This window comes from Notolepis coatsorum (genome assembly GCF_963971535.1).
Source record: "Notolepis coatsorum genome assembly, chromosome: 12".
NCBI classification, from domain to species: Eukaryota; Metazoa; Chordata; class Actinopteri; order Aulopiformes; family Paralepididae; genus Notolepis; species Notolepis coatsorum.
In genome coordinates this window covers 7916021-7988109 of record NC_140176.1, presented here as the reverse complement: position 1 = coordinate 7988109, position 72089 = coordinate 7916021, and positions in this window count along the sequence as shown.

The window sequence follows — 72089 nt, the reverse complement described above, 5'->3', positions numbered from 1 at the left end:
TCCACTGACACATGCCTTCTCTATTTGAACGGCCACATCAAACAAGAGGTGGACGCGGGCAAATACTGCGGCATGGTCATGCTGGACCTACAAAAGGCCTTCGACACTGTCAATCACTCCATTCTGATTGACAAGCTAAAAGCAATTGGTTTTGATAGTCTATCAGTGAGCTGGATGCAATCCTACCTGGAGGGGAGAGAACAGATGGTGGAGGTAAATGGTATTATCCCCCCCTCCTCCCAGTGAGCTGTGGTGTTCCACAAGGAAGCATAGGACCGCTACTGTTCCTAATTTATGCAAATGACATGTCGTCAGCTTGTGACTGCAACTTGTTCCTGTTCGCGGACGACTCAGCCCTGCTGGTCTCTGACAAGAACAAGTCACAGGTTGAAAAAACCCTCAGCTCGGAACTAGGCAAAATCTGCATCTGGCTTGCTGATAACAAACTATCATTACACCTGGGTACAACAGAGTCCATTCTCTTCGGTTCAAATAACAAACTCAGCAAGACCGACGGCTCAGTTACAGTGGGTGACAATATTGTCACAAGGAAAGATGAAATTACATACCTAGGTAGGTTCCATCCTAGAGGCAAATCTTTCCTGTGAAAAAATGGCATCCAATGTAATAAAAAAAAGTCAACCAACGAACTCGATTCTTGTACCGGATCTCCTCTCTGGTAAACAAGAATACCCTGAAGACTCTGGCAGGAGCACTCATTCAAGGGTACTACGACTATGCTTGCACCTCATGGTACCAAAGCACCTCAAAGGCGCTAAAAACAAAATTACAAACATCTCAAAACAAACTGGTCAGACTACTGCTTGACCTTACTTCTAGAACCCACCTCACCCCTGCCCACTTTGAAACCTAGTATGGCTTAGAGTAGACGACAGAGTACAGCAACTTGCAATGGGCCTTGTCTACAAGATACACTACAGCAGGGGTTCTCAAACTTTCTGCTGCCAAGGCACCCCTGTGTTCAACAAAATATTCCAGGGCACCCCTACATACGATAAAGACTTTTCCGGTCCTGTCTTTTTTGCTACAATGATGACAAAAGTGCTTGCTTTCAAAATAATGTTTATTTAAGAAACCGGGAAACACATTTGTGTGTATATGCAGGCTATATAAGGCATTATTAACAGGTGTTTCAGATCTAAATGGGTTAGTACTGTTGACATTACACTGCTTGTAGTAGTAAATCAAATATCATATTTATTTAAATAAAATTACAGAAAATTATCACTAAAGTGCTATCTGTTGCAGCTGCACTGTTCTCCATAAAAATAGCATATTTGGATAAGTGTGACCATTTCACAGAAAAGGATCACCAAGTTACCATTTCTCAAAAAATATAAATAAATACAGAAAATAAGCACTCGTTCACTCAGTGGACATTTCTAGCTCAATGCGAGGTCTGCTGCTGCTGGCTAATAATACGGTCAATACGTGGGGAGATCTTTGACAAGGCAACACGCATGTCATCCTCAAGGCTCAACTTGGCCCTATATTTAGTTTTCAGAGCTGTCATGGATGAAAAGCCAGCTTCACAGAGATATGTGGTGCTGAATGGTATCAACACCTTAACTGCTGCATCATGAGATACTTAGTACTCAGCTCCACACTCTGAAACGAGCTCTCCAGGTGGTATCAGATGAGATTTCAATGAGTTCTTCCAAGAGTTTGGATGGAGATGTGTCAGGAAGCTTTGTCTCAATGTTGTCTGTAAAGTATTTTTTTTATCCAGAGTAACTTGGTGATCCTTTTCTGTGTTTTATTAAATAATGATTTTCAGATTTTGAGAAATGGTCAAACTTATCCAAATATGGTATTTTCATGGAAAACAGTGCAGCTGCAACAGATAGCACTTTAGTGATAATTTTCTGTAATAAAAAAAAAAAGCTTTTTTTTCTTTTCTTTTTTTAAGGCACCCCTGGCAGCTCTCTGAGGCACCCCTGTTGAGAACCGCTGCACTACAGGACTAAGGTACCCATGTAAATGTCAAAATACTTCCCAAAGGTCAGTGAATACCATGACCACAACACCAGAGGGAGCTCCACAAATCATGTTAAACCCAGATTCAGCTCAAACAAGGTGTAAGGGGCTGAGGGGGAGCGTCATTGCTTTACCCAAACGGTGCATGTTTCCGCGTTCCCGTTTTGCGCTCTGATTGGCCACTGATGTTTCTGGTCGCACCAATCGTGTGACGGCAAGTTCTTTCCCCGGTTGCGTCTATGCTTTACCCAAACGGTTCATGCGTTTTGCTAATCTGATTGGCCACTAACGTTTCTGGGCATGTGACATGTGCGCCCAATCGCGTGACGCGCCCATTTCCGCCTCGACCAGCAGCAAACCCTAACCCTAACCGTTCTATCGCCATGCTCTAAGACAAACTCTAACCTTAACCAACTTCGAAAGAGTGCCTAAGCTTATAGGCTGGTAAAGCTATGCCTCCTAAAATGTGAATCGGAAATACAGAAATACCGGCTACAGGCTTTCCGGTTTCCGGGCACCCCCTGATCTATTTATAGTCCCCAGCTAAACAAACAACAAGCAGGTCTGTCAGCCTGTCGAGGGGGGCGATAACAAGGTTGTTTCTGGGGGGGAATACATTTTCATGAGCACCGTGTCGTGATTTCAGGGGCGGGACTTCCTACCTGATTCCCACTTTTGGCCGTAGTGCTTTACCAGGCTTTATCTCTCGAGATAAAGCTGGGAACGAGGTTACTAAGCTTAACTGGGGAAATAACTTGCCGTCACACGATTGGTGCGACCAGAAACATCAGTGGCCAATCGGAGCACAAAACGGGAATGCGAAAGCATGCACAGTCCCTATTGGAGCAATGACGCAACCGGGGAAAGAACTTGCCGTCACACGATTGGTGCGACCAGAAACATCAATGGCCAATCAGAGCGCAAAACGGGAACGCGGAAGCATGCACCGTTTGGGTAAAGCAATGACGCGGCCCGGCGGTTCTTTCCCCGGTTAAGCTTAGGCACTCTTTCGAAGTTGGTTAAGGTTAGAGTTTGTCTTGGAGCATGGCGATAGAACGGTTAGGGTTTGCTGCTGGTCGAGGCGGAAAGGGGCGCGTCACGCGATTGGGCGCACATGTCACATGACCAGAAACGTCAGTGGCCAATCAGATTCGCAAAACGCATGAACCGTTTGGGTAAAGCATAGACGCCGCCGGGCCAAGCTTGTATCATGTGTGTGACAACAAACAATTAACGTGCGCTGCACTGCACTGCTCTCTTGCTGTGGCTGATATATGTGGCAGGCTTTGCAAATGTATTGGATATTGGAATTGGATTCTCATGGTGATAACTTTCTTGTGCATTCAAAATGAGTGGAATAAAAGTTGGTTAAAATGTTGGGAAAACAGGACAAGGAAAAGAGAAAAATAACTCACTGCAAAAGCTCTGGCAAATAAAGTCGAATCACTCCAAAAGAAACGCAAAGGGAAAGTGGAGGAAATAAAACATCTGATCAGTGGCGTCGCGTGGGTAAAATAACAGAGGATGCCAATTTCTTTTTATAATTTTTTTAATTAAAACAAATATTAATAAAAAACGTTTTATTCTTTTTCTTTTGAAAGTAAATATTATATTTAAGCCAAATAATATTGTGACAAAATAAAAATGCACACTAAATAAAAATACACATTTCAAGTGTAAACAATAGATACAGCACATTATCACAATGTCAGTAGCCTATAGCTATTATATTGTGATGAAATATAGTAATGCATAAAGGACAGTGTGCACGGACAATCATTTGCATTAAACAATAGATGTGATATATATACCGGATCTCCTCTCTGGTAAACAAGAATACCCTGAAGACTAACAGGAGCACTCATTCAAGGGTACTACGACTATGCTTGCACCTCATGGTACCAAAGCACCTCAAAAGGCACTAAAAACAATATTACAAACATCACAAAACAAACTGGTCAGACTACTGCTTAACCTCACTCTTAAAACCCACCTCACCCCTGCCCACTTTGACAACCTAGGATGGCTTAGAGTAGACGACAGAGTACAGCAACTTGCAATGGGCCTGGTCTACAAGATACACTACACGACCAAGGTACCCATGTACATGTCAAAATGCACCTACCCGTCTATTAATCAGAGTTTCCAACGCCCGGCGTTGTACTCTTAAACAGTACTGTATATTTGTAGCTCTGGTATGTCATAAATGTCTGGACGCAACAGTACCGTCTATCTGTATGTCATAAATGTCATTATATGAATTGAAAATGGGGGACCCTGATGTAAACAAGACGAAAGGCTTTCTCTGGTCTGCATCCCCTTAACAATTGTGTGTATTGAGCCGTACTGTAAATGTACCCATTCTGCAATCTGTTAATACAATTTTCAATCAATCAATGGGTGCACGAAGCTATCATTTCAATCTATAGTCCCATGTACTGTACACAGCTATTTAATCAGTGATTAGCCTCGCCCTCTAGCTGTATCTTGTGATCAGTGTGGCTGCGGATACCGCCTGCATCTCAATCCGTCGTACAGTGACAAATTCAGCTTTCTTTAGCTCCAGCCGCTTGTTGATTGCTTTCAGGGCCTTGACTCTGCCATCTAGGTCCCCCTTTTCTGTCGAGGGGATCCATCTCTCCCACGTTGACATGACTCTGAGGGCCTCCCCTATCCGCTTCTCCAAGAGAGCCAGGTGCACCTCGTAGCCCTCCAGGTTGGCACTTTGAACAGGTAAGCTCTCCGCTTGCTCACATGTCTTTTCTGCTTCCAGGACTGCATCTGTGAGCTCACTTTGGCCATACCTGGGCTGGACCACAGGTTATCTTGGACAATGTCTCTTATCTCTTCAAATGTAGCTCGAGTTCCTTTGGCAGCCCTCTCAATGTCGCCCTCTTGTGGCTCTGAGAGAACTGCTCCTTCCTCTTCCTTCATGTCAGCCAGCAGTCCCAATTCTGTAGTCATCATTGGTTGCAAAAACCTCTCTCAAGCAGTCAGAGAGTTTGGTGAACTCCCCCTTTAACTCTGCTTCAACCATGCTGCTTGCCCCTCTGGTGATGAAGTTGGCCTGTCTGGTGAAGCTGCTTCTTGCAGTGGTTCTCTCTCTTTTGAGCTGCTGAACCTTCTTCCCCAGAACCTCTTCTGCCACCTTGACCTCTGGGACATGCACAGCTTCTCCCTCTGCATCAACAGCTTTTCTCTGGCCGTCTGAAACCTTTTATCCTCAGATCCAGGCTGCTCTGCGTGGTTTTCAACTGTCAAGTTATGTGGTTTTTCCCCCCTTTGGTACCAGTGCTGCCCAAACTTGAAAAACGTCTTGAAACCTCAACAGAGGACGCTGGGACAACTCGACTCCAATTTTGCAGATTTTAATGACTTCTCATGGTCCAACACATCCTCATTCCAAACATGTTGTAGTCATTGAAATCATGTTGAAGGTAGCATCATTGAATGTAGCATCATCAAAAGTAGCATCATCGAGAGTAGGTTGAAAACCTTTAAAGAAAAACACAACAATTAGCCACTCCACAAATAACAAGTTCATGCCAAATAATCAAATACACTTCCTTCAATTTGTAGTATTTTCAGTATATGATTATTTTTCCTTCCAAACACATTTTATATTTTTTAGGCTATTTTACAGGCCAGATCAATTAGTTTGAATTCCAATTTAACCAAATTAGTTTACCAACTTTCCAAATACATTTTACTTTAAATTTAAACAGACCAAATCAATTATGTTTGAATTTCATTTAACCAAACAATTGTTACTTGATCACAATGGACCAGATCCAACCCAAAGTACACAAAACAACTTGCCAAGTGGCATCCCCTCCTATCTAGTTACACAGTACACCCTAGCCCCTTTCGTGACTTTCGGTTTGCAAGCCTGTGGCTTTTGTGACCGGAGTCACTTGCCCACCCGCCCCGATCACCCAGTAGCGAAACGACCAAGCGTCGTCAAGGGGCTCGCGGTGTGTCAAGAATACATCAGATCTGAATTTCAAAGATACCCAGCGTACAATATGGGTCTAACACAGCTTCACGATGGGGTCTGGAAGCTCGGAGTTGCTAATAAACAGTTTAAAACATTGTTACTCGACGAGTGGTATTTACAGACCGAACGTCCATCTCCGCCGTTGGTGTCACAGCGCATGCGCACCATGCCGCGTTCACGTTACTGGGAAGAAGCGGAAGAACCAGTTTCCGACTGGGAAAAACCATTCACGTCAGCCTCCTAGTGGTAATTCCTACTAGGACATATGGGATTCTTTTATAGACCCCATATCTCCCACTTCGCGTCACGAATTGCGGAAGTATGGATGTGGGCGTTTCATCCATAGATATATATAGAGTCAAAGCGTGAAGGCTTCCTAGTTGTAGCAACGAGATGTCCTCTGGTTCTTCCGCTTCTTCCCAGTAACGTGAACGCGGCATGGTGCGCATGCGCTGTGACACCAACGGCGGAGATGGACGTTCGGTCTGTAAATACCACTCGTCGAGTAACAATGTTTTAAACTGTTTATTAGCAACTCCGAGCTTCCAGACCCCATCGTGAAGCTGTGTTAGACCCATATTGTACGCTGGGTATCTTTGAAATTCAGATCTGATGTATTCTTGACACACCGCGAGCCCCTTGACGACGCTTGGTCGTTTCGCTACTGGGTGATCGGGGCGGGTGGGCAAGTGACTCCGGTCACAAAAGCCACAGGCTTGCAAACCGAAAGTCACGAAAGGGGCTAAGTACACCCAAACATTCATTAATTGGAATGATTCCCACACAATTGCCACCAACCCAGCCCTCCACGGGTACAAATTATAGTGATTTAAATGGACAATTACACAACTACAACATACCTTCCCCTGCACAGAACATTTTTCTCTCTGCCTCTCCACTCCAAGATGGCATTCACACCTTCTTCTTCTTCTTCTTCTTCTTCTTTTCTATTTTTTGGCGGTTGGCAAACACTTTCGACGAGCATTACCGCCATCTACTGAAAAGGAGTGTGGATCTGGATGCCCTAAATCCTATAAAATAAACCCGTCGTTCTCAAAAAATAAAACAAACTCTCCATACACACTTCCCCAGAATTCCTTTGCAAAATATCAACTATTTTAAGCGCTATCTTTTCCCTCTTCAAATCCCTAATAAGACCTTTCCTCTGCCTTTGACACAATGCACACTGCTCTACCACATGTTCTACCGTTTCTAGACTAACCCTACACTCACATTGCCCATCAATATGCTTCTTTAACATAACTAACGTACTATTCAACCCTGTATGCCCCAACCTCATCCTTGTAAACACGTCCTCTTCTTGCTTGCTCCTACTAGTAGCCCTACTCCAACCCACCCTCTTCTGCACCCCATAAAACCATCTCCCTAACCTCTCATTATCCCACATGCCTCTCCATTTTTCCTTAGCCTTCATTTTGACTATACTCTGGATTTCAGCCTTACTAATCTGTACATTCATTGTAACTCCATCAAGTCCACAAGCTCCTTTGGCCAACTTGTCCGCAAACTCATTCCCTCGAACCCCTATATGGGCCGGCACCCACAAAAAGACCACCGTACTACCCGAACGCCTAAGTCTGTCCACCATCTGCACTATTTCCAGCACAATATCCATCCTTGACTGGGACACTACATTCTGTATACTCACCAACGACGACAATGAGTCTGACGCAATTAAAATTTCACCCTTAGGCCTATTCCCCTCTATCCACGACAACCCTATCATTATAGCTACTAATTCTGCCGTATACACTGCTAGACCGTCACTCAATCTCTCTTTTTTTGAAATGCCAAGACCTGGGATTGTAAATGCCGCCCCCACTCTGCCTGACTCCATTTTAGATGCATCTGTATAAACCACCAGTCTTCCACCATACTTTAACCCAATATAACCCTCCACCACACGGCTACTAATCTCCTCTCTCTCCTTCAACTCCACCAATTCTATATCAACAACAGGGGTCTCCATCAACCACAGAGGAACTACTGGGAAACAGACTGTCGGACACACACTCATCTCCAGAACGCCCATCTCCCTAGCTTTTGCCTCTATAACCCACCCAAAACTTTCTATCTGCACCTTCTCTCTTTCCTGACACTGCACTAATACACCTTTACTAATATGATCCTCCTTATGACCCCTAAGATTGGCCCAATATACTAACCCCAACTGATCTCTTCTAATACTCAAGGGCATTTCTCCCATCTCCACCTGGAGTGCTGCAATAGGTGTAGTCGTCATAGCCCCACAACACAACCTCAACGCCTTACTCTGAATTACATCCAACTTACGTAAATGAGTTTTTGCTGCCGACCTATAAATAATACACCCATAATCAAATAACGATCTGATGAGACAAATATAGACTGTCCTCATAGCATCCCTACTGGCTCCCCAATCCAGCCCTCTCAAACACCTCATCACATTCAGTACTTTCTTGCATTTATCCACCATCTTACATATGTGCAAAGACCACGTTAACCTCTTATCAAACCACACACCAAGATACTTAAACTGCTCTACCCTTTCCAACATTTTATCCCCTATCGATATACTCAACTCTTGGGGAATACTCCTCCTTGAGAAAAATATTGTTTTTGTTTTGTCAATTGACAATCTAAAACCCCACTCAAGCGACCACCTTTTCACCTCATTCACTGCTTCTTGCATTTTACATACTATATAATTGAGATTCCTCCCCCTTTTCCATATAGCCCCATCATCCGCAAACAGCGCTACCTTAATGGACCCTTCCAAATTCTTAAAAACATCATTAATCATTATCGCAAATATCACTGGACTAATAATACTTCCTTGTGGAGTCCCATTCTCTACTACATATTCCTTACTAAACACACCATTAATTCTTACCACTATATTCCTATCAGACAAAAAATTATTTATCCACTTAAGCATCCTACCTCTAATTCCCATTTGATGAAGCTTAATAATAAGACCCTGTCTCCAAACCATATCATAGGCCTTTTCAATATCAAAAAACACAGCAATAACTGACTCCTTATTTACCTGCGCTTTCCTAATGTCGTCTTCAAGCGCAACAGCAGGGTCCATCGTCCCTCTCCCTTTCCTAAATCCACTTTGGTAGCTATACAATAATCCTCTCGTTTCCAGCCAATATACCAGTCTATCATTAATCATTCTTTCCATCAACTTCCCCATTTGAGACGTCAATGCTATGGGCCTATAATTACTTGGGTCTTTTGCGTCCTTACCAGGCTTCCTAATTGGAACGATAACTGATTGCTTCCACCCTTCAGGAATCTCCCCTTCAGACCATACTCTGTTAAACAACCTCAGTACCACTTCTTTTGACATAACACTCAACTTCTCCAACATAGCGTAACAAATATTGTCTCTACCTGGCGTTGTTTTCCCCACTTTCCTTAATGCTCTAGTCATTTCATGCACCGTAAATGCTGTATTTAATACCCTATCCTCCCCATCTTCACCAAATTCTACATTTCCTCCAAACCTATCCACTGTCAACTCTCTCCCTTCCCTTTCTTCCTGCGTCAAATTATCCGAACTATACACTCTAACTAACGCCTTCGCTATTGCCTCGGCCTTTTCCACACTGTCAGTAATAACTCTCTGTTCTACTACCAGAGCAGGATACTCAAGCTCCCTCCCAACCCCTCTCATCTTCTTAATCATACCCCAAACCCTCTGGATTGGCGTAGCCCTTCCTAAAGTATCACAAAACTTCCTCCAGTACTCCTTCTTCACCTTCTTAATTACTTTCCTCACTATTGCCACTGCTCTCTTATATTCTATTAACTTTTCAAAGTTATGAGTCCTCTTTAGCTCTCTAAATGCCCTATTCCTTACTTTAATTGCTTCATAACATTCCTTAGACCACCAAGGAACTATCCTATTCACCCTCCTCTGCCCAGTCTTAGGAATTGTTAATTCTGCCGCTACAATAATACTATTAGTCACCGCACTGCACATGCACTCACTATCTAGACTCTCAATATCCATACCCATAAGCCCACGCTCACTCAATACGGCATAAGCCTCCCAATCAGCCACACCCAATTTCCACCTCCCTCCTCCCAAAACACTCTCCCTAATAGGGTTCATCTCCATCTGTAACCTTATAGGATAGTGATCGCTGCCAACTGTACTACCAGTCAACACCTCCCACTTACACCTATCTGCTAACGTAGCCGTAACTACTGTCAAGTCTATAGCAGACTCATTCCCTCTTGCGACATCCACCCTTGTACCCGTCCCATCATTCAAACACACCAGTCCTTTCCCCTCCAAAAATTCCTCTATCACTTCACCGTTTGCATCATTCCTATCTCCCCATAATGAACTATGCGCATTAAAATCCCCACACCAAACTACTTTACCTCCTACCCCTTCCCACATTTCATCTAGCTGTCCCATCTCAATCTGCCTACATGGATTATAAAAATTTATAATTTGAATACTGCCCTCTGCAACCCAAACTTCAATACTAATGTACTCCAACTCCCTACCTATTCTCACCTCCCTATATTGCAACCCTCTCTTTACAAAGGTAACACACCCTCCTCCATTACCCCCCTCCCTATCTCTCCTAACACCAACATATCCATATATTACAAAGTCTAATGTGCTCTTAAGCCAGGATTCCTGTATGCAAATCACATCTGGTTTGGTACTTAGATCTTGAACAAACCCTTTAAACTCTTGACCATTCGCAACTAGACTTCGTGCATTCCACTGCAAAACCACTAGGGTTGACTTGGACCTATCCATGCTGGCATAGAGGTAGACTCCGGAGCTTCACCCATTCTACTGAGGTCTTTATCGATCTTTTCCCAAGACAGGCCACCCAAATCTAGAAATTTACCAGCCCCTTTCACAATGATTTTGATCCTCTCAGTTCTACTCTTAGCCTGCTCAGTACAATTGATCACATACGCTATAAACAGTACCAACTTCTCCGGGTTAATCACCCCTTGATCCACCACCATCCCTGCTTGAACCACTTCTAGCCCCCGTTGGTTTCCCACCTCACTACTTTCCTTCTTACTCTCCAGATCCACTACTTTCACAGCCTCAGCATACGTCAAGTTATTAGCTGCTCTCACCTGTTGCACAACAACCGCCTTTTTACTGACCAGACATCCACCATATCCAGCCGTATGATCCCCACCACAATTACAGCATCTCCTCACTGCCCCCTCCTCACACTGTCCATATTCATGATCACCCCCACACTTTCCACACCTCCGTCTAGCCCTACATACTGCGGCCACATGACCAAACCTCTGACACTTGAAGCATCTAGTAGGTGGCTGGATATATTCACGTACTGTGAAGCTCATGAACCCTACCTTTACTCTCTCTGGCAACGTTCTCTCACTGAATTCCACCATCACCGACTTACTTTCCACCCTCACCCCATCCCGCCTTGCCATCAGTCTTTTCACACCCACAACTGTACCTCCTTTAAGTGTTCTTTGAAGAAACTTCAAATCTTCTCCCAGGGGCACCCCTGAGATAACCCCTCTTGCGCCTCGTTCAGCAAACTCTCTCACCTCCTCTAACCCACGCCCGCAAATCATCTTCGCTCCCATCATTCTATCCTTCTGCACCTTGTCCTTACACATTACCAACAACCTTCCATCTCTCAACCGCTTTGCCCACTCAACTTCCCCACACACCCTCTTCACCCCCCCAGCTAACTCCATAACCCCTATATCACTTAACTCAATTCCTTCCTTAAACTTAACTAGTACCTTCAAATTCTCCACCTGCTCAGACTTCTTTCTCACATCCCTACCGTCCTGCACATCCTCCTCATCCTCCCGTTCTTTCCTCTTATTCTCCTCCCGCGCACTGCCTTCCAAACCCTGCCCACGATTCCCTTTACCTTTCCCTTGCATCTTACTACCATCTACCTGCTCTACTTCACCGTTATCATTTCCCCCTTCCATATCCTACTCATTCCTATCCTAAATCTAATCCAGATCCAGTCACAAATCAGTCTTACCAAATCCGCCACGACTCTCCTCGCACTACCAACAAACAAACTCGCTCTCAGGTGCATTGATTGCTCATCCACCTGCCGCCAGGCATTCACACCTGAATTGCATTGCTGCTCATTACCCCCTGCAGCAATCAACTCCCATCACAGCAGCTCAGGGTTGGCGGCCATCTTGTCATAAATCATACCCCTTAGGGCCCGCGTCCACCTGGCTCACAAAAACACTGATAGTGTGCCGGAAGCGCTGGCATGAAGCGCATCTTGTACATGACAGAAAGAAATCTACAGCCATGCCGCGGTTTTGCACATATTATAGCTAGTGATGGCGAGATGAAGCTTCATGAAGCATTGAGGCTTTCCATCCAATAGTACCACACATGTGTTGAAGCTTCATGGTGTATTTGCTCTACTGTGCCATCAAGTGGACAATAAATGTAGAACAGGCAGAGTGATGATGATGCCAATAAACAAATAATAATGTGTCTGTTTTTCTAACAGAATGATGGCAGGGACAGAGGAGAAAGTGCTTGTGTTACTACAACATTCTATAATTTAATATAGTGTGTTTTTCTAACAGAATGATTGCTTCATTCATTTTTATTCAGAAAAAGCAACTCAAAATCGACATGCCATCCTGCATTTGGATCAGATTAGGCACAGCAAGTTAGACATTACAGCAAGTTTATATGTAACGGAGATGATATCATATGGTCACCTTTTTTGCGTTGTGTTTAACTTTCTTCGATGACCCGAGGGAGTTTAGAACCCCGGTCTGCCGTGACACGGGCGACAGGTGACGGCACAGACCGCTACACCAAGGTGAATTCACTCTTCATGACGTGTAAAGTGTGTCTTTTTAAGTGGAGTGAGTTTAACTCGCAGTACCGCTACTCGCCAGTCACTTCACAACGCTTGAAGTCCATCGTGACTGACAGTGCCTCGCGCTACCATCTGTTATTATGTTGGGATTATTAGGATACACATTTATTTGTCTTTCCCAGTACTCCACGGGATTCTCCAACGCAAAGAAACTCGTAATGAATTCCTATGTCGACACTTGTGTTGCAGGGATGTTCCGGGGAACATAGGGATGATCCCGTGTTGGAGACTGGAGACGCGTTGCGCACCAACCCCGAAGCCATTTCCTGAATCAATGACGCGGAGTGAGGCTTCGGGGGCGGTACCCCCCCGACCGCCTGTACCTGTTCCGCAACTGTAAGTTACTTCCGGGGTAGGCCTGATTGGCCCCGACAGGCACGTGACGCGGCAAACTCAGGACGCGCAACGAGGCTGCTGAGAGCTGTCGCGCGGAAATAGGCTGTCTATTGCCATTCTCTAACACAAACTCTAACCTTAACCAGCTCCTTAACAGCGCCTAAACTTAACCGTTCTGACCTTAACCAACTCCGAAACAATGCCTAACCTTAACCTTAACCTTAACCATGCCTAACCTTAACCATAGAAAGAATATTGCCATTCTCTAAGACAAACTCTAACCTTAACCAGCTCCTTAACAGCGCCTAAACTTAACCGTTCTAACCTTAACCAACTCCGAAACAATGCCTAACCTTAACCTTAACCATGCCTAACCTTAACCATAGAAAGAATATTGCCATTCTCTAAGACAAACTCTAACCTTAACCAGCTCCTTAACAGCGCCTAAACTTAACCGTTCTAACCTTAACCAACTCCGAAACAATGCCTAACCTTAACCTTAACCTTAACCATGCCTAACCTTAACCGGTGAAAGAATACACGTTAAAAAAAAAAATCACGTTAAAATTTTTTTTTTTGATGGGATTCGAACTCGTCAACAACGGACCGCAGGACCGCAGGACCGCTGCTCTGCCAGGTGAGCTGAAGCGCCGAATGAAAATAATGGCGGATTTGGGCGGTTACATAATTCCGCAAGCTCTGCCGCTCCGCTCCGCGGAGCGTGCCGCGCGGCAGAGAAAGTTGCGCGTCACGTGCCTGTCGGGGCCAATCAGGCCTACCCCGGAAGTAACTTACAGTTGCGGATAAGCTATAAGCCCCCCGACCGAGGCTTCGGACGTCATCAGTACGTCACCTGATACGCGCTTCGACACAAGCTCCGAAGCCTCAATTCAAACGTCACATATTTTAATAACTTTATTGTATATTAATTATATATATAGTTATTGCCTGACACCACAGTTCGCCCTTTGCTTTTTATTAGCTTTTTAGTAGTGTATTCGTGTAGTTATTATTATTAGTGTATTTGTGTTTTGTCGCGAATCTCAATGGCCTGTGGGAGACAGCCAGACAGGCAGGCAGCTCCGGTGTCAGTGAGCTCAGCGCATCGCTCTGAAAGTTCAGAAAGTTTCAACTTTCGGCCGCACAAAAAAGCTGAAAAAAGAAGCCGACTGCAGCGCACTTCCTATAGGCGGCGCATGCGGCCGCATACGCTCTCTCCCCATTGGGATACATTGAAAAAAGACGCGTGCGGTCATAAATATGAGACAGGTGGACGCGGGCCCTTAGAATGTATTAGGAAAAATGAACCCTTCCCACATTGTATATATAAATAATATACAATATAAAACAAACATAAATGTAGACATTGTCTTAACACTGCATATGTTGGAGGCACAAGGCCAAAGCAAAGGCAACCTGCTGGAGCCAAATACCTCAAGAAGCCCTCAGCACTCACACGGCCCCAGACTATGATCTCAAATGCTACAGAGCACCCAGCACCCACACAGAGACAGAGCACGGTCCCAAAGGCTACAGGGCCTCCATTGTCTTTGTATAGAGACATACAATCTGTTTCCAGGAACAACAGCAGTGAACAGAACAACATGATGTCTATTATGCAAAACCAAAACGACATCACTTCCATGTTGGTGCATCAGCAATGCATTGCTTCACTGCCTAAAAGAGACATCCAACCATTTGAAGGTGACCCTCTGCAGTACCATGGCTTTATGCAGTCCTTTGAACAGACCATAGAAAGGATGACTGACAAAGTTGTTGATTGCCTGCACTATTTGGAGCAATACACCAGGGGGCAGCCTAAACAACTAGTCAGAAGTTGTCAACACTTGACTGATGGCACTGGTTATGCTACGGCGAAGGCTTTACTCCAGGAACACTTTGGAAATGAGCACGTCATAGCATCCGCTTACATGGACAAAATCTTTGCATGGCCAGCTATTAAGTCAGAGGATGGGAAAGCCTTACAAGCATACAGCCTATTTTTACGCGGATGCTGCAATGCCATGAAAAACTTGTATAACCTATGTGACTTGAACACATCTGCAAACATGCTTGCTGTCATCAAGAAGTTGCCCTACAAGCTGAGGGACAAGTGGCGAACAGAAGCATGTAACATCCAGGAAAGACATCGCAAACGTGTTATGTTTACTGATATTGTGACTTTTGTTGAGCGTGAAGTGAAAATCGCTACAGACCCTGTATTCAGAGACATACAAGATGCTCCAATGATGGGGGATTTCAGGGAAAGTGGCAAAGCTAGACCTGTGCCTCGACTTTAGGCTAGAGGGAGTCGTGTTGTGGAAAATGTGTATACGGGGGTGGAGGTAGGAAAGGGGTTAGTCTTGACTAGTTTAATATAGGTCAACTAGCAGGGCTCAAAGACACTAGGGCGACAGTCTGGCTGATGTTCTTAAAACAGCCTCAAGATAGGCAGATGGACATTTCAGTACATCATATCGTGTGCTCTAATCTTGTGTCTTTTCTCTCTTACACACATACACAGCACACACACACAGACACAGCACACACACACAGACACACAGACACACACAGTCACACAGACACACACACACACACACACAGACACACACAGTTGCACAGACATACACACCGACACACACACACACACACATTCCCTGTGTCACAATACACACATACAATACACACACGTCTGTACACAGACGCACACACACACAGACACACACACACAATACACACATACAATACACACACGTCTGTACACAGACGCACACACACACAGACACACACACACATACACACACACACACACACAAACACACACACACACACACACATCTCACTCTCTCTTCGATGTTCTTAATGTTTTACATCATATCGTGTGTGTACATCATATCTTGTTTATCTCTCTTCGATGTTCTTAATGTTTTTATCTAAATCTATGTTCTTCTTAATGTCTTTATCTCTCTTCATGTTCTTAATGTTTTTATCTCTCTCCAATGTTAAATCTACGTGTCATCTTAATGTACGTCATGTCATATTTGACATGATATGACACGTCATCATATCTGTCATGTGGGGGCAGGACTGAGAGGGGATTTAGGGGACAGGCAGAGGGATTGAGGGTAGAGTGTTTTTTGTTCAAGCTGTGGTGATCCTCTGCTCGATCCATAGCTTTTGCTGTTAAGAACTTCTTTTCCTAAATAAATTACCTACTTGTTAAAATTGGAACTATCGTCTCCTGCTGTGTTAAACAACCATCAGCCACAACATTTGGTGACCCTTGACCTGTAGACCGCCCTGCCGGGCCCCCTCACACGGCCAGCTCCGGACCTCTCCCGTAGAAATTCTGGCGGTGTCGACAAACAAACACAGGTGAGCATTTTTGCTTTTGATTAGAATATCCGTAAGAGATTCTGAGGGAGGAATAAGTTGAGCTGACTGTGTGACGAGGTCTGGATGGACGGCTAAGACGAACACGAGTGGTGAGGTGTTTACACTAGGGCGATTCCTCTTTTAACAAGCTATAAGTGCGCCACTAATCAATTTTAATTGCATGTTTTCGACCTCTGGTCAAATTTTTCTCCATCTGTTCAAAACTTCTCCCTGACCCCTTTCCCTGATTTCTTTACGACACTCTCCACATACATACACACATAACTGTGCCTTCTGTCCTCTGTAGATAAGACTCTCAATTTTCAAAACAAAAACCGGTGCCGCTCTGCTGTTATTCAAAACACACTAACAGCTGGCATTCTCTGTGTCAAACTAATTGCGTTTACGGATACACTATTGTTCGTTTTCTTATTGGCTTGTGAGGTTGTTGCTACAGAGAGGCTAGCTGTCCTACACACACACACACACACAGTCACACATACAATACACACACACACACACACACACACAGTCACACACACGTACACACACACAGTCACACACACGCACACACACACACAGTCACACATACAATACACACACACAGTCACACACACACAGTCACACACACGCACACACACACAGTCACACACACACACACACAGTCACACATACAATACACACATACAATACACACACACCCCCCCATCGCTTAAAAAGTTAGCTCCCCAATAGGACGCACCAGGTTGGGAAAAAAGTAGGGTTTGGATCAGAGGTCAGGCCCCTGATCTCTCTCTCTCTCTCTCTCTCTCTCTTTCTTTCGTACATGTATAGAAGATAACTCATTCTGGGCGTAGAGCCAGCTAGCAGGTCTGGGCGTTGTGCCAAGAGAGAGATATCTCTCTCTCTCTCTCTCTCTCTCTCTCTCTCTCTCTCTCTCTCTCTCTCTCTCTCTCTCTCTCTCTCTCTCTCTCTCTCTCTCTCTCTCTCTCTCTCTCTCTCTCTCTCTCTCTCTCTCTCTCTCTCTCTCTCTCTCTCTCTCTCTCTCTCTCTCTCTCTCTCTCTCTCTCTTGGTTTGCTGACCCCTGTTGGTGGGCCAAGGTGTAGCATACAGACTCATCACATCTCTTTCTCTCTTGGGTTTGCTGACCCCTGGTGGTAGAAAACACACACACACACAACCACACACACACACACACACAGTCACACACACGCACACATACACAGTCACACACACACACACACACAGTCACACATACAATACACACACACACACACAGTCACACATACAATACACACACACAGTCACACACACGACACACACACACACAGTCACTACACACAGACACACACACACACACACACACACACACAGTCACACACACACACACACACAGACACACACACACACACACACACAGACACACACACACACACACACACAGTCACACACACGCACACATACACAGTCACACACACACACACACACACACACACAGTCACACATACAATACACACACACACACACAGTCACACATACAATACACACACAGTCACACACACGACACACACACACACAGTCACTACACACAGACACACACACACACACACACACACACACACACACACAGTCACACACACACACACACACAGACACACACACACACACACACACACATTCCTGTGTCCCGGTAGACAGCGGGTTGTGACGCACACACACACCGACACACACACACACACACACACATTCCGGTGTCCTGGTAGACAGCGGGTTGTGACGCATACACACACAGTACGCACACACACACAGTCACACACACACACACACACACACAGTCACACACACACACACACACAGACACACACACATACACACACACACACACAGACACACACACACCGACACACACACACACACACACACATTCCTGTGTCCCGGTAGACAGCGGGTTGTGACGCACACACACACCGACACACACACACACACACACACATTCCGGTGTCCCGGTAGACAGCGGGTTGTGACGCACACACACACAGTACGCACACACACACAGTCACACACACACACACACACACACACAGTCACACACACACACACACAGTCACACACACACACACACACAGACACACACACACACACACACACACAGACACACACACACCGACACACACACACACACACACATTACGCACACACACACAGTCACACACACACACACACACACACACACAGTCACACACACACACACACACAGTCACACACACACACACACACACACACACAGACACACACACACCGACACACACACACACACACACATTCCTGTGTCCCGGTAGACAGCGGGTTGTGACACACACACACACAGTCACACACACACAGTCACACACACACACACACACAATCACACACAAACACACACACACACCGACATACACACATACACACACACACACACACAGACACACACACCGACATACACACACACACACACACACACACACACAGTCACACACAGACATACACACACCGAGTTGTAGTAGCGTTGTAGTTGTAGATCTAGGTTAACTGTGTCCTGGTAGATCTAGGTTAACTGTGTCCTGGGGTAGAGTAGTAGTAGATCTAGGTTAACTGTGTCCTGGAGTAGAGTAGTAGTAGATCTAGGTTAACTGTGTCCTGGAGTAGAGTAGTAGTAGATCTAGGTTAACTGTGTCCTGGGGTAGAGTAGTAGTAGAGTAGTAGTAGATCTAGGTTAACTGTGTCCTGGAGTAGAGTAGTAGTAGATCTAGGTTAACTGTGTCCTGGAGTGGTAGTTGTAGAGTAGTAGTAGTTGAAGTACAACCACACACACACATACACAACACAATAAACACACATACACACTAAACAACGATGCATACAGCAGAGGACATACTGTTAGACCGGAACCCGCTCATAAAGAACCTAATTCTCAAGGTTGGTGTCCGGTGGCAGAGGCGTACAAAGGCCGGGGACACAAAATGGCCTTCCGGAGGTACTTTTGATCTCGACGTATGCGAAGAGATGAATGTAATGATTCGTAACCACAAGCCAGGCGACAGCAGCAAAAAGAGGTTGAAAAAGAGGACAGAAGAGTTGGGGGTAATGAAGCTCTACGCCCAGAAGGGGAGAGCATACAGGCAGGAAGCTTTAGCGCTAAATCAGAGAGAGACGGATATAGGGAAACCAACATCCCCACCTTATGTCACGCAATTGCCGGTGGGCACTGTGACAATAAGAGGAGAATATGAGGAGACGGAATTAGGGACCCCCGCTAGGTCAGAAACCCCCGCTAGGTCAGAAACCTCCGCTAGATCAGAGACCTCCCTTAGGCGAGATACCCCCCCCAAACTGACCCCGCAGGATCTCTATCCGAAAGTCCTGGCGGCATATGGCGAGACAGTACGTCGGAAGTTGTATGATGCAGAGGAAGAGGAGGTAGAGAACCTGGGCAGGCAGAGGGAGGGAGTCGGGAGGAAGATAGAGGAAGAGGCCCGTCAAAATATGGCACAGCAGACATCAGGGAAACACGGGGCGTGTGGCCACACCAAACTGTTGACTGATGAGGAAGATGAGAACGACACGAAACCAGCACAGGAGAAAGGAAACATTACAGGAACCCTGACTTTCGCCCCTACATTCCTGGGAAGTGTGACAAGTACAGGCCAGTTTCCCCTGCTAATAAAGGGGAACGATATCTTTCACATGCCATGGTCACCTCTAGACATCGATGGCATAATAACAAGACTACCGGACCTTTCAGAAGGAGCCTCCAGGTGGATCATGCAGTTTGAGGAAAATACGTCATCTTTTCTGCTAGCAGTGGGTGACGTCAAATCCCTGTTGACGCGCTTGCTAGGAATTGGTGCCTGCCGGGACATCATGGGTGATACATCGATGCGAGTGGCATGCGACACGCAGGCCCATGATGGAGACATATTCAACGCGCATAGAGCGGCGTTGTGGTACAAACTCAGGAATCAATATCCATCACGTATTAATCCGGCAAAACTGGCGGGCAACCCCATAATGGAGACGGAAGGGCCTGGCACCTATGTGAACAAAATACTGAAGGAGTGGAGAGGTGAGCTAGGACACAACCCAGAAATAGACCCGTTGCAGAGGGCGATGTTTAGAGAAAGTGTGATGAGAGGGCTTCCAGAGGTGGTTAAGAATAGACTGGAAGACGTGGTGGGGTTAATGGACATGACTTATCCTTTGTTCTGTGCACATGTAACACATAGTGTGGAGAAGCAAAGGGCTCAGGAGCAGAAAGTCAGGGATCAGGATAGAAATGACTCAAGGAAGTTAACTCAGCAACAACTGCAGCCCCAAAGGAGGTTGCAGGCAGTAATGGTGTCATCTGCTACCTCTCCACCCATGCAGGACCAGGGACCCCCGCCTGCACCTCAGGTAGTGAGAAGCTATGGCTATAGTTCACAGAACCAGGCGTCCAGGCGGCAGGCAGGGAATGGGCAATCAGGCCCACGGTTTACACAGGGACCGGGGAACGAACAACAGTTTCCCCGTTTCCACTGTTGGAACTGCGGCATGCAGGGACACAGGGAAATGAGATGTAGGCAACCATACCGTCCCGGCTCGGAGTATGGAAGACCCGTGCGCCAGGGGGAGTCACAAGGGCCCCACGACCAGGGGGAGACAGGAGGGCCCCCGAAACCAGGGGGGTAATCACTAGGGGTGCCCAGAGAATGCGACGGGGGGAAATCAAATGATTGTGGTTTCCAAGGGAGCTGAGCAAGAACCTATTCTGCAGGTCCTAGTGGAGGGCAAATTAACAGAGATGATGGCAGACACTGGAGCAGGTTTTTCCTGCATAAAGCAAAAATACGCCGCTCACTTACCCCAGTCTGGACAGTATGTTCGGACGGTCGGATTCTCGGGAAAAAAAAATTAATACCCACATCAGATCCAATCTCTATGACGTATAACAACAAGACCATAACAATACCTGTATTAATTTCGGACAGCACCCCGCGCAATCTCTTGGGACGAGATGCAATGTGTAAACTAGGCTGTAAAATCCTATGTACGCCTGAGGGGATTCAAATTGAACAAGACGTGTACCAAATGATGCTACAAGGGACGGGGGAGAAAGAGGCCACTGTGTTCTGGCTGGGCAACATAGATGCAGAGCTGCAAAGGGTCTGTGACCCCTGGGAGCCATTTCTGAAAACCCAACTGCCTCAGTCTAGACAAACAAACATGGAGGCACATTGCACACTACAATATTTGACGAATAGTGACCTAGTTAGGAACAAGGCATGGTTGCAGGGACAGCCCGAGCAGGTGCAGATTAACTCATCTACGATAATTGTAGGGAGACAGGGCGCGGCGTTGAGGGTTAACACGGGTAAGTATCTACGGGAACAACATAGACTAAGAGACGCCGCCCCACACATCACTCTGAGAATAAATCCTGGTTACGAATCCGAACATCTAGGTTCAATGATACAGGAATCCGAGACTCAAAGGTGGGTCTCCACGGAATCTCCGCTAATTTGGAACAGCGCAGATGGGAGTTTCATAAAAATAATGATTTCCTTTTCAGTTTTGGCAAAACCGCAAGTAATCAGATTACCAGGAGACCCTTGCGTTATTCCAGAGGCGGATGCTTTGCTGGAACAGGACATGTTGGCGCGCACCCCGGAACGGTTGTGGTCAAAACACGACACAGATGTGGGTCTAATATTGTCGGCACAGCCAGTGAAGGTCAGGTTAAAGAAGGGTTGTAGACCACCCTTTATCAGACAGTATACAATGAAGCCAGAGTCGGAGGAAGCTATATCACATCAGATTGAGGGACTGTTAAAGGGGGGAGTGCTCGTCCCTTTCAAATCCAGATGTAATACACCTATCCACCCAGTGCTAAAGGCGGACAGGGCTAGGTACAGACTGGTACACGATTTGAGGGCGGTGAACGACGTGGTGTCTGGACCAGAGGCGGAAGTCGCTAAGCCACACACCCTCCTGACAAACATCCCGAGTAGCTCGCAGTACTATACGGTCATTGATCTCACGCAGGCATTCTTCAGTGTTCCATTGGAAAAAGAGTCTCAGTATCTGTTTGCTTTTACCCACAGGGGGAAACAATACTCTTACACCCGGTTGCCACAAGGGTTCGCGCACTCGCCGCATTACTTCTCGAAGGCGCTCAAGGAAGACTTGCAAGGAGTGTGCGACACACTACTCAGCACGGTTTTACTGTATGCAGATGACATTCTAATCTGCTCGGATACACGTCAGCAGTGCCATGAGGACTCCATCAAAGTTTTGAGTGGATTGGCCGTGGGAGGCCACAAGGCATCCCGTTCAAAACTGCAGTACTGCCAGCCAAAAGTTGAGTACTTGTCTCGCGTCATTCAAAAGGGCATAAAAAACATCTCACCCACGCAACTCGAAGCTGTATCCAAGGCACCTAGGCCATTGACGGTCTGACAGATGATGACGTTTTTAGGGATGACTGGGTACAGCTCTGAGTGGGTGGAGGACTATACGATAGCGACAGCGCCGTTGAGGATGATGATAAAAGAGGCGGGTACAGACAAGCTTCGCGCTCCCTTGACATGGACCGAGGAGGGGGAGGACGCGTTCATAAACATTAAGCGTCTGTTGTTACAGGCCCCTGCCCTGGCGCTGCCGGATTATGAGAAGTGTTTCCACCTATTCGTCTCACATAGAGCGCAGCATGCGACAGCTGTCCTGACTCAAACACAGGGGGTGAGTGGGAAAAAACAACCGATAGCATATTACTCTAGAGCTCTTTCGCCGGTAGAGCAGGGTCTGCCACCTTGTTATCAGGCCCTGGCCGCAGCACATTTGATGTATGAGAAGGCAACGGCCGTGACAATGGGATATGACATTTGCATTTGGACACATCACAAATTGGCAAACTTGATTGAAAGAGGCAAATTTGTTCTGACCAGCCAACGGCAACAGGCTTACATGAGGCTCCTGCAGTACTCGGACGTTACGATAAAAACATGCCACGGCAGTAACCCGGCGGATCTGGTACCACTCCTGGTATCACTTTTTGTGGATGGGTCCTGCTATCGGGAGGGGGAAAATTTAAGGTCAGGATACGCCGTCGTACAGTGCAAACCTAACGGAGAAACACTAACAAGAAAGGCCGGACAATGCATGCAACCATGTTCGGCCCAGCTTGCAGAACTAATAGCACTAACAGAAGCATGCATAATAGCTAAAGATCGCACGGTTAACATCTTTACAGACTCTGCGTATGCGCATGGCGTATGCCACCTATTCGCGGCCATTTGGAAGGCAAGAGGCTTTAAGAAATCGGACGGCTCACCGATCCTTCACCACAAGCAGGTTGTGGCGCTTATTCAGGCTGTAAAGTTGCCCAAAAGCATTGCTATCGTAAAGTGCCAGGCACACAGAAAAGACCTGTCTTTTGTGACGACGGGAAACAACGCGGCGGACGAGGCCGCGAAGGCGGCGGCTGCGGTGCCGTCCACGGCTGTTCTGATGTTTGCGGCCGAACTGACGACTGAGGTAACTGAGGATAATTTGAGTGATCTTCAGGACTCAGCCACGCAGGCCGAGAAACAGTCGTGGACGGAGAGGGGGGCTGTAAGGGGGGCAGATGGTCTGTGGAGGAGTCATAACGGTTTGATAGTCGCCTCCATCGATCTTCTGTCCTTGGTGATACCTGAGGCTCATGGTGTTGATCACTGTGGAAGAGCAGAGACCCTGAAACGAATCACGAAAATGGGATTTTGGTCCCCAAAGCTTCAGGCACAAATTGACGTTACACTAGCCAGGTGTTTAACATGCTTACAGGGCAATGTGCGCAAAGGAGTACCGACAGTGGCGGCTTACACACCCCTCCCTGAGGGACCATTCAGACATCTGATTATGGACTACACGGATATGATAACGCCAGTGCAGGGCAAACGATACCTCCTGGTAGTAGAGGACTGCTTTAGTCGCTGGATTGAGGCCATTCCATCTAAACACAAGAACGCGGACACAGTGATCAAGTTCCTGTGTCGCGAGGTCATTCCGAGATTTGGAATTCCCACGATATTACAAAGCGATAATGGCCGCGAGTTCATCGACAAGGTGGTTAAAGGGCTGATGCAGAAATTAAGTATAAAACAGCGCCTTTCCTGTGTCTATAGTCCCGGGTCGCAGGGAAAGGTGGAAAGGGCCAATCTGGTCATTAAAAACAAACTGTTGAAAATCTGTATGCAAACTAAGCTTAACTGGATTGATGCTTTGCCACTTGCTCTGATGGCTATTAGAAGCAGCGTAAACCGCCAAACACAGCTAACACCGCATGAAATGCTTACAGGCCGCAGCATGCCAGCACCGCCATTTAGACACCTGGCTAGGGGCCCGGCATTAGATATTTTTGAGCAAGATCTGAAAAAATATCTTCAGCAAGTGACTAAAATACATGAAGCTGTGTTTCGACAGGAGCAGAGAAAGGAGAGAAAGGGGGTGAAGGAGGCGGAGAAGGAAGCCACCAAACCGAGACTGATCCCTGGGGACCTGGTCTTCGTAAAGGTCCACAAGAGAAAGTGGTCATCACCCCGGAGAGAGGGCCCGTACGAGGTGATCCGATCGACTGGAACGGCAGTCCAAGTCAAAGGATCAGCGACCTGGTTCCACTTCAATCACTGCATAAAGGCCAGCGGCGATCTCTTGGGGGATACAATCGATCGCAGTTATGCAGAACCCGACATGGAGGGTCCGAGACGGCAACTGGAAGGTGCAGTGCCTGCTGATGCTCCCGCAGATGTTGGCAGCAGTGTGCGGACGGTCGGCCGGGCACAACGACGTCATTGAGAACCGTCACGGTCGACCCGTCCTTGAGGATGACGGGTTTGAGTGGGTAGGAGTCCCACGGGGTCCCGCTCAGGCTCAAGTACCGGCAGGCTTTCATGACCAGGCTCAGAATCAGGCGCCCCCTCTGCCCTCCATCGAGGAAGGGGGGGAGAAGATAAGACTACAACCAAAAGGGGTGTTTCCCGTAGGACCGCAAGGGCATGTTTTTGATTTTGACCATTCCCCCGTTACAGGCGGGGATACTTACCATTATACTAACGAGGATCGGGTTGTGGGGGTAGATAGGAGGGTTGAGCCTGTCCCGAACCAATCACAGGGGACAGGGGTGAGGGGAAAAAGGGAGGTCAAGGACACTGAGTCGGAAGAGGTGGGGGGACAGGATATGTTCCAGAGGACAGCCGGAACGTTGAGGGACTCAGTGGGCTCACTCTGGGCCAGGTTGAGGGGTTTGCTTCCTTCCGGGGAACAAGATGGGGGCGACTATGACTATGACGAGGAAGACCCGGAGGCTGACCCGATGTATAGGGCGGCTTTAGGGAATGAGTGGTTTAAGTGGGTCCAGTACACGAGCGCGCAGAATCAGATAGAGGATTGTTATGTCTGCTCCAAGGCACGTCCGGATAGGCTGCTGGTGAAGGGCACGAAGTTCAGTTGGGCTCAGTGTGACAGGGACGCAGAGGCATGGGAGGGGCCCCATAATAGTCGCCCTTGGTGCGAGGCAGAGTGTTTGGGGTTTCTCGGCTCTAGTCGTTTTAAGGCGGCAGGAAACGTCACGGATTTCAAGGATGTCACTATGCGGGAACGTTGTAGGAAATTGGATGTACGTGTGCAGGGGGTAGCGACGGGGTTGCCAATACCCAGAGGTGTCAAACTATGGCTGACCAAGGATTTCGAGTGCTTGCAAAAGGAGGGGACCCGGGACGTAGGGGAGGTGGCAGAGGGGCGGTGCACTACTATTTGGAGCATCACGACTAACTGCACGAAAGAAGGAAAGTGTGGACACGGGGTCGTGTTAAAGGGAGTGGATACCAACCCACGGCCTGTAGCTTGCCCTTTTCATGTCCAGGATATGGCACTGGCGGACCAATACTGGCTCTGCGGCGGTAGGAGGTTGAGGAATACACTTCCTTTAGATTGGTCAGGTAGATGTGCCCGGGTTCAGGCGATCATGCCAATGGTGGTCCTACCATTATCAGTGACGGAAGGACCTTCTGAGTCTCCTATCTCTCGAACGAAGCGTAGCTACAAGGCAGACCCAAGGGTGTATCTGGACAGCATAGGACAGCCAAGGGGCATTCCAGCCGAGTTCATGGCTAAGAATGAGATTGCGGCAGGGTTTGAGTCTATTCTGCCATGGATATCGGTCAATAAGAACACCGGGTGGATCAACTATTTGTTTTACAATCAGCAGCGGTATCTCAACTACACCGAGGAGGCGTTGGATGCAATGGGGGACCAGATGCACGCGACCAGTACGGTGGCGTGGCAGAATAGACAGGCTCTGAACTGGTTAATGGCGGAGAAGGGTGGAGTCTGTTCCATGTTTGGACAGTACTGCTGCACATTCATTCCGACGAATGTGGGGCCAGGGGGAAAGTTCTCCGAGGCCATGGCTAAGCTGAAGGATTTGAGGGAGGAGTTGAGGGGGAATTCTGGCCGGAATGAAGAATGGTGGGGGAGTGGGGTGTTGGAAAGATTGGGACAGTGGGGAAGCATAGTGATGCAGACGGGGATATCCATTGGGGTGGCAGGGTTGATATTGGTTCTCCTTTTCTGTTGTGGTATGCCTCTCTTGGGTAGGCTGGTAACTTCACACGTAACGAGCCAAATGCTGATGGTGGGACAGAAAGAGATTGAGCCACAAATCGGGCCATGTCCTCAGCTTTATGCTGCCTTAGAGGGAGACGAGGGGATAGAGGATTAGGAGTATGGTGAGGTAGGGACATTTTCTTTTTGTTGGTTCTTTCCTTTAAGAGTGACGGGGGATGGTCTGAGTGCAGTTTTGTTGGTTTATTCCTTTAACTAGGAGTTTTAGTCTGATTTTCTAATGATCCTTCGGCATAGAGATTGCAACCATTGAAAATCATTGCATTATTTTTTATTTTTTTATTATTTTTTGTTTATTTTACTCGTGGTCCTGGTCAAACCGGAATGGGAAGGGGCATCGGCAGAGTGTCGGTTCTGAGCCTGAGGAAGCATTGAGAAGAAGTGTTCTGGGGATCGGTTCTGGGGACTGGAGGGACAAAGGGGGGGGCTAACGCAGTGGGCAAGATGGGCACCTCCCGTCGAAGATGGGGGGACACGTGGTGAGGTCGGTACCAGCGCCTCCCGTCCAGGCATGGGGACATGCTTCTACGGGGACTGGAGGTGTGGCGTGGTGGTTGCTGTATTGGCAAAATGTGACTTTTGGCAATACGGTGAGGAGACTATGGCGTGGGCATGGAAGGGGGGCTGAGCGATGGACACTGGGACTCAATGTTATGGAAGAGACAATGTCATTTTTTTTTGGGAGGGATGTTCTATGTTTAGTTCTGACGGTCAACTTCTCCTTTCCCTGATGAGAGTCGCGGTTTCCGGCCGGAACTGTGGCTCATTTGGTAAGCGGTGGAGGTTGGGGGGATTTGTCTGTCAGGTTAGGATTATAAATTGGGGTATTTTGTTGATGTTTTATTATTACTCTTGTTTGGAACGGTTTTGTGTTTTGGTAAGAACGGTAGTCAGCCTTTGTTGGTCCGTTAGGGGTCCAGTGAATGAAGTAAGGTTTCTGGTTTAGATTAGGCATTTAAACTTTTATTATATAATTGTGGTTTCTCGTTTAGTTAGACGTTCACATTTTCTTGGTTATATGATTTGGGTGGGACTAGGGATAGCCCCAAATGGGGGAATGTTGTGGAAAATGTGTATACGGGGGTGGAGGTAGGAAAGGGGTTAGTCTTGACTAGTTTAATATAGGTCAACTAGCAGGGCTCAAAGACACTAGGGCGACAGTCTGGCTGATGTTCTTAAAACAGCCTCAAGATAGTACATCATATCGTGTGCTCTAATCTTGTGTCTTTTCTCTCTTACACACATACACAGCACACACACACAGACACAGCACACACACACAGACACACAGACACACACAGTCACACAGACACACACACACACACACACACACACACAGTCGCACAGACATACACACCGACACACACACACACACACACATTCCCTGTGTCACAATACACACATACAATACACACACGTCTGTACACAGACGCACACACACACAGACACACACACACAATACACACATACAATACACACACGTCTGTACACAGACGCACACACACACAGACACACACACACATACACACACACACACACACACACAAACACACACACACACACACACATCTCACTCTCTCTTCGATGTTCTTAATGTTTTACATCATATCGTGTGTGTACATCATATCTTGTTTATCTCTCTTCGATGTTCTTAATGTTTTTATCTAAATCTATGTTCTTCTTAATGTCTTTATCTCTCTTCATGTTCTTAATGTTTTTATCTCTCTCCAATGTTAAATCTACGTGTCATCTTAATGTACGTCATGTCATATTTGACATGATATGACACGTCATCATATCTGTCATGTGGGGGCAGGACTGAGAGGGGATTTAGGGGACAGGCAGAGGGATTGAGGGTAGAGTGTTTTTTGTTCAAGCTGTGGTGATCCTCTGCTCGATCCATAGCTTTTGCTGTTAAGAACTTCTTTTCCTAAATAAATTACCTACTTGTTAAAATTGGAACTATCGTCTCCTGCTGTGTTAAACAACCATCAGCCACAACAGTCGTTTTGCCACAACGTTCCCCACAATTGAAAGAGATGCTCATTTGGAAAACAGAATTAAGGATGGATATGAGGAGGCTTGCCTTTTCTGAAAAAAGGGTGGACACACACTGGAGTCGTGTACTCTATTGGAGAGGAGAGCTCACAGCGAGAAGATGGAGTTCCTGAAGGAGAATGGAGTTTGCTTTGGATGCTTGTGCACTGGGCACATCAGCAGAGAGTGCAGGGAACGTCTGTCTTGCAGGACATGTGGCTCACGACACCCCAGCTTGCTTCACATCCACTCTAAGGAGAATGGAGATGCAGAGAAAGGCAGGAGCAACTCAGACAGAGCAGTGGACAGAACTCTAGTCGAAATCCATACCGGTGGCCTTACTGGGGCCGGTGATCAAGATTGCAAGCTTGCCATCGTACCAGTTAAAGTTAAATCAAGCAAAGGTCAAAGGTCAGTGGAAACCTACGCCTTTCTAAACCCAGGGTGATCAGCGTCCTTCTGCACAATGGGTCTGATGGCTAAACTGGGACTCTCTGGGAGGAAAACAAGGATCCTTTTACGTACTATGGGCCAAGAAAAGGTGGTTGACAGTTGCATTACATCTGACTTGGAAGTCGCTGGATTGGACAGTGACCGGTACTGTGAAATACCAAAAACCTTTACACAACATCAAATGCCTGTCAATCGAAGTAACATCCCACGACGGCAAGATCTGGAAAAATGGCCTCATCTGAAGCATGTCTATCTGCCACAGATAGATGCAGACATGGAGATGTTGATTGGTCTGAACGTTCCCAGAGCCTTAGAACCACTGGAAGTCATCCGAAGTGTGGATGGAGGGCCATATGCAGTCAATATGATGCTTGGATGGACTGTAAATGGACCAGTGCGAGGAGACGACAGTGTCATGGCAGCATTCGGAGCTAGTTCTGAAAGCTCGAGCAGCACCAATGAGAAGAGGGAGTATAAACGTAAAGCTCATCAGGAGGTGATCGACGAGGCCAAGCAGGAGTTGAAGATACAGAGAGGAGAGAACACATGGCTCCTCCCAGAGCTCGACCAACGTCTTCATCAGATACAGCAGGAGACCATCTTCAAGACCAAGAAGAAGAAAAGGTCAAAAAGGATCAAGAAGGAGAAAAAGGAGAAGAAGAGACAAGAGGAGGACAAAGCCAAGGCAGAGGCCATCCAACAGGCTGGTCTGCATAAGCTGGAGTTGAACCCATACTGGAAAGAACGAGGGAGTGGTCTTCCCCCAGTGCATAAGACTGGTACTGCAGCACATAAAGCCTCAGTAAAGAATGATGGAAGTGTTGGTTGGTTGAGGAAGAGTTTAAAGAGGATGAAGGAGCAGGCGGAGAAAGAACAACGCAGCCTCAGTGACGTGGCGTCTCAGATATATGGATCTATGGAGAAGTTTCAGAATCGACTTGCAGAAGCTGAGAGAGCAGCACATGGAGAAAGGAGGAGAGGAGGAGGAAGAGGACAGAGAGAGGAGGATGGAGGAGAAGAGGAGAGGAGGATGGGATGGAGAGAAGAGGATGAGGAGGGACTCCATACAGTACTCTGCAAAGTGGAATCAATTCTCACCAGTAGACATCACACATATCTGCCACAATTATAGAAACGACAGAACAAAGATCAAGCGGAACTTCATCCCCGATGACATAGTGCTCATAATGGACGATTCCGCACCACGGAATTCCTGGATCATTGGGAGGATTACAGAGACAATGGCAGACAAGAACGGACTTGTGCGACAGGTCCGGATTAAGACCCGGACCAGCCTTCTCTGTAGACCTGTGACGAAGATTTGCCTTCTTCAGGAGTCGACAGAGTCATGAAGGTTTCACTTCTTTCCCACGACATTGGAGTACTTTGACTTTTTTCGTGATCTTGGATTGACTTGATTCTGGGGGGGGGGGGGGGTTCAATTCAAGAAGAGTATCAAGACCTTATGAACTATGAACTCCTTGCGCAAAAAAAAAACGCAAAAAAAAGAAAGGCAAAAAAAATGGAAACAAAATTGTACTGTGGTGTTTTATATGAATTGACGCATTGGTAATTATTACTGTGAAATGAGATTATGTAATAATTAGGGGTCGGGATGTTGGTGACAGGTATAGACAACACGGGTTGTTATGGTCACGTCATTCACTAAGGGGTCACGTGGTGTTGTAGTATGAGTAAAAGTCAGCTGTTCACCGGCGGGTTTCAGGTATTGAAATGATGAGGGGGTGAACGGGGAAGTCATACTTTGCTGACCGCACGCTACATATAGTAAATCAAGCTGTGATTCGCCTTTTAATGACGTTACTATATGAACTGTTTTTAACCGCAATAAAGTAACCAAACGCAGTATCCTGGAGCAGTGATTTCTTGACAAGCGGCGCGTCTGGCAGGTAGAATTATTTCCCCGGTTTAGTCTCTTGGTGACTACATAAATGTTTGGATAGTCGCCATACACAAAGGTTTCATTACCTCTCTGTGACGATAAAGTTGTTTAAATAACGGGAGAAAGGTTGCTGAAGACGATGTATTGTGATGGGACCGGAAGAAGCCTACACCCCCTGCAGACCTACCGGATATGCCAGCTTCACGTTGTGCAAGTAGAGAATTCCCTTTTTTGTACAAGGGAATGATCTTTGCATGTCAAATTCTATCTTACCTTTGATATTTAGGCCAATATTGGGCTTGCCACTGCTGGCTTACAGAGCTTTCCATAGCTTCTTAGGTTCATTTTTGTTTTCCTTTATTAGATTAATATAGTACTCCTTTTTGGTTTCCTTAATCCTTTGTTGAGATTCATTTCTGTGTTATTTATATATATATTAGCATCTGCTTGCTCATGGGATTTCTTAAATTTCAGCAAGGCCTCCTCCCTTTGCTTAATAGCATTTAGAATTTCTGGGTCAAGCCATGGGCTTGATCTCTGCTTTAACCTAACTTGCTTATATGGAGCCATAGTATTCACTACCTGAAGGAAACAGTGGTTAAACAAATCCCAGGCACCATCAAAATCATTTTCCAACACTGCAGACCAGTCCGTGTTCCTAAGCTGCTCCCAAAAGGTCTCAACACAGTAGTTATTGAAAGATCTGATTTTAATGTTTTTATGGCTAGAACATTTTTCTCTATGAACCTTCCTGGTACAGTATGTGATGAAGTGGTCACTGATACCATAAGCAATCACACCATGTTGCGAGATATTGCATTTGTCTGACACCATGATAAGATCTATTGTAGTTTGGATAGTTTTACTTATTCGGGTGGGTACATTAATCAGCTGAGTTAAGTCAAACAGTTTGCTAAAGCTAGTAAAAGCACCATGCGTTGGACAGTCCATGTTAGATACATCAGTATTAAAATCACCCATCCAAATACATTAGTTTTTCGTCACACCACAGCTAGCAAATACATTCTCTAGATTATCATAAAATGCACTTTGATCAGGCGGTCTATAACATACTCCCAATAGCACTGGTTTAGTTTTTGTCAGGTGAATGTCCAGCAGCACAACTTCAACTTCATCAACCACGTCTGTCCTGACAGTAAAATTAACATCATTTCTCACAAAAGCACAGACCCGCCCTCCCCTACGACTGCGATCCTTTCTGAATACAGAGTAATTGGGTTTTTCCATTTCTGAATCACGGATACTGGGATCAAGCCAGGTCTCTGTAAAACAAATAACTCCCACCTTTGTTTTATAAGCCAGCAGACGAATCTCATCGATCTTTGGTGGTAAGCTCCTCACATTCAGGTGCATGAAGTGAAGTCCTTTCGGCCTGAAGACTTCTTCTTGGCTCGGGCTGCTGTTGTAGCCTGGACTAGGCCTGGTGGTGCAGCTGCTGCTGTAGCCTGGACTAGGCCTGGTGGTGGAGCTGCTGCTGTAGCCTGGACTAGGCCTGGTGGTGGAGCTGCTGCTGTAGCCTGGACTAGGCCTGGTGGTGGAGCTGCTGCTGTAGCCTGGACTAGGCCTGGTAGTGGAGCTGCTGCTGTAGCCTGGACTAGGCCTGGTGGTGGAGCTGCTGCTGTAGCCTGGACTAGGCCTGGTGGTTGAGCTGGACATAGTCAGATGAGAGTGCTGGGACAGTTAAGTTGAGAGGGCTGTGGGAAATGTCTGCAGAGGGATGTGGATTCTGCGCACCCAGAACGGAGGAGTCATAGCGTCATTCTACAAGGGTGTTAATGTGGCATGCAAGGTTGTTCGCCATGACTGTAATTCCCTTATGATTGGGATGAAGTCTATCGTATTATAACTTTGTCTCAGTCCAGAAGGAATCAAAGTGGCTGATGTAGCCATATCCACAAGCTGAGCAAACATTTTGCAGCCATCTATCAGTACTGTAGATCACGGCTAAAAGACTCGGAGCTCCCTCTGAGGGTGGGAATTAGACCAGAAAGAATGCAAACCTTGCCAAGATTTACAATTGTTGCTACTCGGTGTAACTGCCTCTGTGTTCTGTTTAAGTTTTGGTTCCTATCAGTTTTTTGGTTCCTACCTAAATGCTGCTAGTTTAATGGAGGAACTAATGTGAATGAAGCCCACAGTGTCCGGGGACGTTTTATGCCGACGCACGAATCTCCGCGGATTTAAGACATAGTTTCACTTCTTCTTGTAAAGAGATAGTTTCAGTCACAGTCTTCTTAAGTTCTTGTAAAGAGATAGCTTCAGTCACAGTCTTCTTGTAAAGAGTTCATAGCGTCAAGAAGATGATACAGTCCCCATAATTTCCTCTCTTATTGCATGCAGCCAATAAGGTACGTGTTGGTGTTGTGGTTGTTAGCTATGTGTAGGCCCAAGCCATGTAGCTAAAGTGCTAACTAAATGTTTTCTAAGTGAGTTATTATTGCAGAAGGACTTAATGTGTTTGTAGGTTAAGTTAATTTGTTTAACAATATTGCAAAGACATGTGACACTAAGACACAAATAGAAATAAGATGGATGTATGTTGTTATTGTTTGATCTGTGATTTATTGTATTTTCATGTATGTGTTTCACAGTTCTCACCGTCCGGATTTGAAAGAAATCCCACCAGTACTATAAAGAATGTGTTGCTGTCATCAGTGCATAAGAGGGAATTACACTAGGGCTTCATAGTCTTCGGTGAGTTTGATGTATATTCCAATGTTCCAATATTCCAGTGTACAGTTTTGCTTGTTCAGTTGTACAGTGTCCCCCACTACCCAACCTCCCCCCCCCCCCCCAACCTCCTCCAATGTACAGTTTCTATGTCAAATGTATATACTCTCTTTTCTGGACTCTTTTCGTATCACAAACAGTACTGTATTTGCAAATCTGGTATGTCATAAATGTATAGATGTAGCAGTACTGTGTATCTGTATGTCTCATGTATGTCATATATGTTATGATGAATTGAAAATGGGGGACCCTGATGTAAACAAGACGAAAGTCTTTCTCTGGTCTGCATCCCCTTAACAATTGTATGTATTGAGCTGTACTGTACTGTACCTATTCTGCAATCTGTTAATACAATTTTCAATCAATCAATCAATGTACCCATATGTCTCGCGATGGTCTGTTGATTGTCTGCATCTGACGTCATTTACTCCCACATGCACAATGACTGCATGTGCAGACGGATAGCACTCCACAATTGGAATATGTTTAATTATATCAAGGACCCGGTAAAACCATTATTAGCATGCCTTGATGATGTTAAGGCATGGCTGGCATCAAATTGTCTATCTCTCAATGACAGTAAAACAGAGGTCATGGTGTTTGGTCCCAGCAATGGGCATGTGTCTCCTCCCGATGACTTGGGCCCCCTTGGGCTTTTTGTGAAGCCAACTGTCACCAACCTAGGGGTGAAGTTTGATTGTGACCTAAAATTGGACAAGCAGATCAACGCTGTGGTGGGAAAGAGTTTTTTCCAACTCAGGAGGCTGTCCAAGCAGGGGAGGAAATTAGGCCCTTTTACTCGCCAAATGCGAGTATTATTTATGTTTGGCGAGTGATTCATGAAGAGCACTCGCCACACTGGCGAAGTAAATCATTCTGCACTGATTCGCTCACTGGCACAAGCCGAACTCTGACTCCCCCCTTATGATTCCTCCCATTTGCGCCTCATAATAATCCATAACCAATGAACATCATCGTTGCGCTCTAAGCTCCTCCAATGAACACTCGTTTTCTAGAAGATGTCGCCCATCTAGGGGAAGTGGACAGACCACTGCGTGCGGACCTACAGACTCCTGTCACCGGCTTGACAACGTAGACAAACTTAGACAAAAACACATCAGTGGATGAAAATAATTGCATGTAGAGTCATCTCTTTCGGATATAAGTGCGGTCTGTCTGACATGGGGGCGAACAACAGCACGCAACGTGTCTACTTCGAGTCGGATGAGAATGACAAGTGGGCGTGAGGCTCACTCAAGTCAACCAGCATTAGCCGGCTAGCTACCATAACGCGCGTTCAACATAGTGGACTATACTGAGCCGCTTTGCTTAAATGCAGCCGAGTGACATTTTATTATTACCGGGTTTTCCCCCATATCACCACTCGCCCATATGCCCTTCACAACGGTGATGTTGTCATACTTGTCATTCAGAATACACCTGCTGAACCCCTAGCGTTGTCATGAGATTCGGTTCCAATGTATTGTCATCATACAGCACAAGTACAGTACAACCAGAATACGTTTGGCATACAACCAGAGTGCAAATGTAACAAGTCAAGTTGTTTTTATTTAGCTATTACATTACAGTGAAATGCTTGGTTCTTTCACTGCCCAGCCCAGTCCAGCCCAACCCAGTCCAACCCAGTCCAACCTAGACCAGCCCAACCCAGTCCAGCCCAGCATCTTTCACTGCCCAGTTCAGCCCAACCCAGTCCAGAATAGTTCCCTCTTTCATGTTAATATGTGATATCCTAATATTTTGAAGAGTAGAGACGGTGTGATTAATACATGTTGTATGCTAATATTGTGGAGAGTAGAGACACTTATTAATGTTTTATGCTAATAAATATTTTAACGAGTAGAGACACGGTGTGATTATTACTATGATTGAAAATCAATTTAGACAAAGACATACAAGTAATTATCACAATTAGCGATTTATTTTTGGCTGGTAAAAAAATCAGTTTGGCTGGTAAAAAAAATCATCTACTCGCCAGTTGGCTGGTAAGCCAAAAAGTTAGTTTCCTCCCCTGTGTCCAAGGTCAAACCTTTTTTATCCCGTTCTGTTTTTGAGACTGATGTAAACAAGACAAACGTCTTTCTCTGGTCTGCATCCCCTTAACAATTGTGTGTATTGAGCCGTACTGTATTGTACCCATTCTGCAATCTGTTAAATAAAGTTTTCATTCATTCATTCATCCATGCTTTTATAACCTCTCGCCTTGATTACTGCAATGCCCTATACGTTGGCGTCAGTCAGGCCTCCCTCTCTCGTTTGCAGCTGGTTCAGAACGCCGCTGCCCGTCTGCTGACGGGAACACGAAAGCGGGAGCACATTTCCCCTGTGCTGGCTGCCCTCCACTGGCTTCCTGTGCTTTTTAGAATAGATTTTAAGGTTGTACTGTTTGCTTTTAAATGTTTGAACGGCTTGGCACCAGGGTACCTCTCGGACCTGCTGGAACCCTATGTTCCCCCAAGGTCCCTCAGGTCCTCTGACCAGCTCCTCTTGGCCGTTCCAAACTCCAGGCTGAAGCTTAGGGGGGACCGTGCTTTCGCTGTGGCAGCCCCAAAGCTCTGGAATGAGCTGCCACTGCATGTTAGGCAGGCCCCCACTCTGCAGGTGTTCAAATCACGCCTCAAGACACATCTATTTGCTCTGGCTTTCGGTTTTTAAACAGTTTTGAGAGACCTGCCTTTTTATGTGACACATTGTACTGTTTTTATTGTGTGTTTTTATTCAATTTTTTTATGTTCTATGTTTTATCTTATGTTGTGGACTTGTACAGCACTTTGGTCAACTTTGTTGTTTTTAAATGTGCTTTATAGTGGATTGGATTACATTACAGTGAAATGCTTGGTTCTTTCACTGCCCAGCCCAGTCCAGCCCAACCCAGTCCAACCTAGACCAGCCCAACTTAACCTGCCCAACCCACTCTAGCCCAGCATCTTTCACTGCCCAGTTCAGCCCAACCCAGTCCAGAATAGTTCCCTCTTTCATGTTAATATGTGATATCCTAATATTTTGAAGAGTAGAGACGGTGTGATTAATATATGTTTTATGCTGCTAATATTGTGAAGAGTAGAGACACTTATTAATGTTTTATGGTAATAAATATTTTAAAGAGTAGAGACACTGTGTGATTATTACTATGATTGAAAATCAATTTAGACGAGGACATACAAAGAAGTAATTATCACAATTAGCGATTTTTTTTATGGCTGGTAAAAAGTCAGTTTGGCTGGTAAAAAAAATCATATACTCGCCAGTTGGCTGGTAAGCCAAAAAGTTAGTTTCCTCTCCTGATTATACCCATTCTGCATGTTAATACATTTTTCAATCAATTAATTGGTATCCTGACAGTCTTCACTCTTGTCTGACACCCACTCTTAATCTGCACTTGTCTTTACACTTTATATATATATATTTATTAAAATTATTAATCCTTCACTGCACTGTCTTTGTCCTGTGTCTGTTGTTATGTGAAAAAAAGATTTTTGGAAAAATGCATATACTGTAATTGCTGTAACAATTACCAATGTTTGTAATATAGGTGTCATTAATAATGGCTTATTAAAGGAATCTGAATCAATCAATCAGTAACGTCCAAAGCAAATTTCTTGTATGTGAAAAGTATAGGACAGAGAGTGAGCGAGAGAGCCCCCCCCTCATCCGCATGCACAGTAGTGTCCCCCCCCCTCATCCGCATGTGCAGTAGTGCCCTCCCCCCTCATCCGCATGCGCAGTAGTGTCCCCCCCCCCTCATCCGCATGCGCAGTAGTGTCCCCCCCCCCTCATCCGCATGTGCAGTAGTGCCCTCCCCCCTCATCCGCATGTGCAGTAGTGCCCTCCCCCCTCATCCGCATGCGCAGTGGTGTCCCCCCCCCCTCATCCGCATGCGCAGTAGTGTCCCCCCCCCCTCATCCGCATGCGCAGTAGTGCCCCCCCCCTCATCCGCATGCGCAGTAGTGCCCCCCCCTCATCCGCATGTGCAGTAGTGCCCCCCCCTCATCCGCATTTGCAGTAGTGCCCCCCCCTCATCCGCATGCGCAGTAGTGCTTAGCGGGCCAAAAGTAACCTCGCCCTCGATGTGGAAACAGACAGCAGACTGGACACCACAACATCTGTAAGTACAAATATGTAAATATTGTTTCCCTCTTATTGCTCCCTCCTTGCAGAAGCAGCACTCGAAAGGAGCCTTGACGTTGTACAATCCCAGTTGAATTGTAGAAAATGCCAAATGTTTTACATAAGGATAAGGTTTCAAGTTTCAAGTTTCTTTATTAGTTGTCATACAGAAGTACAGAATACTTTTATACAAAATACTTCTTTCTGTTACGCTCCAGAGACTGTGCTAGACAAAAATAGATAAGTATAAAATAAGTATAGCAAGTATAAAATGGAAGTCAAGTACGTGGACAAAAGTGTTCAGTATATACATATATACAATCAATGTACAATGCAGAGTAGAAGTAACTGAGTTACAATACAATATACTATACAGTGCAAAGCAGAAATGGGATGAGGTAGAATTTAGTTACAATTTACAGTAAGGTGTAATGAGGTATGGGTTGTGCAAATTCTTTACCAATAAATATAAAGTGTGTTTAGGTGTACTAAAGTGGGTGCTGCAGTGAGTTGTTGGTTTAAAGGGAGTGTGTGCGTGTGGATGCGTGTGCTGTGCGTGCATTTGATGGTTGCTACATAGTGTTATTGTCATTTAGCATTCTGATGGCCTGAGGATAGAAGCTTCTTCTGAGTCTCTGTGCTTGCCAAGGATAACTTTTATTGATCCCTCACAGGGAAATTAAAGTTTTTAGTTTTTTGTGTGTACACGTTTGTACTTTACCGTCTCCGTGGCCAACTAACTGCAAGCATCTGCAGCGGCGTGATTCTGTTCACAATGAAATGTTACATTTCTCCCGATACCGGAAGCTACCGCTGTTAGCTCTATCGTAGCTGTAGCTTCAAGTTTTGTTTTATTTGTCACATACGGTACAAGTATATTACAGTGAAATGCTTGGTTCTGTATGAGCCTCCTGAGGTTGTGCTTCATACAGTAAACATGAACCAAATCAACACAATCTGGACGGAGCTCAACGAGGCGCACAGCGCGGCGCCATCTTGTTGACGTTCATCCTCAGCGACTTGGGTCATAAAGGAGAAAAGAGCTGCAGACGTAGTACAAGTGTTTTACTGTTTTCCTGTTGATCATTTGTTTGTAATGTGTTTTTCAGATCAACATAAGCATAATATATCTAAATAACTTAGTTAGTTAACACTTTATTTCACATGTATATGCACAGAGGTAACTACTAAGGGTGCGGTTACACCTTTCGTATCATTTTCGTATCGTCGTCATATGCGTTTCGCCGCGACGTCGTGCGCCTCGAGTCACACTTCGTTTTTTTTCTTCGTTTTTGTCACCCGAGCACACTGATGTAGTACACTGCCAAAGCAGTAGGTGGCAGTAGGTGGCAAACATGAAGGCAATTTCAACCAATCAGAACTTTAATGTGCCTGCAAAGCAAATGTCAACAAGGCGGCCACCATCTTTTGCCTAGTTACTCAATGCAGCAATTCTTTTTCAGCAAAGCCTAATAAAAGTGCAATAAACAAAACGGATACATTCACTGTGTGTTCTGCCTGTCATTTGTTGATGAAACAAAACTAACATCAACACAAGTGACCACCAAGAGCGGATAGTTTAGTCTAAAAAAAGATCGGTAGCATTGTTAGCTGCATGCTAACGTCAATGGAGTATGCCATTATAACAATATAGCATTGTGGCTAGAAGCTAACGTTAGCTCACGCTACTTAGCCAGCACCAAACTGATGATATCGCGAGCTATCAGTAGTTAGATAACATTAGAGACAACGCTGTGTGTATTAAACAAAGGTGAATAGATGACTGGGCCATTTTGTTTAATGCTTGTTAAGTTGAAAGAGGAGCTCTGAGCTAACAGGGTCTGAATCCTGATAGCTCACGTTAGCCAGCTGCTCATGCAATCGGTAATGCTAGCAGAATGAATGGATGTAAACTTTATTTAACATATTGCATATGGGTACAATACAATACGGCTCAATACAAACAATTGTTAAGGGAATGCAGACTGTTGTAGCTTGGACTGGGGTCCTTATAACAATAACTTGACAACACATGGTAGCTGAAGCTATTTGGGACACGGAGCTATGTCCCAAACACAAACACACACACTGTTGTCACCGGAAGGGCACGCAGATGGTATCTACTGCGCATGGGCGTTTTCGCAACAACGGCTCCGTGCAGACTACACGCTGTTGTCGATGCGTTTTTTTGCGTTTCTCCAAAACACAAACACAATTTTGCGTTTCAGCCGTATCCACAAAAAAACGCCAAAAAACGCATTTCTGTGTAATAGGGACATGAAACGTATTCAAAAACGTATAAAAAACGCCAGGAATACACTAGTCTAACCATGGCCTAAGACAGACGGATATGACCAAATTGTGACGACCCTCCCCCACACTGTTTGCTTGCTCTGCTGGTTTCATTGTTTCACAGGATTGGTGGGTGGAGCTGGCAAAGCTGGGGAGGGTTATCAGAGTGTGTCCCAGGCCTTTATACATGCAGGCTTCCTTTAGTGTCCCAGGCCTTTATACATGCAGGCTTCCTTTAGTGTCCCAGGCCTTTATACATGCAGGCTTCCTTTAGTGTCCCAGGTCTTTATACATTCAGGCTTCCTTTAGGGTGCTTTCTCACTAGCCATTCGGGGTCGAATCAGCTCCGCTCCGTCCTCGGGTGCGAACTTCCCCGCTCCCTATCCCCCCTCTAGTTTGTGTACACACTGCAGTCTTGGTGCGCTCCCGGTTTTGTTTACGGTTTGCGTTTTGAATGTGTAAGCTTGCCGTAGGCGATGATGTCATGCTCGAACGTCAACACGGGAAGAGTTTTAACACACAGCTTTGGAAACTGGATGCTGATGTAAAGAAATAAATAACCAATAAATATGAAGTTATATTTGAACCTCTGTTGTCAAGCCATGTCAATATAACCCACCCCCTTTTCTCATGAATGGAACTGGTGTCGTGGAGTCCGCTTTGAGCGTTTTCCAGGGTTAACGCTAACGCTAGTTAGCTTAGCCTATTTATTACTAGTTAGCAGCTAACATTAGCCCATTGCTCGCATCAATTATATTGCATGTCATTGATCTACCGGTCGATCACGGCCGACTGGTTGGGCACCACTGGTCTATAGAAATAAATGTATTCGAACAAGAAACCAATGTATAGTAGACATAGCAATGGCAAAAAAAGTTGCCAGGCCTAATGCGAGCCAGGGAAGTCTTTAGCCCCTTCCATAACTGCGATGTGCAAGCCAGGGGCTTTATATCTGATATATTTCTGACCCACCCAGAGCTTTTAAGCAGTGCTTGGTGGTCCAAATTAGCCTGGCTACTATGGAGCTGCGAGTGACTGCGTATTCAAAAGCCCCTGGCTTGCACATCGCAGTCACGGAAGGGGCTAGGAAGTCTTGTGCTTGTAACGTGGCTTCATGTTTTCATCCACTGAGCCGTGAGGCTCAACATGCTTGTTTGGTTGAGGTCTGAACTCTCCAAATTGCCCATAAATATAGTTTTTGTGGGTATTGTCCAGTTGTTGCTGTATGTTTTTTTTATCTGCCCAAAATTCAAGCAAGCATGAAAGCATTACAGTAATGACATTGTGTGTCAGCTAGTTGATACAGCAAGCCTCTCCCGTGTTTTGGTACAAGCTCGTACACCACGCCCCCGCTCCCACTGGTGCGCACCCGGAACCACCTATTTCAGCGGTCCAGGTTTGGAGCGAATCAGCGTCCCCGGGGGACAGTGGGGAGCGTTTTCAGTAGGACGGACACACCCTTTTCTGTGCGATCGGGCTGTGATTCGACCCCGAATGGTTAGTGAGAAAGCCCCCTTAGTGTCCCAGGCCATTATACATGCAGGCTTCCTTTAGTGTCCCAGGCCTTTATACATGCAGGCTTCCTTTAGTGTCCCAGGCCTTTATACATGCAGGCTTCCTTTAGTGTCCCAGGCCTTTATACATGCAGGCTTCCTTTAGTGTCCCAGGCCTTTATACATGCAGGCTTCCTTTAGTGTCCCAGGCCTTTATACATGCATGCTTCCTTTAGTGTCCCAGGCCTTTATACATGCAGGCTTCCTTTAGTGTCACAGGCCTTTATACATGCAGGCTTCCTTTAGTGTCCCAGGCCTTTATACATGCATGCTTCCTTTAGTGTCCCAGGCCTTTATACATGCAGGCTTCCTTTAGTGTCCCAGGCCTTTATACATGCAGGCTTCCTTTAGTCTGTGCTTCCTCTCTCCACCTGTTTGGTTATTTTTGTTTGCTTGGAAGCAGTGTTAATTTTGGCAGCTATTTAAATTTTAGTCTTAGTCATGTGTCAAATGCTCCTTCTTAGTTTTCATCATATTTAGTCACCTTCATTTATTTTTCGTCAGTTTTAGTCAACTACAGGTCTGAGCATTTTAGTCTTAGTCAGTTTTAGTCTCGAATTTGTCTTTTTTTGTTTGTCTAGATTTAGTTGCAGAAAACGGATGACATTTTTGTCTAGTTTTCGTTAATGAAAAAAAGGCATTTTATTCTCTTGTAATGCAATTCTATGTACTGCTACAGTCAGTCAAATTCACATACATTTTTTTGAGATCACGATTCTCTCACACGATGATTTTGTCAATAAAATCATTTATTGCACTCTTTCTTAAACTGACAACTAGGGCTGCAACTAATGACTATTTTGGTAGTCGACTAATCTGTCGATAATATTTTTTGCACTACCTATCTTTGTGAAAGTGGCTTCTCAGCTCTGGTCCAGCTGAAGACTTCTTTTTGTTTGTTTTAGAGCGTGATGGCAAGTTCTTTCGACGGTTAAGCTTAGGCACTCTTTCGAAGTTGGTTAAGGTTAGAGTTTGTCTTAGAGCATGGCGATAGAACGCCAGGTAGTTTGCAGGCTGTTTGACGTGGAAATGGGCAAAGACACAGCTCGTCACGGATTGGGCAAACAGAGCGTCAGTCAGTGCCAATCAGAGAGCGTCTCCGAGAAATGCGGCTAGGTTTCGTAATCACGCTTCCAAGTCAGGGTCTGTCGTGTAGTACTGGTAGCCGGTTTCCTCAAAGTGTGGCCTATCCATCCCCACTTTCATCTCAGGATCTGCTTCTCCACAAACTTAAACATAACATATATGAAAGTGCTTGACTTAAACTTAAGTCTCTTGTAACATACAAAATAACTCAAGTCAGAATCGTCATAATTAAAAAAAAAAGGAAAGTAAAACATTTAAAATAAAAAAAATTAAAATAAAATTATAAAAAATAATCGTCATAATTTAGAATAATAATTTAATTTAATAATTTAGGACCTGCTCCGAGGTCATCAATTGGCACACATGCGATGCATGCATGCAATTTGTATCTGCGATTAACCCATCCCGTCGTCCTTCCCCCCCAAGGGCAGCCGGGAGCAGACAGGCACAACGTGAGCCGCGCCTGGGGACCAATCCAAGTGCTCCTGTCCGTCTTCGTCAAGGACGCCACAGCGTTAGCGATCTTGTTGTTGTGCATGTTTTTCCATTGGGTTTATCTTATCGGGGGGGGAAACCCTTGCGAGCACGGGGAGAACATGCAAACTCCACACAGAAAGGCCTGGGAGATACCCCACCTGGGTACCTGGCACCATGGAAACCTGGTCCCCAAGCGGGATTCGAACCCTGGACCTTCTTGCTGTGAGGCGACAGTGTTAACCACTACACCACCGTGCCGCATCATAGAAATGAGATTGCATAGGTCTATGAATCGAGATCGTGATTTTTTTTCCGATTAATCGCCCAGCCCTAATTGGGATCATAGATTCATGTAGACGCCCCTCTCCCCACTCCCCCCATAACGTAATGAGTTAAAGATGTAAACAGTTAAAGACCCTCACCAGTCTTAAAATAACAAACGGTAAAGTGAACCGAACGTTTCCACAGCCCATGTGAAGCAGACATGTGAAGCAGACACCCCTGGTTGTACAAAAATAATATATATTCATATATACATATAGAGCATAGAAGTGCTCCACATATATACACCATAAGACATAATCAAACCACTCATTTATTATATGTTCATTTGTTACGTGTTGGGTGCGTTACGCTGTCGAGACACTGCCTGGCACAAGCTATAATTGTTATCCACCCAAGGGCTGTCTACTATTAACCAACCTAAAACATGTCAGCCATTGCAGGGCTCCAGATGAACTTTTTTCACCACCGTCCCAGAACCGTTCCGAAATACAGTTTTAACCGTCGCAAAGTGAATGTAAACGTCCCAATTTTTTTTTAATATATAATCTATCAACGGCGATTTGATCATATGGGGACATATTTTGTGCTGATAATGGCACAGAGGGTGAGACCAACTGTGTACCGTACCACCTTTTGATTATTGTAAGCACAAAGATAATAAGCAGCTATAACTAGAACGTGTCGATAACATACAGTTCCAATAGACTAACAAGTTTTTTTTTTTTTTTTTAAACTTTGACCAGTCACCTGGTTCTTTTAGCGTTTATCGCTTTTTCTTCGCATTCATACTTGGTCAAGTTCGACCGACAGAGCAGGCTGAAAGGGTTCAGATGGGGGGGAAAGACACTCTGGGAAAGGCACGGCTGCTGTCCGGGATTCGAACGCGCTCAGCCCCAGATCCGCGCGAGCGCGGTTGTCCACGGCGCTGAAATAGCACTCGCGGTACGTGGTGAGCTACTGGAGCTCTCCCGACTAACAAGTTTCAAGTTCAAGTTTCTTTAATAGTTGTCATACAGAAGTACAGAATACTTTTATACAAAATGCTTCTTACTGTTACGCTCCAGAGACTGTGCTAGACAAGATAGGTATCAAATAACATAGTATAGCATGTAAATTAGAAGTAGAAAATGAGGTCACAGTGTTCAGTATAGACATATGTACAATGTTCGAGGTACAATTTACAGTAAGGTGTACGAGTTGTAGTGCAAATCCTTTATCAATAAATATAAAGTGTGGGGAGTGGGTGCTACAGTGTGTTTGTTTAAAGTGAGTGTGTGCGTGTGGATGTGTGTGCTATGTGCGTTTGATGGTTGTTGTGTAGTGTTCATTGTTCGTTGAGCAGCCTGATGGCCTGGGGATAGAAGCTTCTTCTGAGTCTTTCTGTGCTCGCCTTGAGACTCCGGTATCGCTTGCCTGACCGCAGCAGTTCAAAGAGGCATTTCGGGTGACTGGAGTCCTTAATGATTCTCTTAGCCTTGCCCCTGCACCGCTTGTTGTAAATGTTCTGGAGGGTGGGGAGCCCCCCTCCAATTGTGCGTTCGGCTGAACGTGTCACTCTTTGTAGTCTGCTTCGGTCTTGTGCAGTGCTATTCCCAAACCAGGAGGTGATGTTGCCAGTCAGGATGCTCTCTATTGTACATGAGTAGAAGTTCTTAAGGATCTTCTGACTGACTTGGAACTTCCTTAGGCGCCTGAGGAAGTAGAGGCGTTGTCGTGCCTTCTTCACAACACTGTCAATACACTTCTGTGATTTAAATGTGTCCTTACCTTAGACTCGGGGGTTGTATTGTTGGATGCAGTTCCCTGTTGGTATTTTTTTTTAATAAATATAATATATTATATAATTATACTTGTAGTTGTATTATCTGCAAGACATCGCCACCACGCAACAAGTCAAAATGCTCGCTATCTGCAAACAGCTCCACTGTCTGTGTGTATACTCTGCTTTGGTCAAATCACATTCAGCATGCCATCTTTGCAGTGTTGTTCTGAAACATGATAGCTAATTAGCCAATGTTCAGCTGCAAAAACAAATAATGTAAATTATGTTATAAGCAGGGGCTGTACAGTGCGATATATATATTGCACGTGCTACAGCAACATCCGTCTGTGCGATGAATGGATTTACTTCAGTAGCACTGATGCGATAGGCATTCGGTTCATATCAATACTCTTATTTTGAAAATCCTGTTGCGGGTCTCATTTCTGCCCGAGCACAGCTCCAGCTATAATAACTGGCTCCGGCAGCTAGCAACACTCAGTTAATTTCGATACTCTTATTTTGAAAATCCGTGGTGTCGTGACTCATATCCGCTCCGCTCCACAGCACACAGCAGTAGCGTCTCAGTAGCAGCAGTAGCGTCTGGAACACGCACATTGAAACAGAGCAAGGATAGTGTGCTTATTTCGCCACCCAAAACAAATCCCTGCTGTTTTATTCCGCAACGGGTCAAATGCATATAACATGCTTTGCAATCCTCGCCATTCCTTTATGACCACGTCGTGTTTAAGACCGGATTTAACGTTACGTTAGCATAAGCTAACAACAAGCTAAAAGCCTAAAACCCTGTTCAGAGCGATAGAGAGAGACAGCAGAGGGGACTGGGAGCGTGTATGCTTTCTAGGGATGCACGATATTGATTTTTTGACACCGATACCGATAACTTTATGCTCCTCAAGCCGATAACCGATATCGATAACCGATATTTATTGTATTATAATTTTTTTTTAAATGTATAATTATATATATATAATTTTTTTAATCAATTATTATTATTATTTTTTAGTATATAAGATCCGACGTCATCGGTACTGCTATCTGTACTTGAGAAATTATGGATTTTTTTTTTGAGGAATTTAAACGTCGCAAACTAATCTTGTTGGCCGTTTTCTATCTCTCCTCCCTGGGTCTCTCTCTGCCTGCGCGAGCCGGCTGTGCTCTTAGGGGGCTTTCACACTCAGCCTTTTGTATCGAATCACCGTCCCGGAGCACGGGGGGCAGTGTTCTCACTCACCCCTTTTGGGGTGCGAAACGGCGCTGAATCGTTTCACCCCCCGCTGAACGGGATCAGCTGGCAGAGGTGGTCTCGGGGTCGGTCCCGGGAGAACGGGGGGTGTGGCTTTGCGAGCTTGTACCTTTTCACGGGCGTGGCGCCTGGTGCTGACATAACGTCATAAATTTTGTTTGCCATTGCTATGTCTATACATTGTTCGAATGCATTTATTTCTATTAGACCAGTGGTGCCCAACCAGTCGGCCGTGGTCGACCAGTAGATTGCTCAAAACGCTCAAAAGCGGACTCTACAACACCATCCATTCGTGATAAAATGGGGTGGGTTATATTGACAAGGCTTGACAACAGAGGTTCAAATATAACTTCATATTTATTGGCAATTTGTTCATTTTATATCAACATCCAGAGTCCGCAGTCGTGTTAAGACATTCCCGTTTACATTTTCGGTCGACCAGTAGATCAATGACATTCAATATAATCGATGCGAGCAATGTTACTAGTATGTTGCATGTAGTGACGTTAGCGTTAGCCGTTAGCTTAGCGTTATTGTTAACCCTGCAAAACGATCAAAAGCGGACTCTACAACAGAGTTCCATTCGTGAGAAAAGGGGGGTGGGTTATATTGACAAGGCTTGACAACAGAGGTTCAAATATAACTTCATATTTATTAGTTATTTGTTTCTTTATATCAACATCCATTCTCCAGTCTCCGTGTTAACACTTCCTGTGTTTACATTTCGAGCGTGACATCATCGACTACGGCAAGCTTACAAGCTCAAAACGCAAACCGTAAACAAAACCCAGAGCGCACCCAGACTGAAGTGTGTACACAAACTAGAGGGGGGAGAGGGGGGGGGGGGGAGTTCGCATCAGATCTCGGCACGGGCGGAACGGAACGAAATAGAAACGAATAGAGTGAGTGAGAAAGGGCCCTTACACACACTCACTCACTCACACACACACAGCTCTGCTCTCGACAGCACCCGTGTGTGTGTGTGTGTGTGTGTATGTGTGTAAGAGCACAGCCGGCTCGCGCAGGCAGAGAGAGACCCAGGGAGGAGAGATAGAAAACGGCCAACAAGATTAGTTTGCGACGTTTAAATTCCTCAAAAAAAGTCTGGGTCTATTTTACTAAAGTCGATGCTGACAACGCTCGTTGCCACAAGTGCAACAAGACATTTGCCAGTAATGTATAAGCGCTGGTACTTGTCAATGTGGCTGGCGGGGAGCAGCTAACGTTATAGCTCCGAGTAGAATAATGGCCGACAATCCGGAGGTAAATAAACGAACGAGAGCTTCTGATTGGTGGTAAGAAGAAGAGGTGGGTGCAAGCGGAGGGACGTAATTGGCAGATCGACTGTCTGTCTCCGAATGTAACGTGACTACGTCACAGCCAAGAAGGGGAGCGCTGGATTTGTGAAAAACTCCCTGTTCCTAAACCACACGCTATCAGTTTTACCACAGTACTGGCAAAACGGGAGGAGACTATAATAAAAACAAGCGCCCTTCATCCAAATCCACCCACACCGGATTTCTTTTAACCAAAAAATTTATTATGTTATCGGAGCTATCGATAACGTTATCGAGTTTATCGGGATGACGTCATAATTGCTGATATCGGCCCGATAATTATCGTGCATCCCTAATGCTTTCTACAACGCAGTTTAGTTTCCGGGTTGCTCTGATTGGCCGCTGACCCCACGTGACCCTACGCTATTACGCCCCCCTTATCTGACGCTCTACAGCTCTCCGTAACTTCCTCGCAGAACAGCTGTTTCCGTATTTATAATATTGGAAACGCCAATATTAACGAGCGCTGTGATAACAACATTAACGAGACTCTCGTTGTGTCTATTCTGCTAACGTTAATGCTAACGTTACCTCTCATTGTGTCTATTCTACAACTACAAGCTTTAACGTTACCTAGGCTCTTGTGTCTATCTGCTAACGTTCTCGCGTCTATCTGCTAACGTTAGCATTAGGTAATAACCGACAAACAATCAAACCAAAACATTGACATCTAACTTATCTTTAGATATTTACTCAACCTCTAATATCTAACTATGAATGAACACAACACTCTAACTCAGACCTGGGCATTGTACGGCCCGCGGGCCAAATACGGCCCGCGAGATGATTCTGACCGGCCCGCAAAAGATCATATATTAAAAAAAATAATAATATTATTATTATTATTATTTTTTTTAACTTTTTTTTTCCATGTCAACGTTCACACATACAATATATGCTTACCTAGGATTTGACTTGATTCAACAACAAAGCAGTCGGGGCAATGACGAGCCAAAAACGGTCAAAAGTGTGGTAAGTTTGGATTTTTATTTCACAACTGAGGTAGGTAGATTACATTTTTAGAGACTAAAGTACAGAAAAAAGGTACTGTTTGGTACCGGTACCGCATACAACTGCAGGGCAAGGTCATTTTTGCTCATGAAATGCATAGCCATGTGAAAGCCTTCATGACAAAGTTGCAATTAATTTCAAGGCAACTAGGCAGCAACAATCTCGAACACATGAAAACCCTGAAAGAAGTCAAACCATCAGATGATCACCGGCACAGGTACTCATCCATGTTAGGAGAGGAGAACTGCATGATGCATTTTCAAGGCGTTTTCAAGATTTTAAAAAGGTTGAGGATGAAATGCAGCTGGTTTCCTCTCCCTTTACCTGCAGTGTTGATAGTGCACCCACTGATGTTCAGCTTGAACTCATTGACCTGCAGTCTGATTCATTACTGAAAGAGCACTTTCACTGCTAGAGTTCTACTCTGCTCTCAAGGAGGAGAACTTTCCAAACATGGGGAGACATGCTCAGAAGATGTTGGTTCTCTACATATGTGAACAGACATTCTCAGTCATGAAGTTTACCAAATCCAGGTACAGATCCTCTCTCACTGATGAACATGTCAGCTGTGCTTCACATCTCCACCTCAGACATTCAACCTGACTTTGATGGACTTGTTAAAGCTCAAAAGAGACTGGATTTCTCACACTGAATGAAAAAAAGAACTGAAGAACACTAAAATGTGGAAATATAACAAGTGAAATGGGACACATGATCTTTTTTTTGCACAGTTCTGAAAACATTAAATGTAAAGTCAAAATGGCTACAAAAATGGGACACTTTTCTTTACACAGTTCAGTGACATGTCTTGTTTATTTGAGCTACAAAGATGATGTGATGTCGTTAGAAATCTAAGAAAATCCTTGTTTCAATAGTATATGAAACTCAAAATGCCCTTTGTTATTAATGTGACTGAAAATGAGTTAAATGTTTCACATTTTGTTTATCATTATTATTATTTATCATTTTGGAAATTCTATTTGAATAAATTATATTTTTGAAAGCTAACCTCACCTTTTAATTGCCAAATAATAACATACAATATCTATCTACAAACAACAGGATTGGGGGGGATTTCCCCAATGCTAAAATCTGACACTAAGAGAGCATGTGATTTGATTAAACTCCAAGCAGCATTATACCCGGTTTGGGAGGGAACAGATGGTGGAGGTAAACGGTACCCTATCCCCCCCCCCTCACAGTGAGCTGTGGTGTTCCACAAGGAAGCATACTAGGACCACTACTGTTCCTAATTTATGCAAATGACATGTCGTCAGCTTGTGACTGCAACTTGTTCCTGTTTGCGGACGACTCAGCCCTGCTGGTCTCTGACAAGAACAAGTTACAGGTTGAAAAAACCCTCAGCTCGGAACTAGGCAGAATCTGCATATGGCTCGCTGATAACAAACTATCATTACACATGGGCAAAACAGAGTCCATTCTCTTCGGTTCAAATAACAAACTCAGCAAGACCGACGGCTTCTCAGTTACAGTGGGTGACAATATTGTAACAAGGAAAGATGAAATTACCTACCTGGGTTCCATCCTAGAGGCTAATCTCTCCTGTGACAAAATGGCATCCAATGTAATAAAAAAAGTCAACCAACGAACTCGATTCTTGTACCGGATCTCCTCTCTGGTAAACAAGAATACCCTGAAGACTCTGGCAGGAGCACTCATTCAGGGGTACTACGACTATGCTTGCACCTCATGGTACCAAAGCACCTCAAAGGCGCTAAAAACAAAATTACAAACATCTCAAAACAAACTGGTCAGACTACTGCTTGACCTTACTCCTAGAACCCACCTCACCCCTGCCCACTTTGACAACCTAGGATGGCTTAGAGTAGACGACAGAGTACAGCAACTTGCAATGGGCCTGGTCTACAAGATACACTACACGACCAAGGTACCCATGTACATGTCAAAATACTTCCCAAAGGTCAGTGAATACCACGATCACAACACCAGAGGGAGCTCCACAAATCATGTCAAACCCAGATTCGGCTCAAATAAGGGACTAAACACGTTTCGCAATTATGCCACATCAATGTGGAACGCCCTACCCAAAGCTGTAAAGGAATGTGAATCACTACCCACTTTCAAAACCTCTCTCAAGGGACACCTACGGGAGACTGCAATTCAACACTGGCCCCTGTAAATATCCTAACTCAACCCCCTCCAATGTACAGTCATTTACCTAGTATGGTTTTGTCAATAGTCCAATGTACAATTTTGTTTGTTTGTACAGTGTCCCCCCCCCCTCAACGTACAGTTTTGCTTGTTTATACAGTGTGCCCCCCCCCCCCCAACCACCTCCAATGTAAATTACCCAGTATGATTGTCAATATCCCAACGTACCCAACCCCCCCCACCCAACCTCCTCCAATGAACAGTTTCTACGTCAAATGTATATACTCCCTTTTCTTGACTCCTTCTGTATCACAAACAGTACTGTATTTGCAAATCTGGTATGTCATAAATGTATAGATGTAGCAGTACTGACTATCTGTATGTCATGTATGTCATATATGTCCTGATGAATTGAAAATGGGGGACCCTGATGTAAACAAGACGAAAGTCTTTCTCTGGTCTGCATCCCCTTAACAATTGTGTGTATTGAGCTGTACTGTATTGTACCCATTCTGCAATCTGTTAATAAAGTAATCAATCAATCAATGGCCCATCTTGTACCCCAGCATGTGGGGAAACTTGGCATGGCCAAACACTTGTCTGACTTGTGAGTTAAAGGGATAGTTTGGACTCTTGTGGTATGAAATACTTGCTAGTAGTATAGTTGATGCGATGCCATTAGCTTAACTCACTGAGTTCTGGCCTTTTTCTGAGTGAACCGGGAAGCTTCAGACAGGCAGCAAACGAGGTCATGAGACAAAAAAGTGTTATTCCACCACACAATAACCTGCAGGCAAAAGTTGTAATCATCCACAGCAGAAAACATTTTCTATGCTTCAGAGTGACATGATGTGTTGAACTAGTCTCAGTGTGACGTCACTAAATGGTTCAGAGTGACATGATGTGTTGAACTAGTCTCAGTGTGATGTAGTCACTAAATGGTTCAGAGTGACATGATGTGTTGAACTAGTCTCAGTGTGAGGTAGTCACTAAATGCTGGGTCTTGAAGCATAGAAAATGAGGCACGCTGTTTTCGGCTGTGGGTGATTAAAACGTCTGCCAGGTCAGAACTCCGACCACAAGACTATGTGTAAACTGAGGGCACTGCATCAACTATACTACTTTAGTATTTCATACCACTTGATGTCCAAAACTCTAAACTATCCCTTTAAGGTGACACTTTCATCATCAAGTACCAGTGACAAGACATGTCTAACATAAAAAAAACAACACTGCCAGCCAAACCTGTCAATCTACAATTACTCTGGGGAGAGTGAACATTGTACTTTGCAAGACTCTTATTGTTACTGTTTTTTATCTGGTATTTTTAGGCCACAGCCCCACTGATATCCAGTACAGTGGAGGAGATGGCATCTTGCAGGCACCCCTCTCTGTTGGTACTAAAGGAACTATCTGTCTACTTGGTGGACTGCATTAAAACACCAGGACTTAAAGGAACTGTGAATGAAGGAGGAGGTAAGGCTCTAAAGGGTAAATCCATCTTCAGTGTTCATACAGATGCTTGAAATAAATCATGCACAGACGAGGCGATCGTTCAAACTATATCCCCAATTGTTTTTATGCATGTTTTTCCATGATTCCATTACCATCATTTTCAAGGTGACATAATACGGTGATGAATCTGAAGAAAATCTCCATATTCCAATAAATCTAACTTTATTTTAAACCTCACATGAAATGCAAAAAAAATTTATTATATAAGATTTGCATTATATCACCAAAATAAATGACCCATCAATCATTTCCAGCCATTTCAATTTCCAGCCATTTCCAATTCCCCATTACTACTAAATGGACCCATGTCCCATTAAAACATAAGGAAAATGGTCAATAACGCTGGCATAGGGCTGGGCGATATGGCCAAAAACGTTATTGCGAAACAATTATTTTAATATAACTATCGATAATTATCATCGATATAATTTCTGTCAAGTTTAATTAACTTCTTATGCCAGGCGCCGATGGACAGGCTATTAATAGACTTGTTTTGCTGCTGCGAATGTCTCGAGTTGATGTCAACATCAGTCCGCGTTCTTCTACGCACCAGTGCATAGATTATTATATTCCACCAGGGGGCAACCTACCGCCACTGGATCATTATGCATTATAAGAATGGAACTAACAGTTAGCCAGAGCAAGCAGTGTATCCCATGACAATGTACTAACTATCACCCTAAAATACTCCGTTCCGCCCCAATACATTGCAACGACGTCCACCGCATACCCCACACTACTCTAACCGTGGCCTCAGAATTCACGCCACACATCCACTCGGCACGTAAACTATAAAATAGCGGCAAGCAAGCTAATTATCCTAGCCAGCCTTGTTTCCAATGTACTAACTATCACCCTAAAATACCCCGTTCCGCCCCAATACATTGCAACGACGTCCACCGCATACCCCACACTACTCTAACCGTGGCCTCAGAATTCACGCCACACACCCACTCGGCACGTAAACTATAAAATAGCGGCGTGCAAGCTAATGATCCTAGCCAGCCTTGTTTACTACCTAGAGGTGCACCGCGGGTCTCCTTCACTGTCGCCATCTCCTTCACTGATTGGTTGTTAGTGCGTGTGCTCATATCCAAGCTTGGAAAATCGATATCGAAACTTTGCGACCACGTTTCATGTTTATTTCGAGGAAATAATTTATCGCGATAGTTATCGTTTTATCGCCCAGCCCTACGCTGGCGCCAGAAAGTAAAGATGGAAAAACAGCGTGGCAGTCAATGAGTTTAGCATAATTTCTATTTCAATCTTTATTTAATCTCGAAAGAACATTTACAATTATGTCGAGAGGTACAATACATAATACAAAAATAATATAGAAACAAAAGTAAATCATTTAAACTATTTAAATTAATTAAAACAAATTGTCGGCTATTATAGATTTAAACTGACCAATGGATACTCAAATGTTCAGTTTAAAGTGCTTTTCAAAAGATGTGTTGGGGGCACAGAAGCTAAAAGCAGATTTTCCTAATTCAGTGCAAACTCTGGGGACCTTAAGTGGCTTTATAGTAGAAGCAGCAGCATGTCTATAAACTGTCCATAATCCAAAACAAATAGCTTCAACAACCCTCCTTCTGCTAAGCGTAGGAACATAGGATTAGTTTCTGTACAAAAAGCAGACCTTCTGTCGCAGATGACTTGCAAGGTTATCTACATGGCATTTAAATGGACATTTATGATCAAGCCAGATGCCAAGGTATTTATATTCTTTAACTCTAAATAATAGACTCATTCACAGTAGATGCAGTATATGCAAATGTTCACAGATGTTAGATGTTAGAGAAGAGCATGAACTTTGTTTGGTTTGAGTACCAGTTTAAGATTAACAAGCGTATCCTGCAAATGAGAGTTGTACATTTTTAATGGGTAGGAGTTGTACAGAGTCAACAACACAATAGACGATAGTGTCATCCGCGTAGAGATGATCCTGACAATATCGGAGACAATATCATTCATATAAAATAGTAGGCGTTAGGGATGCCCCGATCACGTTTTTTGCCACCAATCACTGATCGTCTATGAGCCATATCGGCCGATACACTGCCGATACCGATCGTTTTTGGTTTTGTTATAGCAGCTGGCAGTATTATACTGTAGGTCTAACAGAGGCATTCTCAAAGTCCGGACTCCGGACTAAATTATTTAATCTAATCTTAGAAATTAAGTAAAGTGTACTTACTGGGTGTTAAGCATAACAGCATCTAAGTTAATTTACTTCTGACCATTATAGTCAAAGTATTTTCCTATGAACTGAAACTCATAAGATCACATAAGGCTAGCATCATTGGCGTTCAGTTACAGCTACAGTATAATACGCTAGCCAGCTACTGCACTACGAACTGCCAGCCAGCTAGCTGGCTACCCTTAACCCACAATACAACAGCTATCCAGCCAGCTACTGCACTACTAACTTCCAGATAGCCAGCTGGCCACCCCCAATCCACAACAAAAGTCAGCCAGCCAGCCAACCGTACACAATATAGTCTAAGCCTATCGCATCGATTTGTACAGTTAGTTAGCTAGACTAAACACGTTTCGCAATTATGCCAACAATGTGGAACGCCCTACCCACAGCCATAAAATAATGTGAATCCCTGTGAATCATTACACATGGGCAAAACAGAGTCCATTCTCTTCGGTTCAAATAACAAACTCAGCAAGACCGACGGCTTCTCACTTACAGTGGGTGACAATATTGTCACAAGGAAAGACGAAATTACCTACCTGGGTTCCATCCTAGAGGCAAATCTTTCCTGTGACAAAATGGCATCCAATGTAATAAAAAAAGTCAACCAACAAACTCGATTCTTATACCGGATCTCCTCTCTGGTAAACAAGAATACCCTGAAGACTCTGGCAAGAGCACTCATTCAAGGGTACTACGACTATGCGTGCACCTCATGGTACCAAAGCACCTCAAAGGCGCTTAAAACAAGATTACAAACATCACAAAACAAACTGGTCAGACTACTACTTGACCTTACCCCCAGAACCCACCTCACCCCTGTCCACTTTGACAACCTAGGATGGCTTAGAGTAGACGACAGAGTACAGCAACTTGCAATGGGCCTGGTCTACAAGATACACTATACGACTAAGGTACCCATGTACATGTCAAAATACTTTCCAAAGGTCAGTGAATACCACAACCACTACACCAGAGGAAGCTCAACAAATCATGTTAAACCCAGATTCGGCTCAAACAAGGGACTAAACACGTTTCGCAATTATGCCACATCAATGTGGAACGCCCTACCCAAAGCTCTAAAGGAATGTGAATCCCTACCCACATTCAAAACCATTCTTAAAGGGCACCTACGGGAGGCTGCAATTCGAAACTGGCCACCGTAAATGCCCAAAACCCCCACCACCTCCTAATAGACAGTCTCCTCCCCACCGCATGTATATATTGCCTCCCCGCCGTATGTATATTTCTCTCCCACCCACCCACCCCCTCCTAATGTACAGTCCCCTCCCCATCATATGTATATACTCTGTCAGGATCTAGGGGTAACAGTACTGTATATTTGAATACCGTTTATGTCACAAATGTATCAGTACTAAATACCTATATGTCCCTATGCCATAAATGTCATGTATGTTGTGTATGTCATAAATGTCTATATGAATAGAAAATGGGGGACCCTGATGTAAACAAGACAAACGTCTTTCTCAGGTCTGCATCCCCATAACAATTGTGTGTATTGAGCCGTACTGTATTGTACCCATTCTGCAATCTGTTAAATAAAGTTTTCATTCATTCATTCATTCATTCATTCACCCTCCTTCAAAACCGCTCTCAAAGAGCACCTATGGGAGGCTGTAATTCGAAACTGGCCCCGGTAAATGTCCAAACCCCCACCCAATGTACAGTTTCTTCCCCCTCAAATGTATATCTTTTCTTTTATGACCTCTGTCTCTTAAACAGTACTGTATATTTGTATATCTTGTATGTTATAAATGTCTGGATGTAACGGTATTGTATATCTGTATGTCGTGTATGTCATAAATGTCCTGATGAATTGAAAATGGGGGACCCTGATGTAAACAAGACGAAAGTCTTTCTCTGATCTGCATCCCCTTAACAATTTGAGCCTTACTGTATTGTACCCATTCTGCAATCCGTTAATAACATTTTCAATCAATTAATCTTTAATGCAGCAGACACCAAACAAATGTAGCCCTCTGACCTTCATCAGTGTTTACACTGGCTAGGTGGAAAATACACACATATATGAGAGAGAGACAATCATAGTCATCATAGTCTCTCTCTGTATGGCCCAATCTTCCTTTACAGGTTAAAATATGTAAATAAAGTACTTAATTGATCACAGGAAAAAGGTATATAATGTACGTTATGTCAATAAGTAATATATTTATGTATTGTATAAGTAATATTATTTACGTTTCGTATCAGCTAAAGTAAAAGGAAAAAAGCGAATTGGAAATCAAACTAACAATGCTTGGGGTGGGGGGTCGAGAGCCATTAGACCAAGCCACCCATCCTGATACAAACACAGCAATACTATGATGATGGTTTGGTTTAACGTTAACATAGAAAGTTAGCATTTTCAGCGAGATGGCATTGCTCAAGACCACGAGAAACACTTTTCTGATAGCCTCGCCCCAACCCTAACTATAACCACACTATTTCCTTAAACTAACCCTAACCTTAACCACACTGTTGCCTTAAACTAACCCTAACCTTAACCACACTGTTACCTTAAACTAACCCTAACCTTAACCACACTATTTCCTTAAACTAACCACAACCGTAACCTTAACTTTCTATCATCATATTATTGCTGTTTGTATCAGGGTGGGTGGCTTGATCTAGTGCACCCCCAACGACAAGCATTGTTCATTTGACTCTCAATCATGCTTTTACTTTTTTAACTTTTGCCGATACAAAATGTAATGTAAATTACTTATATATATAACATAACGTACATTGTGTACCTTTTTTCCTTTTGTCGATTAAGTACTTTATTTATGTTTTCTGATGAGACCGTGTTGCTCTGTAAGAGTAAGCAGTCCCTGTCCCCTCCTTTACGTCTCTCTCTGTAAGAGTACATTTACATTTACATTTAGTCATTTAGCTGACGCTTTTATCCAAAGCGACTTACAAGTTCTGTGCGACAAGACAGCAAGAAGGGTATAACTCTATCAGCTGAGTAACAATGTTCATCAAAGTGTTGCGTGTTACAGTGTAGGTTAGTTTATTAGGACAAGTGCATGACAGTAAGGTTAGTCGGGGTTAGATTTTATTTATTTTTTTTATCATTTCAGATAATGGTTGAAGAAGTGAGTCTTTAGTCGACGGCGAAAGATTGGACGGGATTCGGCTGTCCTAACTGGGATGGGTAGTTCATTCCACCATTGTGGGGCAAGGACTGAGAATAGGCGGCTTCTCTTTAATGACCCTCCGGGAGCTTGGATAGGAGTAGATCTGAGGCGGCCAGAAGATGCAGAGCGTAGGGGTCTTGAGGGTGTGTAGTTAGAGACCATTGACCGGAGGTAGGCGGGAGCGGTTCCCTTTGCCGCACGGTATGCTAGGTCGAGTAAGCAGTCCCTGTCCCCTCCTCTACATCTCTCTCTGTAAGAGTAAGCAGTCCCTGTCCCCTCCTTTACGTCTCTCTGTAAGTGTTGTGAAGGGCCAGATTAAACTGAGAATATGTATTTATCGTTTGATATACTTTGTATATTATTTATATATATACACGGAATATCCCTTTACCTGCGTTCAGACCAGAGTAATATTCGCTCTCCTATTGGACAGCGCCCCCAGGCGCCAGCGCGCAAGCCCCCAACGGCAAGTTCAAAGACAACTGCAGGCATGTCAGAACATGCCCAGAGTCAGCGTAGTAATACGAGACAAGGACTGAGGTTGGGACTAGATATTCACTTAAGTATATATATTGGCGCAGGTGTAAACAGCAGTAGTTCATTAGTTCATCAGTCGTCTAAGTAGCTGTTTCATCAAGTTCGGTGATACAGTGAAGTGAGCAACCTTGCGTCAAAATAGAGCATTGAGAACCGCGTGCGAATAGAATGTTAAAGTGTCAGAGTTTAATGAAGTAACGTTGAGTTCGACTTAATCTAATGTGAAGTAAATAGTCGATCATTTATTGTATATCGTGCGGCCACAGTTCTTCCGTCTGTAGCATTACCCATCGGTTCGTCGTGTCTTTAGCTAGTGCACTTAACCAGGCTGTGTGGCCTAAATACATGTACACAGGAGAATCGGCGTCTGCGATTGCAGAACCATTCCTGGTTGGATTATATTGATTTGGGACGTGACCACCGGAGAAGAGTATCGTTGATTTCCACTGTCGTTTTGGATTCAACCTCGTGAGGATTACAACTCGGGCCTGCCTCGTGTTCCTCGGATACATTGTCTCCAAGCTTAACATAGAACCTTCTCCCCTTAATGTATGTTATGAGCCAATTTAGTACATGATCGGAAAAGCCAACCAGTCTTTCAAGACGACTGATCAAGATATTATGGTCAATCGTATCGAACGCTGCACTAAGGTCTAATAGGACAAGAATTGAGACTTTGCCAGCATCGGAGTTTAGCCTGAGGTCGCTAACTATTTTAGTAAGGGCAGTTTCAGTGCTGTGATTTGTTCTGAAACCTGATTGTAATTCCTCCATGATGTTATTATCTTTGAGAAAGGAGTTTATTTGTACTGAGACTATCTTTTCTAATATCTTGCTGATAAATGGAAGGTTCGATATTGGCCTATAGCTTTTTAGTTCGTTTACATCTAAGTTTGTTTTCTTTAGTAGTGGTTTTACTACAGCCGTTTTAAATGCATCTGGAAAAATGCCTGTTTGAAGCGACATATTTATGATTTCAAGGACATGATTTGAGACACTATCGAACACCCGCTTGAGAAATGCTGTTGGTATAGGATCGAGGCAGGAGGTGGCGGAATTACACTCGGAGACAATCTTACAGAGGTCAGGTAATGTAATACATGTGAATTTCCCCATAGTTATCTCAGGTGGGTTTCCACTCACAGCCAGATCTATATCAGAGGCAATGCTTGCTCTAATCAATGATATTTTTTCATTAAAGAAAACTGCGAACTCTTCACATTTTGTGGCTGATTGCTGCGGTATATGGGGGGTGGCATGTTGATCAGCCGGTCGATGGTGGAAAAAAGTACCCTGGAGTTACCCATATTTTCTGAGATCATTTTGGAAAAATATTCCTTTCTCGCAAGTTGTATTGCCTTATTGTATGCGCCCATGGCGTCTTTGTATAAATTAAAGTGAGCTGTGAGTTTGAATTTCCTCCATTTTCGCTCGGCTATCCTACATTTTCTCTTGTTATCTTTAACATTGGTTTTATTTAACCATGGAGAGATTCTATCAGTTTTTACCTTTTTAACCTTCAGAGGGGCAACAGTATCTAAAACTGTTGACAAGGTGCTGTGGAAGTTTTGCACTATCTGATTTAAGGAGGATTCACTGCATTGGTCATATGATTTCATCATACTAGAGAATTTTGCTTCAGCTCTAGCATCCAGAAGCCTTCTGTGAACTAGGAATTCGCTTCTGGTCTTATGTAATATTAGGCTTGTACCATAGAACACACAATAATGGTCAGAAATTGGAATTTGTTTTACTGATACATTCTCAATGTTTAGCCCTGTTGTTATTAGTAGGTCCAGAGTGTTGCCATGTTGGTGGGTGGCCTCGTGAACATGTTGCATCAGTCCAAAACTGTCCAGTAGGTTCAGAAACTCGCAACCCCTGGGGTCATCCTTTTTGTTGATATGAATGTTTAGATCTCCATTAAGAATGATTCTATCATACCTGGTAATGCAGATCGATATGAGTTCTGAAAATTCCTGTATGAAGAGTGGCGAGTACCTTGGTGGTCGATACAATGTCACACATACTACTGGCATTTCTGTTTTTAATACAATAGCAAGGTATTCAAATGATAAAAATGTTCCCAGGTCAATATCACTGCACACAAATTGAGTGGAGATGATTGCTGCTATTCCGCCTCCCCTCCCACTCTGTCTGTTTGATTGATAGAATTTAAAATTGGAAGGGCAGGTCTCAATCAGTGTTGCTACACCAGTGATGTTGTCTAGGATGTGTACATGTAGTTGTGTGTACATGTACAGTATTGGAGGTGTACATATAGTTGTGTGTACATGTACAGTATTGGAGGTGTACATGTACACTTGTTATTTTATAGCCTTATATAATAAAAACTCCAAACCTTTGTCCAACATCTCATCAAGCAGAATCAGCAGGAACATTGTCCTTCTTCTTCTCCACCATGCACTGCTGGGATGTTAAGTCAAGTCAAGTCAAGAGTTTTAATTGTCACGGCATACAGGTATACAATGAAATGCGGGTGGTCTTGCCCGCAACGATGTGCAATACAGTGGTACATATAATAGAATCAAAAGAAGGAAACAACATTGTGCAGTAACAGGTAGCAGGTAACATGGAGTGACATCTCGGTATCTGTACATAGTTATTTACAGAGCATATGGGACATGCTAGTTAGCTTTGGTAGTGCAATACACTGTTCCTGTTATTCTAATTTAAAGTGTCCTTTCCTTTGGCCATAAGTGTGCGTGTGCGACATGAGTGTGTGCCCGCTCATGTTAAAGTGTTAAGTGGCTGCTCGTGTGTGAGCGTGCACAGTGTGCGTGTCGTGTGTGTGTTCATGTGTGCTTGTGTGTGGACAGTTCAATGTTCTGAGCACTCAATGTTCATTGTTCATGGCTCTGATGGCCTGGGGGAAGAAGCTGAGCCTAAGCCGCTCTGTCCTAGTAGCTGGGGTTTGCAGGCATCTGCCTGACCTCAGCAGCTGAAACGGGCTGTTATTGGGGTGGTGAGGGTCTTTCATTATCCTGCAGGCTCTGGATTTGCACCTCTTGTTGTATAGAACCTGCAGGGGGGGTAGTGCAATACCCGTGGTACGCTCGGCTGAGCGCACCACTCTCTGTAGGGCCTTCTTGTCCTGTGCCGTGCTGTTTCCATACCAGGCAGTGATGTTTCCGGTCAGGATGCTCTCTACAGCTCCTGAGTAGAAGGACTGGAGTATCTTTCCCGATACTCTGAACTTCCTTAACTGTCTCAGGTGGTAGAGACGCTGTTTCGCCTTCTTTACTACTGTGGAGGAGGATGCTTTATGACAATGTGGTAATTAGGGATGGGTACCGAATTCGGTACTTTTAAAGGTACCTACCGAAACACGTCGGTACTACCGAGTATCGATTCACGTGAGATCCACCGGTGCCAACTTTCGGTACTATGCGAAAAAGAAAAGAAAAAATCCGATGACGTCACCTTTTGTTGACCGCAAAAACGAAACCGCACGTTAAGGCACAATACATGTTTTCAAACTCTCTTTGGGTGTTTGCAATTCATGGGGACTGGGGAGTATATGTTTCTGATATCTATCTTGGTAGTGGGCAGGTTGTTAGAAAGTGTAGCTCAGTTTCCACATCTGCTCTGTCTGACATGGCTGTTCGCCTAGCCACGGAGCGTCTTTAGAGGAGAGGAGATTGAATCCGGGACACAATGGGACACTGGCTCTGTTCATGGTCACGAATGGATTCCAGCTTAATTTATTTACTACAGATGACAAACGTGTTGTTTCTGTTTTTCTTTTTTACATACTTGCGCCACACGGAACAACTGATCACTACAGCCCAGCATCATATTACTGTAGCCAGTCTCTTGAAACACCACTATCTCCAAACGTTCTTTTGCTATGTGCTCGCGCTGCCACGGTGGGTTTTATTTTTAGCGGTCGGCTTACTCCTTCCATAGTTTCACATATTTGTAACCCGTTTAACGTTCTTAAGCTGATGTTAGCTAAGTTAACCGTCGGACATAACGTTAGCTCCTAGGGCTACAGTGCAAGCCGGCACAACTCGGGACAGAAGAGTAGAGGATGTGACGTCGGTAAACAAGCCACACACACACACCGCAGCAGAGCGGGTCTACTCTTCTCCAAAGCGGGGGTGGAGCAAAAAGAACTGCTAGAATACTCAATCAGCAGCAGAGTAGTTCATTGCTGCTAGATTGTTTTTGTTTAATCAGTTGTAAAATACTTTACATTAGTAAGATGTAAATAATAATAAAGTAATAATAATACATTATTTATTTATTAAATATTAAGTTTGAATTTTTATTTTATTTTTTTTTACAACTGAGGTAGGTAGATACAATTTTTAGAGACTAAAGTACCGAAAAAAGGTACCGTTGGGTACCGGTATCGATTCACAGGTACCGGTATTGGTTCAAATGTGAAAGGTACCCACCCCTAGTGGTAATGGATAGGACCACCTGTAGTCGATACTGATCACATGTAGCTAGTATCAGCCTGATATCGGTATTGGGTATAGGATCTGTGCATCCCTAAATATTGGTTCAGCGTGTTGTTACTGTACTTTCCTGTTAAGAGTGTAGTGTGAAATATTGACCTGAACCTTTGTTACTTTCAAAAGCAATGGTTACAACAAATTACATTTAAATGATTGTATGCCCTTCTTTCTAGACTCCATGGCCTTACAGCTGTTTATCTGTGAAGAGGAGGTTCCCCCTGAGCAGCAGGAGAGGAGCCCCAGTCTGGTCCAGGAGGAGCCAGAGCGCCTACAGATTAAAGAGGAACAGGAGGAACTCTGGATCAGTCAGGAGGGAGAGGAGCTTCCTGTCTCTGTGAAGAGTGAACATGATGAAGAGAAACCTCAGTCCTCACAGCTCAGCCAAACCCAGGACACAGAGCCCCTCCAGATTAAAGAGGAACAGGAGGAACTGTGTCAAGATCTAGAGGAGGCTGATGGCTCCAAGATGACCTTACAACCTATGAAATGTGAGAATGAAGGTGAGAACACTCTGTCCTCACAACTCAGCCAAAACCGGGACCCAGAGCAGATTAAAGATGAACTAGATCAAGGGCTGGAAGAAGCTGATCTCTCCAAGATCACAGTAGACCCAGTGAAATGTGAATATGGTCACGAGAACGCTCTGTCCTTCCAGCCTCTTCCAACCCAAAGGGAGAAAAACAGAGAAGCATACTCTTTACCCAGCACCTCAACTGAACACATGAAAACAGAACCTGAAGGAGAGGACTGTGGAGTAGCGGAACTAGCCAGTAACTTAGATCCAGCTGGTGATTTAGAACCAACTAGAGATAGCCAGCCTCTCTCTTCAGACTGTTCTCTAACTGAGACTGATGACAGTTCTGGAGCTGAGACTGATGATAGCAATGCATGGAAGGAGAGTGGAGGTCCAGGTTTGATGGCAGTAAAACAAAAGAAAACACAGAAAATACAAACCTTGTCTAACAGGCCTGGGTTCAGCAAGAAGAGAGATCTGAAGATACACATAGAAAATCATACCGGAGTGAAACTATTTGGGTGTTCAGTTTGTGGGAAAGGGTTCAGGCAAACACATCTGAAGAGACACATGAGAACTCACACTGGAGAGAAACCAGTTAGTTGTTCCGTTTGTGGGAAAGGGTTCAGTACGAAGGGAGATCTGAAGATACACATGATAACTCATACTGGAGAGAAACCATTTAGCTGTTCAGTCTGTGGGAAAGGGTTCAATGCTAAAGGAAATATGGAGAATCACACTAGAACTCATACAGGAGAGAAACCATTTGTTTGTTCAGTTTGTGGGAAAGGGTTCAGTGCAAAGAGAAATCTGAAGAGACACACGATAATTCATACTGAAGAGAAACCATTTAGTTGTTCAGTTTGTGGGAAAGGGTTCAGTAGGAAGGTAGATCTGAAGACCCACATGAGAACTCACACTGGAGAGAAAACATTTAGTTGTTCAGTTTGTGGGAAAGGGTTCAGTCATAAACAAACTATGGTGATACACACAAGAGGTCATACTGGAGAGAAACCATTTAGTTGTTCAGTTTGTGGAAAAGGATTCAGTAATAAGGTAGATCTGAAGACCCACATGAGAACTCACACTGGAGAGAAACCATTTAGTTGTTCAGTTTGTGGGAAAGGGTTCAGTCGGCAAACACATCTGAAGAGACACATGAGAACTCATACTGGAGAGAAACCATTTAGTTGTTCAGTTTGTGGGAAAGGGTTCAGTCGGCAAACACATCTGAAGACCCACATGAGAACTCACACTGGAGAGAAACCAGTTAGTTGTTCCGTTTGTGGGAAAGGGTTCAGTCAGCAAGGAAGTCTGAAGATACACATGAGAACTCATACTGGAGAGAAACCATTTAGCTGTTCAGTCTGTGGGAAAGGGTTCAATGATAAAGGAAATATGGAGAATCACACTAGAACTCATACAGGAGAGAAACCATTTGTTTGTTCAGTTTGTGGGAAAGGGTTCAGTCAGCAAGGAAGTCTGAAGAAACACATGATAACTCACACTGGACAGAAACCATTTAGCTGTTCAGTCTGTGGGAAAGGGTTCAATGATAAAGGAAATATGGAGAATCACACTAGAACTCATACAGGAGAGAAACCATTTGTTTGTTCAGTTTGTGGGAAAGGGTTCAGTGCAAAGAGAAATCTGAAGACACACACGATAATTCATACTGGAGAGAAAACATTTAGTTGTTCAGTTTGTGGGAAAGGGTTCAGTCAGCAAGGAAGTCTGAAGAAACACATGAGAACTCACACTGGACAGAAACCATTTATTTGTTCAGTTTGTGGGAAAGGGTTCAGTCAGCAAGAAGATCTGAAGACCCACATGAGAACTCACACTGGAGAGAAACCATTTAGTTGTTCAGTTTGTGGGAAAGTGTTCAGTCAGCAAGGAAATCTGAAGAAACACATGAGAACTCACACTGGACAGAAACCATTTAGGTGTTTAGTTTGTGGGAAAGGGTTCAGTCATAAACAAACTATGGTGATACACACAAGAGGTCATACTGGAGAGAAACCATTTAGTTGTTCAGTTTGTGGAAAAGGATTCAGTAATAAGGTAGATCTGAAGACCCACATGAGAACTCACACTGGAGAGAAACCATTTAGTTGTTCAGTTTGTGGGAAAGGGTTCAGTCGGCAAACACATCTGAAGAGCCACATGAGAACTCACACTGGAGAGAAACCATTTAGTTGTTCAGTTTGTGGGAAAGGGTTCAGTCGGCAAACACATCTGAAGATACACATGAGAACTCATACTGGAGAGAAACCATTTAGCTGTTCAGTCTGTGGGAAAGGGTTCAATGATAAAGGAAATATGGAGAATCACACTAGAACTCATACAGGAGAGAAACCATTTGTTTGTTCAGTTTGTGGGAAAGGGTTCAGTCAGCAAGGAAGTCTGAAGAAACACATGAGAACTCACACTGGAGAGAAACCATTTAGTTGTTCAGTTTGTGGGAAAGTGTTCAGGCATAAAGGAAGTATGAAGAAACACACTAGAACTCATACAGGGAAAAAACCATTTAGTTCCGTTTAAACTGAGAGTAGACTTGAAAAGAATAAAGAGAACAGGTCCCCAAAAACAGTTTGCAGTATATTAAATAGAAACCCCATGTACCTTTTTAGAAGAAGAACACGCACACATGCGAGATGGCCGACACACAGGAACACTCACACACACGCATGCACTGATGAAATGTCTCTGCACTTTTCCCATCCCGTCGTCCTTCCCACCAAGGGCAGCCGGGAGCAGACATGGGCTGTGGCGTGGGCCGCGCCCGGGGACCAATCCAAGTGCTCCTGTCCATCTTCGTCAGGGACGCAACAGCGTTAGCGATCTGTTCTGCATGTTTTTCCTTTGGGTTTATCTTATCTAGAGGGGAAACCCTTGCGAGCACGGGGAGAACATGCAAACTCCACACAGAAAGGCCCGGGAGATACCCCACCTGGCAACCTGGTCCTCAAGCGGGAATTGAACCCAGGACCTTCTAGCTGTGAGGCGACAGTGTTAACCCCTATACCACCGTGCTGCCCAAAAATTCTGTTCCTATACTAAGTAGTATACTCAATAGGAACCCCATGTACTTATACTAAGTAGTATACACAATAGGAACCCCATGTACTTATACTAAGTAGTATACACAATAGGAACCCCATGTACTTATACTAAGTAGTATACCCAATAGGAACCCCATGTACTTATACTAAGTAGTATACAATAGTAATCCTTAGGACTTATTTTTGTTTTGTGATTGATTTCCGTTTATCTTCATTCATATCAAACACAAAGATTCTGTACCTCCTTTTTTGATTTAGTCAATAAAATATATCTCATGTGCTTATTTTGACTCTTTCATCATTATGAGTGTTATAATTTAAAATGCTGTGTAGCCATTAGGACATGATATTTTACTTAAGTTAAAAGTAGAATTAGTTGCTAGAAATAGTTGCTAAATGAAATAAAACAAGTTTTTCAAATGTATTATTTTGGCACAAACCCGGTGCCATTTAGCTCCATTGTATTGGAGTGACAGCGGACATCTCTACTGCAGATATGTCGTGCTCTAGTGGGCTTCGCTCATAAGTAGTTCAAGGTAGCAGTCAGAAGACTGAGGTGTGACAGCAACAGTGTATTCCTTCAATAACTGGTGGCGCCAGAGACCATCTGACAAAACCTCAGAGCCTGTTTCACCACAGAACTGGTGGGTCACGTGCTTGAAGCTCTGATCCCAGGAAGACTTCAGTGTTCAATGTTGAAAGACGGACACATCACATTGGACCTGGACTTTAATTTAAAAAAAGAAACTGACTTCCATAATGTTATTACTGTATATATTATATATTATGTTGTATGTATCAATGTTGTAGAATGTGGCTGCAATATTATCATTCATTGATAATTGTTCCACGCTAACAATTAGGGATTGGAAATGTAGCAGCCAGAATAGTGATTTTGTGTTCATGAAGATTTTATATTAATTTATTCATTTACATTATTGAATTGAAATATTTACACTAATCTAATTTGATTTAATATAAAGATTTATTTTTTGTTCATATTACCGATGGCTATATTATATATATTATGGCTATTATTAATTTGTGAGAAATATCTTAATGTTGTGGGTTTAACCTATTAGCCCCTCCCCCTGTAATATAAGGAACGGGAAGTGATTTTTTTTATGTCAGTAAGAGTTTAGAGACGTAACCTAGGCAGGAAAATAATGGTTTAATTTAAAACAAGTTTCTCATTCTCTGTTGCTACTTTACTGTTAGTTGGACTACCATTCCCCCACATAGAGATGAATGTTGGTTTAGTGCCTACACTATATATAATATAATAATTATCTCCATCAGGTCGGTTCTGTCCAACTGTCTATCTCTGTCCGTAGCTAACCTCACAATAGGGCAGTTTTGGACAAGTATTTTAGGTTAATTCATTTCAATCATTGAAATGCATATTCAGTATGAAGTTACAGCTTTTCACCACAAGAGGGTGATATTACACAGGTTCGCTGGTAATCAGCTATCTGCCACCTGTTAACAATAGACATGCCATAGTGAACCTATTGTCATTGTATGCATTACAAATATTTATGAATTAATTATTGACCATTGCAATAAGACCTGCCCCTTTCATATCTCATGAACCGTTCATTGTACAGACTTGTGGGAGGGGTTAATGAGTGGTGGGGGCTTCCCCTGGAAGGTTGGTAGTACCGTTCAAAACGGGCGTAAAAGCTGTTCAGCTCATCCGGTAGGGAGGCAGCAATGTTAGCTGTGCTGTTGGGTTTCCTGTTAAGGTCCGATATTGTGTGTAGTCCCGGCCACACGCCACGTGGGTCATAGCTGCTTAGCTCCTTTCCAGGTGTTGGCCGTTCCAGGGAAGCCCCAAGCAAATGGGGCTATCTTAGTGGCCCAACCACATGCGACTGTGGCACAGAACCCCAGACCATGGAGCACCTCCTTCCATGTCCTCTGTTAGGTGGACCCTGCACAGCAAAGGACCTAGCACTCTACAACATCAAGGGACAGCCATGTACCAAGCACTGGCTGGACGTTATATAAGCTGAATAGCTTTGTATATGGACAGGAAAAGAAGAAGAAGAAGAGCTCCTTTCTGGGTTTGCACTCGTCCATCATGTTCTCATGTCTCAGGCTCTCTCCTGCATGACCTCCCAGTCCGTGTTTTACTCAGGGCTGACCAGACGTGTGCACCAATCAAGGGGGGGTGACCTCATCGCCCAGCCGAAGGGCATTGTCTCTGATTAGTACAACATTGGGGAGAATTAACACTTTGGGTGCCGGCCAAAAATCCGGAAAATGACTGTGGGTTGCCAGGATTCCTGGACGATTCTAGCATATCTCATGATCTTAGCGGAGCTATTTCTATATTTTATATTATAACTATGGGGAAATGGTTGGGCTCATTTGAAGACGACAAGTTGATGTACACAATGCAAAAAACCGTTTGTTTCTGCATGTCTTCGTTCGTTCACAATTACAAGTTAAAAAACGTCAACAAAAGATAAAAGTGGAGGTAAATTATTTAGAACAGAAGTTACAGGCACTTTTATGAAAGGTGTGCCGGCGGGGTGATAATAGGTACTGAACGTGTTATAAAGCAATTTAGACTGGGATGGATGGATGGATGGTTTGATTGATTGATTGTTTGACAGATTGTTTTATTGGTTTGATTGATAGAATGTTTTATTGTTTTGTTGATAGTTTGATTCATAGATTGATTTGTTTGATTGATTGATTACTTTGTTGGTCATTTGCTTGATAGAATGTTTGATTGTTTTGTTGATAGTTTGCTTGATAGAATGTTTGATTGTTTTGTTGATAGTTTGATTCATAGATTGATTTGTTTGATTGATTGATTACTTTGTTGGTCATTTGATTGATAGAATGTTTGATTGTTTTGTTGATAGTTTGATTCATAGATTGATTGGTTTGATTGATTGATTGATTACTTTGTTGGTCATTTGATTGATAGAATGTTTGATTGTTTTGTTGGTAATTTGCTTGATAGAATGTTTTATTGTTTTGTTGATAGTTTGATTCATAGATTGATTGGTTTGATTGATTGATTACTTTGTTGGTCATTTGATTGATAGAATGTTTGATTGTTTTGTTGATAGTTTGATTCATAGATTGATTACTTTGTTGGTCATTTGATTGATAGAATGTTTGATTGTTTTGTTGATAGTTTGCTTGATAGAATGTTTGATTGTTTTGTTGATAGTTTGATTCATAGATTGATTGGTTTGATTGATTGATTACTTTGTTGGTCATTTGATTGATAGAATGTTTGATTGTTTTGTTGATAGTTTGATTCATAGATTGATTGGTTTGATTGATTGATTACTTTGTTGGTCATTTGATTGATAGAATGTTTGATTGTTTTGTTGATAGTTTGATTCATAGATTGATTTGTTTGATTGATTGATTACTTTGTTGGTCATTTGATTGATAGAATGTTTGATTGTTTTGTTGATAGTTTGCCTGATAGAATGTTTGATTGTTTTGTTGATAGTTTGATTCATAGATTGATTGGTTGATTACTTTGTTGGTCATTTGATTGATAGAATGTTTGATTGTTTTGTTGATAGTTTGATTCATAGATTGATTTGTTTGATTGATTGATTACTTTGTTGGTCATTTGATTGATAGAATGTTTGATTGTTTTGTTGGTAATTTGCTTGATAGAATGTTTTATTGTTTTGTTGATAGTTTGATTCATAGATTGATTGATTGATTACTTTGTTGGTCATTTGATTGATAGAATGTTTGATTGTTTTGTTGATAGTTTGATTCATAGATTGATTTGTTTGATTGATTACTTTGTTGGTCATTTGCTTGATAGAATGTTTGATTGTTTTGTTGATAGTTTGATTCATAGATTGATTTGTTTGATTGATTGATTACTTTGTTGGTCATTTGATTGATATGCCTGGCGCTAATGAACAAGTAAGTTTTATAACTACTGGTGTAGGTCCAGACAACATTATTATAAAATACAGAATACTTTACAATGCAAAAAACTTGAAACTTTGATGCCATGAACATTTTTATTGTAAAATATGTTCAATAAACTGGGTGACAAGTCATCAGTACCAACCATTGTTGCTGTGCATTATATGCTGGTAACATTCACAGTATAGGATTATGGTAATTTACCAAGACAATACCTTATAAAAAGTGAACACTGGAGGATAATCAACCATTGTTTCAGTGCATTTAGGAGTTTGTTGGTAACATTCACAGTATAGGATTATGGTAATTTACCAATACAATACCTTATAAAAAGTGAACACTGGAGGATAATCAACCATTGTTTCAGTGCATTTAGGAGTTTGTTGGTAACATTCACAGTATAGGATTATGGTAATTTACCAAGACAATACCTTATAAAAAGTGAACACTGTGATGATAACCAACCATTGTTTCAGTGCATTTAGGAGTTTGTTGGTAACATTCACAGTATAGGATTATGGTAATTTACCAAGACAATACCTTATAAAAAGTGAACACTGGAGGATAATCAACCATTGTTTCAGTGCATTTAGGAGTTTGTTGGTAACATTCACAGTATAGGATTATGGTAATTTACCAAGACAATACCTTATAAAAAGTGAACACTGGAGGATAATCAACCATTGTTTCAGTGCATTTAGGAGTTTGTTGGTAACATTCACAGTATAGGATTATGGTAATTTACCAAGACAATACCTTATAAAAAGTGAACACTGGAGGATAATCAACCATTGTTTCAGTGCATTTAGGAGTTTGTTGGTAACATTCACAGTATAGGATTATGGTAATTTACCAAGACAATACCTTATAAAAAGTGAACACTGGCTGATGATAACCAACCATTGTGTCAGTGCATTTAGGA